Source organism: Oncorhynchus gorbuscha, unplaced genomic scaffold (genome assembly GCF_021184085.1).
Source record: "Oncorhynchus gorbuscha isolate QuinsamMale2020 ecotype Even-year unplaced genomic scaffold, OgorEven_v1.0 Un_scaffold_1577, whole genome shotgun sequence".
In the NCBI taxonomy this organism is placed as follows: domain Eukaryota; kingdom Metazoa; phylum Chordata; class Actinopteri; order Salmoniformes; family Salmonidae; genus Oncorhynchus; species Oncorhynchus gorbuscha.
Window position 1 is genome coordinate 1 of NW_025746312.1, and position 72,089 is coordinate 72,089.

General features: G+C 40.0%; 2 protein-coding genes across 2 annotated transcripts in view; both read left to right on the forward strand.

Annotated features, from left to right (window-relative positions):
• The first annotated feature begins 1,760 nt into the window (after positions 1-1,760).
• LOC124023292 (cytochrome P450 3A27-like) lies at positions 1,761-48,669 on the forward strand. The gene is made up of 13 exons (XM_046337797.1): positions 1,761-2,144; positions 2,442-2,535; positions 3,186-3,238; positions 4,618-4,717; positions 5,035-5,148; positions 9,453-9,541; positions 11,611-11,759; positions 12,208-12,335; positions 13,085-13,163; positions 39,894-40,054; positions 41,587-41,813; positions 41,986-42,148; positions 47,474-48,669. Exons 1-13 carry the CDS (start codon positions 2,071-2,073, stop codon positions 47,597-47,599), a joined length of 1,557 nt encoding a protein of 518 aa, XP_046193753.1. The 5' UTR covers positions 1,761-2,070; the 3' UTR covers positions 47,600-48,669.
• An 818-nt stretch (positions 48,670-49,487) lies between these two features.
• The window catches only part of LOC124023293 (cytochrome P450 3A27-like), a 39,159-nt gene continuing 16,557 nt past the window's right edge, over positions 49,488-72,089 (forward strand). Inside the window, exons 1-8 of the mRNA XM_046337798.1 lie at positions 49,488-49,725; positions 54,457-54,550; positions 59,259-59,310; positions 61,393-61,493; positions 61,822-61,935; positions 67,170-67,258; positions 71,696-71,844; positions 72,085-72,089. The exon at positions 72,085-72,089 is cut by the window's right edge and continues 123 nt beyond it. Of these exons, the coding sequence (XP_046193754.1) occupies positions 49,652-49,725; positions 54,457-54,550; positions 59,259-59,310; positions 61,393-61,493; positions 61,822-61,935; positions 67,170-67,258; positions 71,696-71,844; positions 72,085-72,089 (678 nt within the window). The 5' untranslated portion in view covers positions 49,488-49,651. The remainder of the gene's footprint in view (positions 49,726-54,456; positions 54,551-59,258; positions 59,311-61,392; positions 61,494-61,821; positions 61,936-67,169; positions 67,259-71,695; positions 71,845-72,084) is intronic.

Sequence of the window (72,089 nt, forward strand, 5' to 3'; positions counted from 1 at the left end):
AGAATAACATTTTGAATCAGAGATAATCTTGCAGCTCATTGGAACACCAGGATCGCATCTTACATCATACTTCTGGTGCCACCTGGTTCAATACATTTATTAAAGTAATCTATGGCCTTATTTAGGATCCTTAAGACCAACTTCTACTATACTAAATAAAACTAATGATTAGAATAACAGTGTGCTTTCACATGAAACTATTTTTGCCTTTAAACTGTTTCCGTAACGAAACCTGGAGAGACAAACCTGAGTTTATCCCAGTAGAAACTCTCATTTTGTTCTGTTGCTTCCTTTTAGTTCTTAAACATTAAACTGTTTCCGTAACGAAACATGGAGAGACAAACCTGAATTTATCCCAGTAGAAACTCTCACTTTGTTGATTCCTTTTAGTTCTTAAACGTTAAACTGTTCCCGTAATGAATCATGGAGAGACAAACCTGAATTTATCCCAGTAGAAACTCTCTGTTGCTTCCTTTTAGTTCTTAAACGTTAAACTGTTCCCGTAATGAATCTGCCCTCTGATCTCTCTGTCAATCATTCACCATCCCTCCCTGCTTCGCTTTTCACCTCTCACACAGTCTCCCTCTAATCTCCTGATTGTGTTTGTGTCGTGAACATTTGCCTGAGCAACAATAGTAGAATCGGTGGTTCGGTTTTCAAAATAAAAGTTACCCATTAAATCGGATGCAAACGGAAATAAATTGTGGAATCATGCAACAATCCTGGAGGGCCTTTATGTTGCTAAACATATATAATACATTCAACAAAAGACAATAATTAGTTCATTTGACACCAAATAAAATCTGTTAAAATTGCTCTGTGGATGTTTAGTATTCAGGACTGCAACATACCTTCAACGTGCAGCCTTATGGGTCTTGGGTTCATGACAGGGGGTACCAGCCTTATGGATCCTGGGTTCATAACATATCGTAACAGCCTTATGGGTCAGGGTTCATGACATATCGTACCAGCCTTATGGATCCTGGGTTCATAACATATCGTACCAGCCTTATGGATCCTGGGTTCATGACATATCCTACCAGCCTTATGGGTCTGGGTTCATGACATATCGTACCAGCCTTATGGGTCTGGATTCATGACATATCGTACCAGCCTTATGGATCCTGGGTTCATGACATATCCTACCAGCCTTATGGGTCTGGGTTCATGACATATCGTACCAGCCTTATGGATCCTGGGTTCATAACATATCGTAACAGCCTTATGGATCCTGGGTTCATGACATATCGTACCAGCCTTATGGGTCTGGGTTCATGACATATCGTACCAGCCTTATGGATCCTGGGTTCATGACATATCGTACCAGCCTTATGGGTCTGGATTCATGACATATCGTACCAGCCTTATGCATCCTGGGTTCATGACACATCGTACCAGCCTTATGGATCACAATTATTGCGTAATCTCTTCACATTTCATGGACCCAAGATCCAGAGGTAACGCTGTACAGTTCAGTAGAAGTCTGCCCCAATGCAATTCTAATACAGCCACAGTGGGACTTCAACTATTTGTTGTGTGTCAAATGAACTACTTACTGTCTTTTGTTGAATTAATGTAACAACATTCAAACCTTGTTTAGCATTATCTAATCCAAATATGGCATTATTCCACCATTTTTATCCGTTTGCATCAGTTTCAGTAATGTACTTTTATTTTGAAGTCGAACCGCAAATTCCATTGTGGCGCAACCTTATTCTAGCTAGCATCACACAGGTGCTTTTCCGACGGAGTACAATAACAACTTGTTAACTTGCACTGTCTCAAACAGAGTACGGAGAAGAGCAGCGGTCGGTATTACAGAGTACGGAGAAGAGCAGCGGTCGGTATTACAGAATACGGAGAAGAGCAACGGTCGGTATTACAGAGTACGGAGAAGAGCAGCGGTCGGTATTCGAGATCTGCCGTGTCACAGAAGAACCACACTAGAACCGGACAGAAAAAAACTCAACTCAAAATCTGTCAGACCATCGGAGAAGTGAACTTGAACGAGTCTGAGAGAAAACGGAGCCTTTGTTTTCGGAAGCAGCAGGGAGGCGAACCGCAGGAAAGATGATGAGTTTTCTGCCATACTTCTCCGCTGAGACCTGGACCCTCCTGGCCCTCCTCATCACCCTCATTGTAGTGTAAGGACTTACATCAAGTCAAATGTTATTTGTCACATTTATCGTAGTTAACCGGTGTAGACTAACAGTGAAATGCTTAGTTACGGGTCCTTTTCCAGCAATGCAAGATAAGATATATATATATTGTATAGTTCTCTAGAACATACTAATAGTAAACGTGTGTGTGTGTGTGTGTGTGTGTGTGTGTGTGTGTGTGTGTGTGTGTGTGTGTGTGTGTGTGTGTGTGTGTGTGTGTGTGTGTGTGTGTGTGTGTGTGTGTGTGTGTGTGTGTGTGTGTGTGTGTGTGTGTGTGTGTAGGTACGGGTACTGGCCCTATGGTGTATTCACTAAGATGGGTATCCCTGGTCCCAAACCCCTACCTTACTTTGGCACAATGATGGAGTATAGAAAGGTTAGTACCCATTCAGAATAAACATATCTCTCATCTTTTAAACAACAGTGTTATTTCCCTCCATGTAAAACAATACATTGAGAAGGAAAAAGAGGACTAGACGATTGTTTTAACAATAGATAAATACAAGGTCATTTGAGACCTGATCAGTTTAGAAGTTGTGTTCCTTGACCCTGGGGTAAGGCTGGTACGATATGTCATGATCCCAGGATCCATAAGGCTGGTACGATATGTCATGATCCCAGGATCCATAAGGCTGGTACGATATGTCATGAACCCAGACCCATAAGGCTGGTACGATATGTCATGAATCCAGACCCATAAGGCTGGTACGATATGTCATGAACCCTGACCCATAAGGCTGGTACGATATGTCATGAACCCAGACCCATAAGGCTGGTACGATATGTCATGAATATAAAATAACAAACCCTCCTCAGCCCTCACCTATTTCAGGTGTGTTCTCTGTTCAGCTGTTGGACACACCTACGTGACCTCCTAGGGCATGTTTTTTTTTCTCGCTCGCTCTCCTTCCATCTCTCTCTCTCTCTCTTCCTCCATCTCTCTCTCTCTCTCTCTCTCTTCCTCCTCTCTCTCTCTCTCTCTCTCTCTCTCTCTCTCTCTCTCTCTCTCTCTCTGTCTCTCTGCAGGGCTTCACTAACTTTGACACAGAGTGCTTTCAGAAGTACGGGAGAATCTGGGGGTGAGTTCAGTTGACTGTACCGTACTAGGATGACTCACAACTGTACTATGCTCTTTCAATTACTATGCATTTTCCTTTCAGTTCATCACCTGCTGATGTGACCATGAAAAATAGTAATAATATCAACCACGACCAGAACAATGTTTTCTATGTAGTTTTATAAGAGTTTTATAAGAGTTAAATGTGTCGGTTTCCATGGTTACTTTCTAAATGTAATCAGTTACTAATTTTACCTGTTCAACATTACCCCAAACACAGTACTGTAATCTGATTACATTCAGTTACTAGTTTACCTGTCCAACATTACCCCAAACTCAGTACCGTAATCTGATTACATTCAGTTACTAGTTTACCTGTCCTACATTACCCCAAACTCAGTACCGTAATCTGATTACATTCAGTTACTAGTTTACCTGTCCAACATTACCCCAAACTCAGTACCGTAATCTGATTACATTCAGTTACTAGTTTACCTGTCCAACATTACCCCAAACTCAGTACCGTAATCTGATTACATTCAGTTACTAGTTTTACCTGTCCTACATTACCCCAAACTCAGTACCGTAATCTGATTACATTCAGTTACTAGTTTTACCTGTCCAACATTACCCCAAACTCAGTACTGTAATCTGATTACATTCAGTTACTAGTTTACCTGTCCAACATTACCCCAAACTCAGTACCGTAATCTGATTACATTCAGTTACTAGTTGGCTGCTGCAGGTGTGTTTCTCCTCTGTGAAGGATCTATGGTGGGAGGCATTCTGTACCATGTAGGTGTGTATATATAGTGGTTAAAGCCAGGTGTGTTTCTCCTCTGGTGAAGGATCTATGATGGGAGGCAGTCTGTTCTGTGTAACATGTAGGTGTATATATAGTGGTTAAAGCCAGGTGTGTTTCTCCTCTGTGAAGGATCTATGATGGGAGGCAGTCTGTTCTGTGTAACATGTAGGTGTATATATAGTGGTTAAAGCCAGGTGTGTTTCTCCTCTGTGAAGGATCTATGGTGGGAGGCAGTCTGTTCTGTGTAACATGTAGGTGTATATATAGTGGTTAAAGCCAGGTGTGTTTCTCCTCTGTGAAGGATCTATGATGGGAGGCAGTCTGTTCTGTGTACCATGTATTTGTGTATATAGAGGCAGTCTGTTCTGTGTACCATGTAGGTGTGTATATATAGTGGTTAAAGCCAGGTGTGTTTCTCCTCTATGAAGGATCTATGGTGGGAGGCATTCTGTACCATGTAGGTGTGTATATATAGTGGTTAAAGCCAGGTGTGTTTCTCCTCTGGTGAAGGATCTATGGTGGGAGGCAGTCTGTTCTGTGTAACATGTAGGTGTATATATAGTGGTTAAAGCCAGGTGTGTTTCTCCTCTGTGAAGGATCTATGATGGGAGGCAGCCTATTCTGTGTATCATGGACAAAAGCATGATCAAGACCGTCCTGATTAAAGAGTGTTACAACATCTTCACCAACCGCAGGGTGAGACACACACACACACACACACACACACACACACACACACACACACACACACACACACACACACACACACACACACACACACACACACACACACACACACACACACACACACACACACACACACACACACATCCCCCTAATAATAATCGGAATACTAATAATCCTAACATTATGACTGATATTATTAATACATTATTTGTAGCATTCATTATTCATACATTTTAAAGTAGGGTGAATATTATGTAAATACGGTTATCAATATTCAATCATATAATTAACAGGTGTTATCATTATAACTGACCTCCATGTTTTAGAACTTACGTCTGAACGGCGAGATGTTTGATTCGTTGTTCGTTGCCGAGGACGATACATGGAGGCGGATCCGCAGTGTCCTCTCACCTTCCTTTACCTCTGGACGACTGAAAGAGGTAGAACCATCCCTCCATCTCTCCCTTTCTGTGTTTTATCAACTTGTTATAAACTCTTTATAGCTTGTTATAACCTCTATAAACTCATTATAGCTTGTTATAAACTCTATAAACTCAATATAGCTTGTTATAAACTCTAGAAACTCAATATAGATTGTTATAAACACTATAAACTCATTATAGCTTGTTATAACCTCTATAAACTCATTATAGCTTGTTATAAACTCTATAAACTCAATATAGATTGTTATAAACACTATAAACTCATTATAGATTGTTATAAACACTATAAACTCATTATAGCTCGTTATAAACTCTATAAACTCATTATAGCTCGTTATAAACTCTATAAACTCATTATAGCTTGTTATAAACTCATTATCTCTTGTTATAAACACTTAATTAACTCATTATAGCTTGTTATAAACTCATTATCTCTTGTTATAAACTCAAACCTAAATCAAATCTAATTGTATTAGTCACAAACACATATTTAGCAGTTATGGGTGTAGTGAAATGTTTGTGTTCCTGGCTCCTACAGTGCAGTAATTTCTAACAAGACACAACAAAACACACAAGTCTAAAAGTAAAATAATGGAATTATGAAACATAGAAATATTAGGATGAGCAATGTCGAAGTCTGGAGTATAAAATTATAAATATAAGTACATATATTTTTTATTGATTTTACCTTTATTTAACATGGCAAGTTAGTTATGAACAAATTCTTATTTACAATGACGGCGTAGGAACAGTGGGTTAACTGTCTTGTTTTTAGTGGAACAACTGATTTGTACCTTGTCAGATCGGGGATTCGATCTAGCAACCTTCCGGTTACTAGTCCAACGACCTAACCACTAGGTTACCTGCCTCCACTAATGTGATGTGATGTATAGACATTATGGACATTATGTTGATAGAATATATAGCAAATCTGTAGAATACATGGATAGAATTGTATACAGTTGAAGTTTGAAGTTTACATGCACTTAGGTTGGAGTCATGAACATCTCTGGGGGACGTTGGATGGTAGACGATGATAGAGATGGTAGAGATGACCAACATCCAGTGAAGTTTATTTTTAACGTTACGGCGCTCAGAAATTAGCATTATGGCTCCTCTATCTTGGAGTCCACAGAAACCCAAATTTACCACATAAATATTCCCTTACCTTTGCTGTTCTTCCATCAGAAGACCTGGAAGGAATTATACTTACCAAAAACAGCGTTTAGTTTTGAAGTCTGTGTCTTTCGGTTATCAAACACGACATATCTTGGTTGAAATGCAGCCAAAAGTCAAGTGGATGCGCACCAAAACGTCGAAATTACATATTATATGTCGACTAAACTTGTCAAACTATGTTCAGAATCAAGCTTTAGCTATAAAGGTACACAGCAATCCTGAGGACGAACAGAAACACATGCATCGTTTAATCAATCTTGGAAAAAAGACAGGACCTGAGGAGAGCGCGCATGAGAGTGACCTGTTTTTTCGCGTGACCGAAAGGTTTCGGCCTGCCAAAACTCTTGTGAGCGCGAGATTCTCACAATGAGAAGCCCCATTGAAAGCAGACATCACGCTGAAGACAGAGAGACTGTTCCCAGGTCTGTAAGTGCTTGGGAAGGGTGGGGGTGATGACGTCAAAGTTGGGCCAACTTTTATGATGACAAGAGAGAGTTTGGGAGAATGACTGCCCTGAGAGTTCTGCTTTACATACAGACATAATTTAAACGGTTTTAGAAGCTTTAGAGTGTTTTCTATTCAATAATAATTATTATATTCATATATTATTAATTTTTGACAGATTTATTTTTTGTTTACTATGGGCACGCAATTCCTCCAAAGGGGGCAGTGGACAGCCCTATCTTTAACGTTGGATGGTAGACGAAGATAGAGATGGTAGAGATTATCAACATCCAGTGAAATTGAAACATACAAGTTTTATACATTGGTTTAAAGATGAACTTCTTGTTAATCCAACCACTGTGTCAGATTTCAAAAAAGGCTTTACGGCGAAAGCAAACCATGCAATTATCTGAGGACAGCACCAAATCAAACAAACACAAGACAATCATCAAACCAGCAGTCATTACATTAAACAAATCCTGGATGGATATTTCTCTGGTTTTCACCGGCCATATCAGTTATTTTATACTCACAGACATTATGTTTTGGAAACTTTAGCGTGTTTTCTATCCAAATCTTCCAATTATATGCTTGTCCTAGCTTCTGTGCCTGAGTAACAGGCAGTTTACTTTGGCCTCGCTTTGCATGCGGATGTCAAAATACTGCCCCCCGGTGAAGTTAAAACTAGTTTTTTTTTACTATTATTGTGACATTTCACATTCTTAAAATGAAGTGGTGATCCTAACTGACTTAAGACAGGGAATGTTTTACTTGGATTAAATGTTAGGAATTGTGAAAAACTGAGTTTAAATGTATATACAGCAATAGCTAGCCTTGACTAGAAACAGTATATACAGTGCATTCGGAAAGTATTCACTCTCTCTCTCTCTCTCTCTCTCTCTCTCTCTCTCTCTCTCTCTCTCTCTCTCTCTCTGTCTCAAATCTTGCTGCTGTGATGGCACACTGTGGTATTTCACACAGTAGATCAAAATCGGGCTTGTTTTCAAATTCTTTGTGTATCTGTGTAATCTAAGGGAAATATGTGTCTCTAATATGGTCATATATTGTGCAGGGGCTTAGGAAGTGCAGCTCAGTTTCCACCTCATTTTGTGGGCAGTGAGCACATAGCCTGACTTCTCTTGAGAGGCAGGTCTGCCTACGACGGCCTTTCTCAATAGCAAGGCTACTTTGGCCTCGCTTTGCATGAGAATGTCAAAATACTGCCCCCCAGTGAAGTTAAAACTAGTTTTTCTACAACTTTCTTGTTCACGGACTATAGTTTTCTCAAGTCGGTTAGGACATCTACTTTGTGCATGACACAAGTCATTTTTCCAACAATTGTTTCCAACAGACAGATTATTTCACTTATAACCCCATGTTAAACATGGTAAACTCAAACACCATGGGACCACGCAGCCTTCAGGATGGAGACACGTTCTGTCTCCTAGAGATGAACACGATTTGGTGCAAATCAATCCTAGAACAACAGCAAAGGACAGTGTGAAGATGCTGGAGGAAACAGGTGCAAAAGTATCTATATCCACAGTAAAATGTGTCCTAAATCAACATATCCTGAAAGGCAACTCAGCAAGGAAGAAGCCACTGCTCCAAAACCGCCATAAAAATGCCAGGCCATAAAAATGCCAGACCATGGTCTGCAACTGCACATGGGGACAAAGGTTGTACTTTTAGAAAAATATCCTCTGGTCTGATTAAACAAAAATAGAACTGTTTGGCCATAATGACCATCATTATGTTTGAAGGAAAAAGGGGGAGGCTTGCAAGTCGAAGAACACCATCCCAACTGTGAAGCACAGGGGTGGCAGCATCATGTTGTGGGGGTGCTTTGCTGCATGAGGGACTGGTGCACTTCACAAAATAGATGGCACCATGAGGAACAAACATTATGTGGATATATTGAAGCAACCTCTCAAGACATCAATCAGAAAGTTAATGCTTGGTCGCAAATGGGTCTTCCAAATGGACAATGACCCCAAGCATACTTCCAAAGTTGTTTCTGACCCACTGGGAATGTATGAAAGAAATAAAAGCTGAAATAAATAATTCTATATATATAGAATAAGTATATATAAGTATATACAGTGCATTCGGAAAGTATTCTCTCTCTCTCTCTCTCTGTCTCAAATCTTGCTGCTGTGATGGCACACTGTGGTATTTCACACAGTAGATCAAAATCAGGCTTGTTTTCAAATTCTTTGTGTATCTGTGTAATCTAAGGGAAATATGTGTCTCGAATATGGTCATATATTGTGCAGGAGCTTAGGAAGTGCAGCTCAGTTTCCACCTCATTTTGTGGGCAGTGTGCACATAGCCTGTCTTCTCTTGAGAGCCAGGTCTGCCTACGACGGCCTTTCTCAATAGCAAGGCTATGCTCACTGAGTCTGTACATAGTCAAAGCCATCCTTAAGTTTGGGGCAGTCACAGTGGTCAGGTATTCTGCCACTGTGTAGTCTCTGTTTAGGGCCAAATAGCATTCTAGTTTGCTCTGTTTTTTATTAATTCTTTCCATCTCTCTCTCTCTCTCTACCTCTCTACCTCTACCTCTCTACCTCTACCCTCTCTCCCTCTCTACCCTCTCTCTCTACCTCTCTACCTCCACCCTCTCTCTCTCTCTCTTTCTCTCTCTACCTCTCTCTCTCTACCTTTCTCTCCTCTAGATGTTTGGTATCATGAAACAGCACTCTGCTAACCTGCTGAACGGAATGAAGAAGCAGGCAGATAAAGACCAGACCATCGAAGTGAAGGAGTGAGTCCTGATTCCTAACCTCTGGCTATTCACCTTGTGCCACTTGAGATCCTGGTTCGAGTCCAGGCTCTGTTGTAGCCGCAAGCCATGAGACTGCTGAACAATTAATCAAATTGCCACCCAAACTGTTTACATATTTCTTACTTCAGTTTATTTAGTAACTGCATTCTTGGTTAACTTAAGGGCTTGTAAGCACAGTTAGGTTGTAATTTGTAATTTCACAGTTAGGTTGTAATTTGTAATATTCGGCGCATGTGACAAATACATTTGATTTCATTTAGTTGTGGTCAGTAGTTGTGTGGACAGTAGATGTGTGGTCAGTGGTTGTGGTCAGTAGTTGTGTGGACAAGTAGTTGTTGGCAGTAGTTGTGTGGTGAGTAGTTGTGTGGTCAGTAGTTGCGGTCAGTAGTTGTGTAGTTGTGTGGTCAGTAGTTGTGGTCGGCAGTTGTGGTCTGTAGTTGTGGTTAGTAGTTGTGTGGTTTGTAGTTGTGGTCAGTAGTTGTGTTGTTGATGGTTGTGTGGTCGGTGGTTATGTGGTCAGTAGTTTTGTGGTTGTGGTCAGTAGTTGTGTGGTCAGTAGTTGTGTGGTCAGTAACCGCCATCGATAAAAGACAGTACTGTGCAGCCGTCTTCATCGACCTTGCCAAGGCTTTCGACTCTGTCAATCATCATATTCTTATCGGCAGACTCAGTAGCCTCGGTTTTTCGGATGACTGCTTTGCCTGGTTCACCAATTACTTTGCAGACAGAGTTCAGTGTGTCAAATCGGACGGCATGCTGTCCGGTCCTCTGGCAGTCTCTATGGGGGTGCCACAGGGTTCATTTCTCGGCCCGACTCTTTTCTCTGTATATATCAATGATGTTGCTCTTGCTGCAGGTGATTCCCTGATCCACCTCTACGCTGACGACACCATTCTATATACTTTCGGCCCGTCATTGGACACTGTGTTAACTAACCTCCAAACGAGCTTCAATGCCATACAACACTCCTTCCGTGGCCTCCAACTGCTCTTAAACGCTAGTAAAACCAAATGCATGCTTTTCAACCGATCGCTGCCTGCGCCCGCATGCCCGACTAGCATCACCACCCTGGATGGTTCCGACCTTGAATATGTGGACATCTATAAGTACCTAGGTGTCTGGCAAGACTGCAAACTCTCCTTCCAGCCTCATATCAAACATCTCCAATCGAAAATCAAATCAAGAGTCGGCTTTCTATTCCGCAACAAAGCCTCCTTCACTCACGCCGCCAAGCTTACCCTAGTAAAACTTGACTATCCTACCGATCCTCGACTTCGGCGATGTCATCTACAAAATTGCTTCCAACACTCTACTCAGCAAACTGGATGCAGTTTATCACAGTGCCATATTCGTCGCCAGACCCACTGGCTCCAGGTCATCTACAAGTCCATGCTAGGTAAAGCTCCGCCTTATCTCAGTTCACTGGTCACGATGGCAACACCCATCCGTAGCACGCGCTCCAGCAGGTGTATCTCACTGATCATCCCTAAAGCCAACACCTCATTTGGCCGCTTTTCGTTCCAGTACTCTGCTGCCTGTGACTGGAACGAATTGCAAAAATCGCTGAAGTTGGAGACTTTCATCTCCCTCACCAACTTCAAACATCAGCTATCTTAGCAGCTAACCGATCGCTGCAGCTGTACATAGTCTATTGGTAAATAGCCCACCCATTTTCACCTACCTCATTCCCATACTGTTTTTATTTATTTTATTTTCTGCTCTTTTGCACACCAATATCTCTACCTGTACATGACCATCTGATCATTTATCACTCCAGTGTTAATCTGCAAAATTGTAATTATTCGCCTACCTCCTCATGCCTTTTGCACACATTGTATATAGACTCCCCTTTTTTTTCTACTGTGTTATTGACTTGTTAATTGTTTACTCCATGTGTAACTCTGTGTTGTCTGTTCACACTGCTATGCTTTATCTTGGCCAGGTCGCAGTTGCAAATGAGAACTTGTTCTCAACTAGCCTACCTGGTTATATAAAGGTGAAATAAAAATAAAAAAGCTGTGTGGTGTGTAATTGTGGTTGTGTTGCAGGTTCTTTGGGCCCTACAGTATGGACGTGGTCACCAGCACAGCTTTCAGTGTGGACATTGACTCTCTGAACAACCCTTCAGACCCCTTTGTCTCCAACGTCAAGAAGATGCTCAAGTTTGACCTGTTCAACCCACTGTTGCTACTAATCTGTGAGACTGTATATGTACATACACACACAGACACAAAGTTGTAATTTTTAATCACATGAAGATGTTTACCTTTCTATAAAACTTTCCTCTCCACCTCTCCTCATCTCCTCTCCTCTCCCGACCTCTACTCCCCTCCTCTTCTCCTCTCTGGTCCTCCACTCCTCTCCTTCTCTCCTCTCCCCTCTGCTCCTCTCCTCTTCTCCTCTCCTGTCCTCCACTCCTCCCCTCATCTCCTCTCCCCTCCTCCCTCCTCCTCCTCCCCTCCCCCCTCCTCCCGTCCTCCCCTCCTCCTCCCCTCCTCTCCTCTTCTCCTCCCCCCTCCCCTCCTCTTCTCCTCTCCCCCTCCTCCTCTTCTCCTCTCCTGTCCTCCTCTCCTCTCCTCATCTACTCTCCTGTCCTCCCCTCCTCCCCTCCTCCTCCCCTCCTCTCCTCTCCTCTCCTTCTCCAGTTTTGTTTCCCTTCACTGGTCCGATCTTGGAGAAGATGAAGTTTTCTTTCTTCCCGACTGCAGTATTGGACTTCTTTTACGCCTCGCTGGCGAAGATCAAATCTGGACGTGACTCTGGGAACTCAACTGTAAACATGTTTTATATTTATATTTGATTATGTTGATATTGTCATCTGTACATTTATATTTGTATTGTAATATTCTGTATTTATTATTTATATAACTATGGAACTATGTGATGTAACTAGTGATGGACATCAATATGAAACGTCCATATCGATATCATGTTGGAATTTAAAAAGACTATTATTGGGACCCAAATATCTACATTCATATTAGAATCTGTTTGTGTTGGTTGTGATTGGACCAGATCCATTAGAATCTGTTTGTGTTGGTTGTGATTGGACCAGATCCATTAGAATCTGTTTGTGTTGGTTGTGATTGGACCAGATCCATTAGAATCTGATTGTGTTGGTTGTGATTGGACCAGATCCATTAGAATCTGATTGTGTTGGTTGTGATTGGACCAGATCCATTAGAATCTGATTGTGTTGGTTGTGATTGGACCAGATCCATTAGAATCTGATTGTGTTGGTTGTGATTGGACCAGATCCATTAGAATCTGATCGTGTTGGTTGTGATTGGACCAGATCCATTAGAATCTGTTTGTGTTGGTTGTGATTGGACCAGATCCATTAGAATTGGTTTGTGTTGGTTGTGATTGGACCAGATCCATTAGAATCTGTTTGTGCTGGATGTGATTGGACCAGATCCATTAGAATCTGTTTGTGCTGGATGTGATTGGACCAGATCCATTAGAATCTGTTTGTGTTGGATGTGATTGGACGGATTTGACCTCATGTCTTTCTGCTTCCAGAGTCGGGTGGATTTCTTACAGCTGATGATCGACTCTCAGAAAGGCAACGACACAAAGACAGGAGGGGAACAGACTAAAGGTACCTGCCGAACAAACACCTGGAAACTACTGTTACAAACACACACCTGGAAACTACTGTTACAAACACACACCTGGAAACTACTGTTACAAACACACACCTGGAAACTACTGTTACAAACACACACCTGGAAACTGCTGTTACAAACACACACCTGGAAACTGCTGTTACAAACACACACCTGGAAACTACTGTTACAAACACACACCTGGAAACTGCTGTTACAAACACACACCTGGAAACTGCTGTTACAAACACACACCTGGAAACTGATGTTACAAACACACACCTGTAAACTACTGTTACAAACACACACCTGGAAACTGCTGTTACAAACACACACCTGTAAACTACTGTTACAAACACACACCTGGAAACTACTGTTACAAACACACACCTGTTACAAACACACACCTGGAAACTACTGTTACAAACACACACCTGTAAACTACTGTTACAAACACACACCTGTAAACTACTGTTACAAACACACACATGTAAACTACTGTTACAAACACACACCTGGAAACTGCTGTTACAAACACACACCTGTAAACTACTGTTACAAACACACACCTGGAAACTACTGTTACAAACACACACCTGTTACAAACACACACCTGTAAACTACTGTTACAAACACACACCTGTAAACTACTGTTACAAACACACACCTGGAAACTACTGTTACAAACACACACCTGGAAACTACTGTTACAAACACACACCTGGAAACTACTGTTACAAACACACACCTGTAAACTACTGTTACAAACACACACCTGTAAACTACTGTTACAAACACACACCTGGAAACTACTGTTACAAACACACACCTGGAAACTACTGTTACAAACACACACCTGGAAACTACTGTTACAAACACACACCTGTTACAAACACACACCTGTAATCTACTGTTACAAACACACACCTGTAATCTACTGTTACAAACACACACCTGTAAACTACTGTTACAAACACACACCTGTTACAAACACACACCTGTAAACTACTGTTACAAACACACACCTGTAAACTACTGTTACAAACACACACCTGTTACAAACACACACCTGTAATCTACTGTTACAAACACACACCTGTAATCTACTGTTACAAACACACACCTGGAAACTACTGTTACAAACACACACCTGTTACAAACACACACCTGTAATCTACTGTTACAAACACACACCTGTAATCTACTGTTACAAACACACACCTGTAATCTACTGTTACAAACACACACCTGTAAACTACTGTTACAAACACACACCTGTTACAAACACACACCTGTAAACTACTGTTACAAACACACACCTGTAAACTACTGTTACAAACACACACCTGTAAACTACTGTTACAAACACACACCTGTAAACTACTGTTACAAACACACACCTGTTACAAACACACACCTGTAAACTACTGTTACAAACACACACCTGTAACCTACTGTTACAAACACACACATGTAACCTACTGTTACAAACACACACCTGCAACCTACTGTTACAAACACACACCTGTAACCTACTGTTACAAACACACACCTGGAAACTACTGTTACAAACACACACCTGTTACAAACACACACCTGTAACCTACTGTTACAAACACACACCTTGAATCTACTGTTACAAACACACACCTGTTACAAACACACACCTGTAAACTACTGTTACAAACACACACCTGTTGCAAACACACACCTGTAACCTACTGTTACAAACACACACCTGTAACCTACTGTTACAAACACACACCTGTAACCTACTGTTACAAACACACACCTGCAACCTACTGTTACAAACACACACCTGTAACCTACTGTTACAAACACACACCTGGAAACTACTGTTACAAACACACACCTGTAAACTACTGTTACAAACACACCCCTGTTACAAACACACACCTGTAAACTACTGTTACAAACACACACCTGTAAACTACTGTTACAAACACACACCTGTAAACTACTGTTACAAACACACACCTGTAAAATAATGTAACAAACACACCTGTAAACTACTGTTACAAACACACACCTGTAAACTACTGTTACAAACACACACCTGTAAAATACTGTTACAAACACACACCTGTAATCTACTGTTACAAACACACACCTGTAAACTACTGCTACAAACACACACCTGTAAACTACTGTTACAAACACACACCTGTTACAAACACACACCTGTATACTACTGTTACAAAAACACACCTGTAAACTACTGTTACAAACACACACCTGTAAAGTACTGTTACAAACACACACCTGTTACAAACACACACCTGTAATCTACTGTTACAAACACACACCTGTAAACTACTGTTACAAACACACACCTGTAAACTACTGTTACAAACAGACACCTGTAAACTACTGTTACAAACACACAACTGTAATCTACTGTTACAAACACACACCTGGAAACTACTGTTAGAAACACACACCTGGAAACTACTGTTACAAACACACACCTGTTACAAACACACACCTGTAAACTACTGTTACACACACCTGTAAACTACTGTTACAAACACACACCTGTAATCTACTGTTACAAACACACACCTGTTACAAACACACACCTGTAAACTACTGTTACAAACACACACCTGTAAACTACTGTTACAAACACACACCTGTTACAAACACATACCTGTAAACTACTGTTACAAACACACACCTGTAAACTACTGTTACAAACACACACCTGTAACCTACTGTTACAAACACACACCTGTAATCTACTGTTACAAACACACACCTGTTACAAACACACACCTGTAAACTACTGTTACAAACACACACCTGTAAACGACTGTTACAAACACACACCTGTTACAAACACATACCTGTAAACTACTGTTACAAACACACACCTGTAAACTACTGTTACAAACACATACCTGTAAACTTCTGTTACAAACACACACCTGTAAACTACTGTTACAAACAAACACCTGTAAACTACTGTTACAAACACTCACCTGTAATCTACTGTTGCAAACACACATCTGTTACAAACACACACCTGTAATCTACTGTTACAAACACACACCTGTTACAAACACACACCTGTAATCTACTGTTACAAACACACACCTGTAAACTACTGTTACAAACACACACCTGTAAACTACTGTTACAAACACACACCTGTAATCTACTGTTACAAACACACACCTGGAAACTACTGTTACAAACACACACCTGTTACAAACACATACCTGTAAACTACTGTTACAAACACACACCTGTAAACTACTGTTACAAACACACACCTGTAACCTACTGTTACAAACACACACCTGTAATCTACTGTTACAAACACACACCTGTTACAAACACACACCTGTAATCTACTGTTACAAACACACACCTGTAAACTACTGTTACAAACACACACCTGTAAACTACTGTTACAAACACACACCTGTAATCTACTGTTACAAACACACACCTGGAAACTACTGTTACAAACACACACCTGTTACAAACACACACCTGTAAACTACTGTTACAAACACACACCTGTAAACTACTGTTACAAACACACACCTGTTACAAACACATACCTGTAAACTACTGTTACAAACACACACCTGTAAACTACTGTTACAAACACACACCTGTTACAAACACATACCTGTAAACTACTGTTACAAACACACACCTGTAAACTACTGTTACAAACACACACCTGTAAACTACTGTTACAAACACACACCTGTAAACGACTGTTACAAACACACACCTGTTACAAACACATACCTGTAAACTACTGTTACAAACACACACCTGTAAACTACTGTTACAAACACATACCTGTAAACTTCTGTTACAAACACACACCTGTAAACTACTGTTACAAACAAACACCTGTAAACTACTGTTACAAACACTCACCTGTAATCTACTGTTGCAAACACACATCTGTTACAAACACACACCTGTAATCTACTGTTACAAACACACACCTGTTACAAACACACACCTGTAATCTACTGTTACAAACACACACCTGTAAACTACTGTTACAAACACACACCTGTAAACTACTGTTACAAACACACACCTGTAATCTACTGTTACAAACACACACCTGGAAACTACTGTTAGAAACACACACCTGGAAACTGCTGTTACAAACACACACCTGGAAACTACTGTTACAAACACACACCTGGAAACTGCTGTTACAAACACACACCTGGAAACTGCTGTTACAAACACACACCTGGAAACTGATGTTACAAACACACACCTGTAAACTACTGTTACAAACACACACCTGGAAACTGCTGTTACAAACACACACCTGTAAACTACTGTTACAAACACACACCTGGAAACTACTGTTACAAACACACACCTGTTACAAACACACACCTGGAAACTACTGTTACAAACACACACCTGTAAACTACTGTTACAAACACACACCTGTAAACTACTGTTACAAACACACACATGTAAACTACTGTTACAAACACACACCTGAAACTGCTGTTACAAACACACACCTGTAAACTACTGTTACAAACACACACCTGGAAACTACTGTTACAAACACACACCTGTTACAAACACACACCTGTAAACTACTGTTACAAACACACACCTGTAAACTACTGTTACAAACACACACCTGGAAACTACTGTTACAAACACACACCTGGAAACTACTGTTACAAACACACACCTGGAAACTACTGTTACAAACACACACCTGTAAACTACTGTTACAAACACACACCTGGAAACTACTGTTACAAACACACACCTGGAAACTACTGTTACAAACACACACCTGGAAACTACTGTTACAAACACACACCTGGAAACTACTGTTACAAACACACACCTGTTACAAACACACACCTGTAATCTACTGTTACAAACACACACCTGTAATCTACTGTTACAAACACACACCTGTAAACTACTGTTACAAACACACACCTGTTACAAACACACACCTGTAAACTACTGTTACAAACACACACCTGTAAACTACTGTTACAAACACACACCTGTTACAAACACACACCTGTAATCTACTGTTACAAACACACACCTGTAATCTACTGTTACAAACACACACCTGGAAACTACTGTTACAAACACACACCTGTTACAAACACACACCTGTAATCTACTGTTACAAACACACACCTGTAATCTACTGTTACAAACACACACCTGTAATCTACTGTTACAAACACACACCTGTAAACTACTGTTACAAACACACACCTGTTACAAACACACACCTGTAAACTACTGTTACAAACACACACCTGTAAACTACTGTTACAAACACACACCTGTAAACTACTGTTACAAACACACACCTGTAAACTACTGTTACAAACACACACCTGTTACAAACACACACCTGTAAACTACTGTTACAAACACACACCTGTAACCTACTGTTACAAACACACACATGTAACCTACTGTTACAAACACACACCTGCAACCTACTGTTACAAACACACACCTGTAACCTACTGTTACAAACACACACCTGGAAACTACTGTTACAAACACACACCTGTTACAAACACACACCTGTAACCTACTGTTACAAACACACACCTTGAAACTACTGTTACAAACACACACCTGTTACAAACACACACCTGTAAACTACTGTTACAAACACACACCTGTTGCAAACACACACCTGTAACCTACTGTTACAAACACACACCTGTAACCTACTGTTACAAACACACACCTGTAACCTACTGTTACAAACACACACCTGCAACCTACTGTTACAAACACAAACCTGTAACCTACTGTTACAAACACACACCTGGAAACTACTGTTACAAACACACACCTGTAAACTACTGTTACAAACACACCCCTGTTACAAACACACACCTGTAAACTACTGTTACAAACACACACCTGTAAACTACTGTTACAAACACACACCTGTAAACTACTGTTACAAACACACACCTGTAAAATAATGTAACAAACACACCTGTAAACTACTGTTACAAACACACACCTGTAAACTACTGTTACAAACACACACCTGTAAAATACTGTTACAAACACACACCTGTAATCTACTGTTACAAACACACACCTGTAAACTACTGCTACAAACACACACCTGTAAACTACTGTTACAAACACACACCTGTTACAAACACACACCTGTATACTACTGTTACAAAAACACACCTGTAAACTACTGTTACAAACACACACCTGTAAAGTACTGTTACAAACACACACCTGTTACAAACACACACCTGTAATCTACTGTTACAAACACACACCTGTAAACTACTGTTACAAACACACACCTGTAAACTACTGTTACAAACAGACACCTGTAAACTACTGTTACAAACACACAACTGTAATCTACTGTTACAAACACACACCTGGAAACTACTGTTAGAAACACACACCTGGAAACTACTGTTACAAACACACACCTGTTACAAACACACACCTGTAAACTACTGTTACACACACCTGTAAACTACTGTTACAAACACACACCTGTAATCTACTGTTACAAACACACACCTGTTACAAACACACACCTGTAAACTACTGTTACAAACACACACCTGTAAACTACTGTTACAAACACACACCTGTTACAAACACATACCTGTAAACTACTGTTACAAACACACACCTGTAAACTACTGTTACAAACACACACCTGTAACCTACTGTTACAAACACACACCTGTAATCTACTGTTACAAACACACACCTGTTACAAACACACACCTGTAAACTACTGTTACAAACACACACCTGTAAACGACTGTTACAAACACACACCTGTTACAAACACATACCTGTAAACTACTGTTACAAACACACACCTGTAAACTACTGTTACAAACACATACCTGTAAACTTCTGTTACAAACACACACCTGTAAACTACTGTTACAAACAAACACCTGTAAACTACTGTTACAAACACTCACCTGTAATCTACTGTTGCAAACACACATCTGTTACAAACACACACCTGTAATCTACTGTTACAAACACACACCTGTTACAAACACACACCTGTAATCTACTGTTACAAACACACACCTGTAAACTACTGTTACAAACACACACCTGTAAACTACTGTTACAAACACACACCTGTAATCTACTGTTACAAACACACACCTGGAAACTACTGTTACAAACACACACCTGTTACAAACACATACCTGTAAACTACTGTTACAAACACACACCTGTAAACTACTGTTACAAACACACACCTGTAACCTACTGTTACAAACACACACCTGTAATCTACTGTTACAAACACACACCTGTTACAAACACACACCTGTAATCTACTGTTACAAACACACACCTGTAAACTACTGTTACAAACACACACCTGTAAACTACTGTTACAAACACACACCTGTAATCTACTGTTACAAACACACACCTGGAAACTACTGTTACAAACACACACCTGTTACAAACACACACCTGTAAACTACTGTTACAAACACACACCTGTAAACTACTGTTACAAACACACACCTGTTACAAACACATACCTGTAAACTACTGTTACAAACACACACCTGTTACAAACACATACCTGTAAACTACTGTTACAAACACACACCTGTAAACTACTGTTACAAACACACACCTGTAAACTACTGTTACAAACACACACCTGTAAACGACTGTTACAAACACACACCTGTTACAAACACATACCTGTAAACTACTGTTACAAACACACACCTGTAAACTACTGTTACAAACACATACCTGTAAACTTCTGTTACAAACACACACCTGTAAACTACTGTTACAAACAAACACCTGTAAACTACTGTTACAAACACTCACCTGTAATCTACTGTTGCAAACACACATCTGTTACAAACACACACCTGTAATCTACTGTTACAAACACACACCTGTTACAAACACACACCTGTAATCTACTGTTACAAACACACACCTGTAAACTACTGTTACAAACACACACCTGTAAACTACTGTTACAAACACACACCTGTAATCTACTGTTACAAACACACACCTGGAAACTACTGTTAGAAACACACACCTGGAAACTACTGTTACAAACACACACCTGTTACAAACACACACCTGTAAACTACTGTTACAAACACACACCTGTAAACTACTGTTACAAACACACACCTGTAATCTACTGTTACAAACACACACCTGTTACAAACACACACCTGTAAACTACTGTTACAAACACACACCTGTAAACTACTGTTACAAACACATACCTGTAAACTACTGTTACAAACACACACCTGTAAACTACTGTTACAAACACTCACCTGTAATCTACTGTTACAAACACACACCTGTTACAAACACACACCTGTAAACTACTGTTACAAACACACACCTGTAATCTACTGTTACAGACACACACCTGTTACAAACACACACCTGTAATCTACTGTTACAAACACACACCTGTTACAAACACACACCTGTAAACTACTGTTACAAACACATACCTGTAAACTACTGTTACAAACACACACCTGTAAACTACTGTTACAAACACATACCTGTAAACTACTGTTACAAACACACACCTGTAAACTACTGTTACAAACACACACCTGTAAACTACTGTTACAAACAAACACCTGTAAACTACTGTTACAAACACTCACCTGTAATCTACTGTTGCAAACACACACCTGTTACAAACACACACCTGTAAACTACTGTTACAAACACATACCTGTAAACTACTGTTACAAACACACACCTGTAAACTACTGTTACAAACACACACCTGTAAACTACTGTTACAAACAAACACCTGTAAACTACTGTTACAAACACTCACCTGGAAACTACTGTTACAAACACACACCTGGAAACTACTGTTACAAACACACACCTGTTACAAACACACACCTGTAATCTACTGTTACAAACACACACCTGTAATCTACTGTTACAAACACACACCTGTAAACTACTGTTACAAACACACACCTGTTACAAACACACACCTGTAAACTACTGTTACAAACACACACCTGTAAACTACTGTTACAAACACACACCTGTTACAAACACACACCTGTAATCTACTGTTACAAACACACACCTGTAATCTACTGTTACAAACACACACCTGGAAACTACTGTTACAAACACACACCTGTTACAAACACACACCTGTAATCTACTGTTACAAACACACACCTGTAATCTACTGTTACAAACACACACCTGTAATCTACTGTTACAAACACACACCTGTAAACTACTGTTACAAACACACACCTGTTACAAACACACACCTGTAAACTACTGTTACAAACACACACCTGTAAACTACTGTTACAAACACACACCTGTAAACTACTGTTACAAACACACACCTGTAAACTACTGTTACAAACACACACCTGTTACAAACACACACCTGTAAACTACTGTTACAAACACACACCTGTAACCTACTGTTACAAACACACACATGTAACCTACTGTTACAAACACACACCTGCAACCTACTGTTACAAACACACACCTGTAACCTACTGTTACAAACACACACCTGGAAACTACTGTTACAAACACACACCTGTTACAAACACACACCTGTAACCTACTGTTACAAACACACACCTTGAAACTACTGTTACAAACACACACCTGTTACAAACACACACCTGTAAACTACTGTTACAAACACACACCTGTTGCAAACACACACCTGTAACCTACTGTTACAAACACACACCTGTAACCTACTGTTACAAACACACACCTGTAACCTACTGTTACAAACACACACCTGCAACCTACTGTTACAAACACAAACCTGTAACCTACTGTTACAAACACACACCTGGAAACTACTGTTACAAACACACACCTGTAAACTACTGTTACAAACACACCCCTGTTACAAACACACACCTGTAAACTACTGTTACAAACACACACCTGTAAACTACTGTTACAAACACACACCTGTAAACTACTGTTACAAACACACACCTGTAAAATAATGTAACAAACACACCTGTAAACTACTGTTACAAACACACACCTGTAAACTACTGTTACAAACACACACCTGTAAAATACTGTTACAAACACACACCTGTAATCTACTGTTACAAACACACACCTGTAAACTACTGCTACAAACACACACCTGTAAACTACTGTTACAAACACACACCTGTTACAAACACACACCTGTATACTACTGTTACAAAAACACACCTGTAAACTACTGTTACAAACACACACCTGTAAAGTACTGTTACAAACACACACCTGTTACAAACACACACCTGTAATCTACTGTTACAAACACACACCTGTAAACTACTGTTACAAACACACACCTGTAAACTACTGTTACAAACAGACACCTGTAAACTACTGTTACAAACACACAACTGTAATCTACTGTTACAAACACACACCTGGAAACTACTGTTAGAAACACACACCTGGAAACTACTGTTACAAACACACACCTGTTACAAACACACACCTGTAAACTACTGTTACACACACCTGTAAACTACTGTTACAAACACACACCTGTAATCTACTGTTACAAACACACACCTGTTACAAACACACACCTGTAAACTACTGTTACAAACACACACCTGTAAACTACTGTTACAAACACACACCTGTTACAAACACATACCTGTAAACTACTGTTACAAACACACACCTGTAAACTACTGTTACAAACACACACCTGTAACCTACTGTTACAAACACACACCTGTAATCTACTGTTACAAACACACACCTGTTACAAACACACACCTGTAAACTACTGTTACAAACACACACCTGTAAACGACTGTTACAAACACACACCTGTTACAAACACATACCTGTAAACTACTGTTACAAACACACACCTGTAAACTACTGTTACAAACACATACCTGTAAACTTCTGTTACAAACACACACCTGTAAACTACTGTTACAAACAAACACCTGTAAACTACTGTTACAAACACTCACCTGTAATCTACTGTTGCAAACACACATCTGTTACAAACACACACCTGTAATCTACTGTTACAAACACACACCTGTTACAAACACACACCTGTAATCTACTGTTACAAACACACACCTGTAAACTACTGTTACAAACACACACCTGTAAACTACTGTTACAAACACACACCTGTAATCTACTGTTACAAACACACACCTGGAAACTACTGTTACAAACACACACCTGTTACAAACACATACCTGTAAACTACTGTTACAAACACACACCTGTAAACTACTGTTACAAACACACACCTGTAACCTACTGTTACAAACACACACCTGTAATCTACTGTTACAAACACACACCTGTTACAAACACACACCTGTAATCTACTGTTACAAACACACACCTGTAAACTACTGTTACAAACACACACCTGTAAACTACTGTTACAAACACACACCTGTAATCTACTGTTACAAACACACACCTGGAAACTACTGTTACAAACACACACCTGTTACAAACACACACCTGTAAACTACTGTTACAAACACACACCTGTAAACTACTGTTACAAACACACACCTGTTACAAACACATACCTGTAAACTACTGTTACAAACACACACCTGTTACAAACACATACCTGTAAACTACTGTTACAAACACACACCTGTAAACTACTGTTACAAACACACACCTGTAAACTACTGTTACAAACACACACCTGTAAACGACTGTTACAAACACACACCTGTTACAAACACATACCTGTAAACTACTGTTACAAACACACACCTGTAAACTACTGTTACAAACACATACCTGTAAACTTCTGTTACAAACACACACCTGTAAACTACTGTTACAAACAAACACCTGTAAACTACTGTTACAAACACTCACCTGTAATCTACTGTTGCAAACACACATCTGTTACAAACACACACCTGTAATCTACTGTTACAAACACACACCTGTTACAAACACACACCTGTAATCTACTGTTACAAACACACACCTGTAAACTACTGTTACAAACACACACCTGTAAACTACTGTTACAAACACACACCTGTAATCTACTGTTACAAACACACACCTGGAAACTACTGTTAGAAACACACACCTGGAAACTACTGTTACAAACACACACCTGTTACAAACACACACCTGTAAACTACTGTTACAAACACACACCTGTAAACTACTGTTACAAACACACACCTGTAATCTACTGTTACAAACACACACCTGTTACAAACACACACCTGTAAACTACTGTTACAAACACACACCTGTAAACTACTGTTACAAACACATACCTGTAAACTACTGTTACAAACACACACCTGTAAACTACTGTTACAAACACACACCTGTAATCTACTGTTACAAACACACACCTGTTACAAACACACACCTGTAAACTACTGTTACAAACACACACCTGTAATCTACTGTTACAGACACACACCTGTTACAAACACACACCTGTAATCTACTGTTACAAACACACACCTGTTACAAACACACACCTGTAAACTACTGTTACAAACACATACCTGTAAACTACTGTTACAAACACACACCTGTAAACTACTGTTACAAACACATACCTGTAAACTACTGTTACAAACACACACCTGTAAACTACTGTTACAAACACACACCTGTAAACTACTGTTACAAACAAACACCTGTAAACTACTGTTACAAACACTCACCTGTAATCTACTGTTGCAAACACACACCTGTTACAAACACACACCTGTAATCTACTGTTACAAACACACACCTGTTACAAACACACACCTGTAACCTACTGTTACAAACACACACCTGTAACCTACTGTTACAAACACACACCTGTAACCTACTGTTACAAACACACACCTGCAACCTACTGTTACAAACACACACCTGTAACCTACTGTTACAAACACACACCTGGAAACTACTGTTACAAACACACACCTGTAAACTACTGTTACAAACACACACCTGTTACAAACACACACCTGTAAACTACTGTTACAAACACACACCTGTAAACTACTGTTAAAAACACACACCTGTAAACTACTGTTACAAACACACACCTGTAAACTACTGTTACAAACACACACCTGTAAACTTCTGTTACAAACACACACCTGTAATCTACTGTTACAAACAAACAGCTGTAAACTACTGTTACAAACAAACACCTGTAAACTTCTGTTACAAACACACACCTGTTACAAACACACACCTGTAAACTACTGTTACAAACACACACCTGTAAACTACTGTTACAAACACACACCTGTTACAAACACATACCTGTAAACTACTGTTACAAACACACACCTGTAAACTACTGTTACAAACACATACCTGTAAACCTCTGTTACAAACACACACCTGTAAACTACTGTTACAAACAAACACCTGTAAACTACTGTTACAAACACTCACCTGTAATCTACTGTTGCAAACACACACCTGTTACAAACACACACCTGTAATCTACTGTTACAAACACACACCTGTTACAAACACACACCTGTAACCTACTGTTACAAACACACACCTGTAACCTACTGTTACAAACACACACCTGCAACCTACTGTTACAAACACACACCTGTAACCTACTGTTACAAATACACACCTGTTACAAACACATACCTGTAAACTACTGTTACAAACACACACCTGTAAACTACTGTTACAAACACATACCTGTAAACTTCTGTTACAAACACACACCTGTAATCTACTGTTACAAACAAACACCTGTAAACTACTGTTACAAACACACACCTGTAAACTACTGTTACAAACACATACCTGTAAACTTCTGTTACAAACACACACCTGTAAACTACTGTTACAAACACACACCTGTTACAAACACACACCTGTAAACTACTGTTACAAACACACACCTGTAAACTACTGTTACAAACACACACCTGTTACAAACACATACCTGTAAACTACTGTTACAAACACACACCTGTAAACTACTGTTACAAACACATACCTGTAAACCTCTGTTACAAACACACACCTGTAAACTACTGTTACAAACAAACACCTGTAAACTACTGTTACAAACACTCACCTGTAATCTACTGTTGCAAACACACACCTGTTACAAACACACACCTGTAATCTACTGTTACAAACACACACCTGTTACAAACACACACATGTAATCTACCGTTACAAACACACACCTGTAAACTACTGTTACAAATACACACCTGTAAACTACTGTTACAAACACACACCTGTAATCTACTGTTACAAACACACACCCGGAAACTACTGTTAGAAACACACACCTGGAAACTACTGTTACAAACACACACCTGTTACAAACACACACCTGTAAACTACTGTTACAAACACACACCTGTAATCTACTGTTACAAACACACACCTGTTACAAACACACACCTGTAAACTACTGTTACAAACACACACCTGTAAACTACTGTTACAAACACACACCTGTTACAAACACATACCTGTAAACTACTGTTACAAACACACACCTGTAAACTACTGTTACAAACACATACCTGTAAACTACTGTTACAAACACACACCTGTAAACTACTGTTACAAACACACACCTGTAATCTACTGTTACAAACACACACCTGTTACAAACACACACCTGTAAACTACTGTTACAAACACACACCTGTAAACTACTGTTACAAACAAACACCTGTAAACTATTGTTACAAACACTCACCTGTAATCTACTGTTGCAAACACACACCTGTTACAAACACACACATGTAATCTACTGTTACAAACACACACCTGTTAGAAACACACACCTGTATCCTACTGTTACAAACACACACCTGTAACCTACTGTTACAAACACACACCTGTAACCTACTGTTACAAACACACACCTGCAACCTACTGTTACAAACACACACCTGTAACCTACTGTTACAAACACATACCTGTAAACTACTGTTACAAACACACACCTGTAAACTACTGTTACAAACACACACCTGTAATCTACTGTTACAAACACACACCTGTTACAAACACACACCTGTAAACTACTGTTACAAACACACACCTGTAAACTACTGTTACAAACACACACCTGTAAACTACTGTTACAAACAAACACCTGTAAACTACTGTTACAAACACTCACCTGTAATCTACTGTTGCAAACACACACCTGTTACAAACACACACCTGTAATCTACTGTTACAAACACACACCTGTTACAAACACACACCTGTAACCTACTGTTACAAACACACACCTGTAACCTACTGTTACAAACACACACCTGCAACCTACTGTTACAAACACACACCTGTAACCTACTGTTACAAACACACACCTGGAAACTACTGTTACAAACACACACCTGTAAACTACTGTTACAAACACACACCTGTTACAAACACACACCTGTAAACTACTGTTACAAACACACACCTGTAAACTACTGTTACAAACACACACCTGTAAACTACTGTTACAAACACACACCTGTAAACTACTGTTACAAACACACACCTGTAAACTACTGTTACAAACACACACCTGTAAACTACTGTTACAAACACACACCTGTAAACTACTGTTACAAACACACACCTGTAAACTACTGTTACAAACACACACCTGTAATCTACTGTTACAAACACACACCTGTAAACTACTGTTACAAACACACACCTGTAAACTACTGTTACAAACACACACCTGTAAACTACTGTTACAAACACACACCTGTTACAAACACATACCTGTAAACTACTGTTACAAACACACACCTGTAAACTACTGTTACAAACACATACCTGTAAACTACTGTTACAAACACACACCTGTAAACTACTGTTACAAACACACACCTGTAATCTACTGTTACAAACACACACCTGTTACAAACACACACCTGTAAACTACTGTTACAAACACACACCTGTAAACTACTGTTACAAACAAACACCTGTAAACTACTGTTACAAACACTCACCTGTAATCTACTGTTGCAAACACACACCTGTTACAAACACACACATGTAATCTACTGTTACAAACACACACCTGTTACAAACACACACCTGTATCCTACTGTTACAAACACACACCTGTAACCTACTGTTACAAACACACACCTGTAACCTACTGTTACAAACACACACCTGCAACCTACTGTTACAAACACACACCTGTAACCTACTGTTACAAACACATACCTGTAAACTACTGTTACAAACACACACCTGTAAACTACTGTTACAAACACACACCTGTAATCTACTGTTACAAACACACACCTGTTACAAACACACACCTGTAAACTACTGTTACAAACACACACCTGTAAACTACTGTTACAAACACACACCTGTAACCTACTGTTACAAACACACACCTGCAACCTACTGTTACAAACACACACCTGTAACCTACTGTTACAAACACACACCTGGAAACTACTGTTACAAACACACACCTGTAAACTACTGTTACAAACACACACCTGTTACAAACACACACCTGTAAACTACTGTTACAAACACACACCTGTAAACTACTGTTACAAACACACACCTGTAAACTACTGTTACAAACACACACCTGTAAACTACTGTTACAAACACACACCTGTAAACTACTGTTACAAACACACACCTGTAAACTACTGTTACAAACACACACCTGTAAACTACTGTTACAAACACACACCTGTAAACTACTGTTACAAACACACACCTGTAATCTACTGTTACAAACACACACCTGTAAACTACTGTTACAAACACACACCTGTAAACTACTGTTACAAACACACACCTGTTACAAACACACACCTGTATACTACTGTTACAAAAACACACCTGTAAACTACTGTTACAAACACACACCTGTAAACTACTGTTACAAACACACACCTGTTACAAACACACACCTGTAATCTACTGTTACAAACACACACCTGTAAACTACTGTTACAAACACACACCTGTAAACTACTGTTACAAACACACACCTGTAAACTACTGTTACAAACACACACCTGTAAACTACTGTTACAAACACACACCTGTAAACTACTGTTACAAACACACACCTGTAAACTACTGTTACAAACACACACCTGTAAACTACTGTTACAAACACACACCTGTAATCTACTGTTACAAACACACACCTGTAATCTACTGTTACAAACACACACCTGGAAACTACTGTTATAAACACACACCTGGAAACTACTGTTACAAACACACACCTGTTACAAACACACACCTGTAAACTACTGTTACAAACACACACCTGTAAACTACTGTTACAAACACACACCTGTAATCTACTGTTACAAACACACACCTGTTACAAACACACACCTGTAAACTACTGTTACAAACACACACCTTTAAACTACTGTTACAAACACACACCTGTTACAAACACACACCTGTAAACTACTGTTACAAACACACACCTGTAAACTACTGTTACAAACACATACCTGTAAACTACTGTTACAAACACACACCTGTAAACTACTGTTACAAACACACACCTGTAATCTACTGTTACAAACACACACCTGTTACAAACACACACCTGTAAACTACTGTTACAAACACACACCTGTAATCTACTGTTACAAACACACACCTGTAAACTACTGTTACAAACACACACCTGTAAACTACTGTTACAAACACACACCTGTAAACTACTGTTACAAACACTCACCTGTAATCTACTGTTACAAACACACACCTGTTACAAACACACACCTGTAATATACTGTTACAAACACACACCTGTTACAAACACACACCTGTAAACTAGTGTTACAAACACACACCTGTAATCTACTGTTACAAACACACACCTGTTAAAAACACACACCTGTTACAAACACACACCTGTAAACTACTGTTACAAACACACACCTGTAAACTCCTGTTAAAAAACACACACCTGTAAACTACTGTTACAAACACACACCTGTAAACTAGTGTTACAAACACACACCTGTAAACTACTGTTACAAACACACACCTGTTAACTACTGTTACAAACACACACCTGTAAACTAGTGTTACAAACACACACCTGTAAACTCCTGTTAAAAAACACACACCTGTAAACTAGTGTTACAAACACACACCTGTAAACTACTGTTACAAACACACACCTGTAAACTACTGTTACAAACACACACCTGTTACAAACACATACCTGTAAACTACTGTTACAAACACACACCTGTAAACTACTGTTACAAACACATACCTGTAAACTACTGTTACAAACACACACCTGTAAACTACTGTTACAAACACACACCTGTAATCTACTGTTACAAACACACACCTGTTACAAACACACACCTGTAAACTACTGTTACAAACACACACCTGTAAACTACTGTTACAAACAAACACCTGTAAACTACTGTTACAAACACTCACCTGTAATCTACTGTTGCAAACACACACCTGTTACAAACACACACATGTAATCTACTGTTACAAACACACACCTGTTACAAACACACACCTGTATCCTACTGTTACAACACACACCTGTAACCTACTGTTACAAACACACACCTGTAACCTACTGTTACAAACACACACCTGCAACCTACTGTTACAAACACACACCTGTAACCTACTGTTACAAACACATACCTGTAAACTACTGTTACAAACACACACCTGTAAACTACTGTTACAAACACACACCTGTAATCTACTATTACAAACACACACCTGTTACAAACACACACCTGTAAACTACTGTTACAAACACACACCTGTAAACTACTGTTACAAACACACACCTGTAACCTACTGTTACAAACACACACCTGCAACCTACTGTTACAAACACACACCTGTAACCTACTGTTACAAACACACACCTGGAAACTACTGTTACAAACACACACCTGTAAACTACTGTTACAAACACACACCTGTTACAAACACACACCTGTAAACTACTGTTACAAACACACACCTGTAAACTACTGTTACAAACACACACCTGTAAACTACTGTTACAAACACACACCTGTAAACTACTGTTACAAACACACACCTGTAAACTACTGTTACAAACACACACCTGTAAACTACTGTTACAAACACACACCTGTAAACTACTGTTACAAACACACACCTGTAAACTACTGTTACAAACACACACCTGTAATCTACTGTTACAAACACACACCTGTAAACTACTGTTACAAACACACACATGTAAACTACTGTTACAAACACACACCTGTTACAAACACACACCTGTATACTACTGTTACAAAAACACACCTGTAAACTACTGTTACAAACACACACCTGTAAACTACTGTTACAAACACACACCTGTTACAAACACACACCTGTAATCTACTGTTACAAACACACACCTGTAAACTACTGTTACAAACACACACCTGTAAACTACTGTTACAAACACACACCTGTAAACTACTGTTACAAACACACACCTGTAAACTACTGTTACAAACACACACCTGTAAACTACTGTTACAAACACACACCTGTAAACTACTGTTACAAACACACACCTGTAAACTACTGTTACAAACACACACCTGTAATCTACTGTTACAAACACACACCTGTAATCTACTGTTACAAACACACACCTGGAAACTACTGTTATAAACACACACCTGGAAACTACTGTTACAAACACACACCTGTTACAAACACACACCTGTAAACTACTGTTACAAACACACACCTGTAAACTACTGTTACAAACACACACCTGTAATCTACTGTTACAAACACACACCTGTTACAAACACACACCTGTAAACTACTGTTACAAACACACACCTTTAAACTACTGTTACAAACACACACCTGTTACAAACACACACCTGTAAACTACTGTTACAAACACACACCTGTAAACTACTGTTACAAACACACACCTGTTACAAACACACACCTGTAAACTACTGTTACAAACACACACCTGTAAACTACTGTTACAAACACACACCTGTTACAAACACACACCTGTAAACTACTGTTACAAACACACACCTGTAAACTACTGTTACAAACACATACCTGTAAACTACTGTTACAAACACACACCTGTAAACTACTGTTACAAACACACACCTGTAATCTACTGTTACAAACACACACCTGTTACAAACACACACCTGTAAACTACTGTTACAAACACACACCTGTAATCTACTGTTACAAACACACACCTGTAAACTACTGTTACAAACACACACCTGTAAACTACTGTTACAAACACACACCTGTAAACTACTGTTACAAACACTCACCTGTAATCTACTGTTACAAACACACACCTGTTACAAACACACACCTGTAATATACTGTTACAAACACACACCTGTTACAAACACACACCTGTAAACTAGTGTTACAAACACACACCTGTAATCTACTGTTACAAACACACACCTGTTAAAAACACACACCTGTTACAAACACACACCTGTAAACTACTGTTACAAACACACACCTGTAAACTCCTGTTAAAAAACACACACCTGTAAACTACTGTTACAAACACACACCTGTAAACTAGTGTTACAAACACACACCTGTAAACTACTGTTACAAACACACACCTGTTAACTACTGTTACAAACACACACCTGTAAACTAGTGTTACAAACACACACCTGTAAACTCCTGTTAAAAACACACACCTGTAAACTAGTGTTACAAACACACACCTGTAAACTACTGTTACAAACACACACCTGTAAACTACTGTTACAAACACACACCTGTTACAAACACATACCTGTAAACTACTGTTACAAACACACACCTGTAAACTACTGTTACAAACACATACCTGTAAACTACTGTTACAAACACACACCTGTAAACTACTGTTACAAACACACACCTGTAATCTACTGTTACAAACACACACCTGTTACAAACACACACCTGTAAACTACTGTTACAAACACACACCTGTAAACTACTGTTACAAACAAACACCTGTAAACTACTGTTACAAACACTCACCTGTAATCTACTGTTGCAAACACACACCTGTTACAAACACACACATGTAATCTACTGTTACAAACACACACCTGTTACAAACACACACCTGTATCCTACTGTTACAAACACACACCTGTAACCTACTGTTACAAACACACACCTGTAACCTACTGTTACAAACACACACCTGCAACCTACTGTTACAAACACACACCTGTAACCTACTGTTACAAACACATACCTGTAAACTACTGTTACAAACACACACCTGTAAACTACTGTTACAAACACACACCTGTAATCTACTATTACAAACACACACCTGTTACAAACACACACCTGTAAACTACTGTTACAAACACACACCTGTAAACTACTGTTACAAACACACACCTGTAACCTACTGTTACAAACACACACCTGCAACCTACTGTTACAAACACACACCTGTAACCTACTGTTACAAACACACACCTGGAAACTACTGTTACAAACACACACCTGTAAACTACTGTTACAAACACACACCTGTTACAAACACACACCTGTAAACTACTGTTACAAACACACACCTGTAAACTACTGTTACAAACACACACCTGTAAACTACTGTTACAAACACACACCTGTAAACTACTGTTACAAACACACACCTGTAAACTACTGTTACAAACACACACCTGTAAACTACTGTTACAAACACACACCTGTAAACTACTGTTACAAACACACACCTGTAAACTACTGTTACAAACACACACCTGTAATCTACTGTTACAAACACACACCTGTAAACTACTGTTACAAACACACACATGTAAACTACTGTTACAAACACACACCTGTTACAAACACACACCTGTATACTACTGTTACAAAAACACACCTGTAAACTACTGTTACAAACACACACCTGTAAACTACTGTTACAAACACACACCTGTTACAAACACACACCTGTAATCTACTGTTACAAACACACACCTGTAAACTACTGTTACAAACACACACCTGTAAACTACTGTTACAAACACACACCTGTAAACTACTGTTACAAACACACACCTGTAAACTACTGTTACAAACACACACCTGTAAACTACTGTTACAAACACACACCTGTAAACTACTGTTACAAACACACACCTGTAATCTACTGTTACAAACACACACCTGTAATCTACTGTTACAAACACACACCTGGAAACTACTGTTATAAACACACACCTGGAAACTACTGTTACAAACACACACCTGTTACAAACACACACCTGTAAACTACTGTTACAAACACACACCTTTAAACTACTGTTACAAACACACACCTGTTACAAACACACACCTGTAAACTACTGTTACAAACACACACCTGTTACAAACACACACCTGTAATCTACTGTTACAAACACACACCTGTAAACTACTGTTACAAACACACACCTGTAAACTACTGTTACAAACACACACCTGTAAACTACTGTTACAAACACACACCTGTAAACTACTGTTACAAACACACACCTGTAAACTACTGTTACAAACACACACCTGTAAACTACTGTTACAAACACACACCTGTAATCTACTGTTACAAACACACACCTGTAATCTACTGTTACAAACACACACCTGGAAACTACTGTTATAAACACACACCTGGAAACTACTGTTACAAACACACACCTGTTACAAACACACACCTGTAAACTACTGTTACAAACACACACCTGTAAACTACTGTTACAAACACACACCTGTAATCTACTGTTACAAACACACACCTGTTACAAACACACACCTGTAAACTACTGTTACAAACACACACCTTTAAACTACTGTTACAAACACACACCTGTTACAAACACACACCTGTAAACTACTGTTACAAACACACACCTGTAAACTACTGTTACAAACACACACCTGTTACAAACACACACCTGTAAACTACTGTTACAAACACACACCTGTAAACTACTGTTACAAACACACACCTGTTACAAACACACACCTGTAAACTACTGTTACAAACACACACCTGTAAACTACTGTTACAAACACACACCTGTAAACTACTGTTACAAACACACACCTGTAATCTACTGTTACAAACACACACCTGTTACAAACACACACCTGTAAACTACTGTTACAAACACACACCTGTAATCTACTGTTACAAACACACACCTGTAAACTACTGTTACAAACACACACCTGTAAACTACTGTTACAAACACACACCTGTAAACTACTGTTACAAACACTCACCTGTAATCTACTGTTACAAACACACACCTGTTACAAACACACACCTGTAATATACTGTTACAAACACACACCTGTTACAAACACACACCTGTAAACTACTGTTACAAACACACACCTGTAAACTACTGTTACAAACACACACCTGTTACAAACACACACCTGTAAACTACTGTTACAAACACACACCTGTAAACTACTGTTACAAACACACACCTGTAAACTACTGTTACAAACACACACCTGTAAACTACTGTTACAAACACACACCTGTAAACTACTGTTACAAACACACACCTGTAAACTACTGTTACAAACACACACCTGTAAACTACTGTTACAAACACACACCTGTAAACTACTGTTACAAACACACACCTGTAAACTACTGTTACAAACACACACCTGTAATCTACTGTTACAAACACACACCTGTAAACTACTGTTACAAACACACACATGTAAACTACTGTTACAAACACACACCTGTTACAAACACACACCTGTATACTACTGTTACAAAAACACACCTGTAAACTACTGTTACAAACACACACCTGTAAACTACTGTTACAAACACACACCTGTTACAAACACACACCTGTAATCTACTGTTACAAACACACACCTGTAAACTACTGTTACAAACACACACCTGTAAACTACTGTTACAAACACACACCTGTAAACTACTGTTACAAACACACACCTGTAAACTACTGTTACAAACACACACCTGTAAACTACTGTTACAAACACACACCTGTAAACTACTGTTACAAACACACACCTGTAATCTACTGTTACAAACACACACCTGTAATCTACTGTTACAAACACACACCTGGAAACTACTGTTATAAACACACACCTGGAAACTACTGTTACAAACACACACCTGTTACAAACACACACCTGTAAACTACTGTTACAAACACACACCTGTAAACTACTGTTACAAACACACACCTGTAATCTACTGTTACAAACACACACCTGTTACAAACACACACCTGTAAACTACTGTTACAAACACACACCTTTAAACTACTGTTACAAACACACACCTGTTACAAACACACACCTGTAAACTACTGTTACAAACACACACCTGTTACAAACACACACCTGTAATCTACTGTTACAAACACACACCTGTAAACTACTGTTACAAACACACACCTGTAAACTACTGTTACAAACACACACCTGTAAACTACTGTTACAGACACACACCTGTAAACTACTGTTACAAACACACACCTGTAAACTACTGTTACAAACACACACCTGTAAACTACTGTTACAAACACACACCTGTAATCTACTGTTACAAACACACACCTGTAATCTACTGTTACAAACACACACCTGGAAACTACTGTTATAAACACACACCTGGAAACTACTGTTACAAACACACACCTGTTACAAACACACACCTGTAAACTACTGTTACAAACACACACCTGTAAACTACTGTTACAAACACACACCTGTAATCTACTGTTACAAACACACACCTGTTACAAACACACACCTGTAAACTACTGTTACAAACACACACCTTTAAACTACTGTTACAAACACACACCTGTTACAAACACACACCTGTAAACTACTGTTACAAACACACACCTGTAAACTACTGTTACAAACACACACCTGTTACAAACACACACCTGTAAACTACTGTTACAAACACACACCTGTAAACTACTGTTACAAACACACACCTGTTACAAACACACACCTGTAAACTACTGTTACAAACACACACCTGTAAACTACTGTTACAAACACACACCTGTAAACTACTGTTACAAACACACACCTGTAATCTACTGTTACAAACACACACCTGTTACAAACACACACCTGTAAACTACTGTTACAAACACACACCTGTAATCTACTGTTACAAACACACACCTGTAAACTACTGTTACAAACACACACCTGTAAACTACTGTTACAAACACACACCTGTAAACTACTGTTACAAACACTCACCTGTAATCTACTGTTACAAACACACACCTGTTACAAACACACACCTGTAATATACTGTTACAAACACACACCTGTTACAAACACACACCTGTAAACTAGTGTTACAAACACACACCTGTAATCTACTGTTACAAACACACACCTGTTAAAAACACACACCTGTTACAAACACACACCTGTAAACTACTGTTACAAACACACACCTGTAAACTCCTGTTAAAAAACACACACCTGTAAACTACTGTTACAAACACACACCTGTAAACTAGTGTTACAAACACACACCTGTAAACTACTGTTACAAACACACACCTGTTAACTACTGTTACAAACACACACCTGTAAACTAGTGTTACAAACACACACCTGTAAACTCCTGTTAAAAAACACACACCTGTAAACTAGTGTTACAAACACTCACCTGTTAACTACTGTTACAAACACACACCTGTAAACTACTGTTACAAACACACACCCTTAAACTCCTGTTAAAAAACACACACCTGTAAACTAGTGTTACAAACACACACCTGCTAACTACTGTTACAAACACACACCTGTTTTCTACTGTTACAAACACACACCTGGAAACTACTGTTACAAACACACACCTGTAACCTACTGTTACAAACACACACCTGTTACAAACACACACCTGTAAACTACTGTTACAAACACACACCTGTTACAAACACACACCTGTAAACTACTGTTACAAACACACACCTGTTACAAACACACACCTGTAACCTACTGTTACAAACACACACCTGTAATCTACTGTTACAAGCACAAACCTGTAAACTACTGTTACAAACACACACCTGGAAACTACTGTTAGAAACACACACCTGTTACAAACACACACCTGGAAACTACTGTTACAAACACACCTGTTGCAAACACACACCTGGGAACAACTTTTACAAAGACACACCTGTAAACTACTGTTACAAACACACACCTGTAAACTACTGTTACAACCACACACCTGTTACAAACACACACCTGGAAACTACTGTTACAAACACACACCTGGAAACTACTGTTACAAAGACACACCTGTAAACTACTGTTACAAACACACATCTGTTACAAACACACACATGTAAACTACTGTTACAAACACACACCTTTATGCTATTGTTACAAACACACACCTTTTAACTGCTGCTACAAATACACACCTGTTACAAACACACGCCTGTAAACTACTGTTAGAAACTATTATCTTGTTCCCTCTCATTCTTTCTCTCTCTCTCTCTCTCTCTCTCTCTCTCTCTCTCTCTCTCTCTCTCTCTCTCTCTCTCTCTCTCTCTCCACAGGACTGACTGATCATGAGATCTTGTCTCAAGCCATGATCTTCATCTTCGCCGGCTACGAGACCAGCAGCAGTACTATGAGTTTCCTGGCCTATAACCTGGCAACCAACCCCCAGGTCATGACCAAACTGCAGGAGGAGATAGATACTGTTTTCCCCAACAAGGTAACCCCCACACCATGTCCAAACTGCAGGAGGAGATAGATACTGTTTTCCCCAACAAAGTAACCTCCACACCATAACCAAACTGCAGGAGGAGATAGATACTGTGTTCCCCAACAAGGTAACCCCCACACCATGACCAAACTGCAGGAGGAGATAGATACTGTGTTCCCCAACAAGGTAACCCCCACTCCTTGACCAAACTGCAGGAGGAGATAGATACTGTGTTCCCCAACAAGGTAACCCCCACACCTTGACCAAACTGCAGGAGGAGATAGATACTGTGCGGGTGCCAGATGGGGTGAGGTACTGATGTGTGTGTAACCCCGGTGTCAGATGGGGTGAGGTACTGATGTGTGTGTAACCCAGGTGTCAGATGGGGTGAGGTACTGATGTGTATGTAACCCCGGTGTCAGATGGGGTGAGGTACTGATGTGTGTGTAACCCCGGTGTCAGATGAGGTGAGGTACTGATGTGTGTGTATCCCCGGTGTCAGATGGGGTGAGGTACTGATGTGTATGTAACCCCAGTGTCAGATGGGGTGAGGTACTGATGTGTGTGTAACCCCGGTGTCAGATGGGGTGAGGTACTGATGTGTGTGTATCCCCGGTGTCAGATGGGGTGAGGTACTGATGTGTGTGTAACCCAGGTGTCAGATGGGGTGAGCTAGTGATGTGTGTGTAACCACGGTGCCAGATGAGGTGAGGTACTGATGTGTGTGTAACCCCGGTGTCAGATGGGGTGAGGTACTGATGTGTGTGTAACCCCGGTGTCAGATGTGTTGAGGTACTGATGTGTGTGTAACCCCGGTGTCAGATGGGGTGAGGTACTGATGTGTGTGTAACCCCGGTGTCAGATGGGGTGAGGTACTGATGTGTGTGTATCCCCGGTGTCAGATGGGGTGAGGTACTGATGTGTGTGTAACCCCGGTGTCAGATGAGGTGAGGTACTGATTTGTATGTAACCACGGTGTCAGATGGGGTGAGGTACTGATGTGTGTGTAACCCCGGTGTCAGATGGGGTGAGGTACTGATGTGTATGTAACCCCGGTGTCAGATGGGGTGAGGTACTGATGTGTGTGTAACCCCGGTGTCAGATGGGGTGAGGTACTGATGTGTGTGTAACCCCGGTGTCAGATGGGGTGAGGTACTGATGTGTATGTAACCCCGGTGTCAGATGGGGTGAGGTACTGATGTGTGTGTAACCCCGGTGTCAGATGGGGTGAGGTACTGATGTGTATGTAACCACGGTGTCAGATGGGGTGAGGTACTGATGTGTATGTAACCACGGTGTCAGATGGGGTGAGGTACTGATGTGTATGTAACCACGGTGTCAGATGGGGTGAGGTACTGATGTGTATGTATCCACGGTGTCAGATGGGGTGAGGTACTGATGTGTATGTAACCACGGTGTCAGATGGGGTGAGGTACTGATGTGTATGTAACCACGGTGTCAGATGGGGTGAGGTACTGATGTGTATGTAACCACGGTGTCAGATGGGGTGAGGTACTGATGTGTATGTAACCACGGTGCAGGCTCCAATCCAGTACGAAGCTCTGATGCAGATGGACTATTTGGACTGTGTGTTGAACGAGTCTCTGAGACTGTACCCCATCTCCCCGCGACTGGAGAGGGTCGCCAAGAAGACAGTGGAGATCAATGGCATCGTCATCCCCAAAGACTGCGTTGTCCTGGTTCCCACGTGGACCCTCCACCGTGACCCAGAGATCTGGTCTGACCCTGAGGAGTTCAAACCAGAGAGGTACTGGACCGCACCGTAACCACAATCCAACCATAACACAACCTTAATACAACCACAGTACAACAATATCACAAACACAAAACAACTACAACACCATGTTTAATGTGTCTGAACCACAACCACAAATCAACTACAATACGATGTGTAATGTGTCTGCCCTCCCCCTGTCCAGGTTCAGTAAGGAGAACAAGGAGCCTATTGATCCGAACACGTATATGCCGTTTGGGGTGGGGCCCAGGAACTGTATCGGGATGCGCTTCGCCCTGATCATGATCAAACTGGCCATGGTCGAGATCCTCCAGAGCTTCACTTTCTCCGTCTGCGACGAGACCGTGGTGAGACGCTCACCTGAGCAGACAGAATATGACATCATCAAACATCAGTATCTGTTTTAACATGGTCAGCACCTGTTTTAACATGGTCACCACCTGTTTTAACATGGTCACCACCTGTTTTAACATGGTCACCACCTGTTTTAACATGGTCACCACCTGTTTTAACATGGTCACCACCTGTTTTAACATGGACCTGTTTTAACATGGTCACCACCTGTTTTAACATGGTCACCACCTGTTTTAACATGGACCTGTTTTAACATGGTCACCACCTGTTTTAACATGGTCACCACCTGTTTTAACATGGTCACCACCTGTTTTAACATGGTCACCACCTGTTTAACATGGTCACCACCTGTTTTAACATGGACCTGTTTTAACATGGTCACCACCTGTTTTAACATGGTCACCACCTGTTTTAACATGGTCACCACCTGTTTTAACATGGTCACCACCTGTTTTAACATGGTCACCACCTGTTTAACATGGTCACCACCTGTTTTAACATGGTCAGCACCTGTTTTAACATGGACCTGTTTTAACATGGTCACCACCTGTTTTAACATGGTCACCACCTGTTTTAACATGGTCACCACCTGTTTTAACATGGACCTGTTTTAACATGGTCACCACCTGTTTTAACATGGTCACCACCTGTTTTAACATGGTCACCACCTGTTTTAACATGGTCACCACCTGTTTTAACATGGTCACCACCTGTTTTAACATGGTCACCACCTGTTTTAACATGGTCACCACCTGTTTTAACATGGTCACCACCTGTTTTAACATGGTCACCACCTGTTTTAACATGGACCTGTTTTAACATGGTCACCACCTGTTTTAACATGGACCTGTTTTAACATGGTCACCACCTGTTTTAACATGGACCTGTTTTAACATGGTCACCACCTGTTTTAACATGGTCACCACCTGTTTTTACATGGTCACCACCTGTTTTTACATGGTCACCACCTGTTTTAACATGGTCACCACCTGTTTTAACATGGACCTGTTTTAACATGGTCACCACCTGTTTTAACATGGTCACCACCTGTTTTAACATGGCCAACACCTGTTTTAACATGGTCACCACATGTTTAACATGGTCACCACCTGTTTTTACATGGTCAGCACCTGTTTTAACATGGTTAGCAAATCAAATCAAATGTATTTATATAGCCCTTCGTACATCAGCTGATATCTCAAATTGCTGTACAGAAACCCAGCCTAAAACCCCAAACAGCAAGCAATGCAGGTGTAGAAGCACGGTGGCTAGGAAAAACTCCCTAGAAAGGCCAAAACCTAGGAAGAAACTGTTTCAGTATGATATGTTAGATAAAGGAATAACGACAGACACCAATGTTAGGTTCAATAGCCTTGTTTTGTTCATTGTACAAATGGCTACCGCTGGAGTCCGGGGAACAGTCCGGCTAGTCGATTACCTATCAACTAGACTCCGTAACATCATCCTTTTCAATAGAAAGTGCAAACATAAAGGCATAACATTACATTCTTAACAGTCAGGTCATAACAATAGAAAAGCATTACATTTATAATATATAATAATAATAATAATAATAATAATAATAATATTTTTTACTTCAGTTGTCATCTTACTTTTTTAATTTCAATTTAATTATTTAAGAACAAATATATACAAAATAGTGCTGGGAATTGCAAATGAGGATACACGCCGGCGTCTACTGAGAGAGAGAGACTTAACATTAGTAACTGCCATTGAAATGTGCCGCACTGCTGAAGTCACTGACATGAGAATGAGAGCAATGGAAACCCCACGCTCCCGGCGTTGATACCGTTCACGCTGTTGCTAGGCAGACATTCAGACTAAACCAATCGAGGCAGAGCAATTCACCACGAACGGTGAACACAGAGAGCCCCGTAGATACTGTGGGAATACACACACACACACGTGGCAAAGAGCACTGCCCTGCCTACGGAAAACCATGCAGAGCTTGTGGAACTAATAATAATTTTGCAAAAGTGTGTCTCAAAAGCAAAAGAAGGGTGAGTGAGGGCAAGATTCACTGTGTTGATGATGTCATTCAATGTTCAGAGCTGAAAAGTGAAAGTGACATTTACATGCATGAATCCATTGGGGCTGTACACTCAAAGAGGGAAGAAATGGTTTGTGACACTACGATTACACAACAAGCAACAACAATGTCAACTGGATTCTGGTGCTCCATGCAACGTAATGAGCTACAAAGACAAAATCAATCTGGCACCTGACACACATCTATTGCCCAGCGATACTAGACTAAAGCTCTACTCAGGAGAGCTAATGAGCTCTATGGGCACCTTTGAGACCGAATGTGTTATTCGGGGACGCAAACACAAGCTGGATTTTGAGATTGTAAAAACCAGTCAACATCTTCTCCTCTCAGGCTCTACATGCAAACGCCTGGGACTGATGCAGTTCACTGTACCAAATGACCTGCACATTGTGGATCATGTCCAGCATGGACCCCTGTCCAAAGAACAACTACTTAGCAGATATGACGATGTATTCAACATGCCCGTTGAATCTGTGCCTGGGGAGGTACACTTTGAAGTGGATGAGAGCATCACTCCAGTCCAGTGTGCTCCTCGCAATGTGCCCATTGCAATGAAAGTGGCTGTGAAGGCCCAGCTGGACAAGTATGAGGCCGATGGCCACATGACATCTGTGACTGAACCAACTGACTGGATCAGCAATATGGTCATAGTGAAAAAACCAGAGAAGCTGAGGGTCTGCATCGACCCAAAGCATCTGAACCAAGCACTGAAACGATCCCTCTTCTGACACCAATGTTAGGCCTTGTTTGTGCATTGTACGAATGGCTACCGCTGGAGTCCGGGGAACAGTCCGGCTAGTCGATTACCTATCAACTAGACTCCGTAACAGAAACCTAGAGAGGAACCAGGCTATGTGGGGTGGCCAGTCCTCTACTGGCTGTGCTGGGTGGAGATTATAACAGAACATGGCCAAGATGTTAAAATGTTCATAAATGACCAGCATGGTCGAATAATAATAATAAGGCAGAACAGTTGAAACTGGAGCAGCAGCACGGCCAGGTGGACTGGGGACAGCAAGGAGTCATAATGTCAGGTAGTCCTGGGGCATGGTCCTAGGCCTCAGGTCAGTTGAAACTGGAGCAGCAGCACGGCCAGGTGGACTGGGGACAGCAAGGAGTCATTATGTCAGGTAGTCCTGGGGCATGGTCCTAGGGCTCAGGTCCTCCGAGAGAGAGAAAGAAAGAGAGAAGGAGAGAATTAGAGAACGCACACTTAGATTCACACAGGACACCGAATAGGACAGGAGAAGTACTCCAGATATAACAAACTGACCCTAGCCCCCCAACACATAAACTACTGCAGCATAAATACTGGAGGCTGAGACAGGAGGGGTCAGGAGACACTGTGGCCCCATCCGAGGACACCCCCGGACAGGGCCAAACAGGAAGGATATAACCCCACCCACTTTGCCAAAGCACAGCCCCCACACCACTAGAGGGATATCTTCAACCACCAACCTACTATCCTGAGACAAGGCTGAGTATAGTCCACAAAGATCTCCGCCATGGCACAACCCAAGGGGGGACAGGATGACCACATCAGTGAATCAACCCACTCAGGTGACGCACCCCTTCCACGGACGGCATCAGAGAGCCCCAGTAAGCCAGTGACTCAGCCCCTGTAATAGGGTTAGAGGCAGAGAATCCCAGTGGAGAGGGGAACCGGACCGGCAGAGAGCAAGGGCGGTTTGTTGCTCCAGAGCCTTTCCGTTCACCTTCCCACTCCTGGGCCAGACTACACTCAACCATATGACCCACTGAAGAGATGAGTCTTCAGTAAAGACTTAAAGGTTGAGACCGAGTTTGCATCTCTGACATGGGTAGGCAGACCGTTCCATAAAAATGGAGCTCTATAGGAGAAAGCTCTGCCTCCAGCTGTTTGCTTAGAAATTCTAGGGACAATTAGGAGGCCTGCGTCTTGTGACCATAGCGTACCTGTAGGTATGTACGGCAGGACCAAATCAGAGAGATAGGTTGGAGCAAGCCCATGTAATGCTTTGTAGGTTAGAAGTAAAACCTTGAAATCAGCCCTTGCTTTGACAGGAAGCCAGTGTAGAGAGGCTAGCACTGGAGTAATATGATCAATTTTTTGGGTTCTAGTCAGGATTCTAGCAGCCATATTTAGCACTAACTGAAGTTTATTTAGTGCTTTATCCGGGTAGCCGGAAAGTAGAGCATTGCAGTAGTCTAACCTAGAAGTGACAAAAGCATGGATTAATTTTTCTGCATAATTTTTGGACAGAAAGTTTCTGATTTTTGCAATGTTACGTAGATGGAAAAAAACTGTCCTTGAAATGGTCTTGATATGTTCTTCAAAAGAGAGATCAGGGTCCAGAGTAACGCCGAGGTCCTTCACAGTTTTATTTGAGATGACTGTACAACCATTAAGATTAATTGTCAGATTCGACAGAAGATCTCTTTGTTTCTTGGGACCTAGAACAAGCATCTCTGTTTTGTCCGAGTTTAAAAGTAGAAAGTTTGCAGCCATCCACTTCCTTATGTCTGAAACACATGCTTCTAGCAAGGGCAATTTTGGGGCTTCACCATGTTTCATTGAAATGTACAGCTGTGTGTCATCCGCATAGCAGTGAAAGTTAACATTATGTTTTCGAATAACATCCCCTAGAGGTAAAATATATAGTGAAAACAATAGTGGTCCTAAAACGGAACCTTGAGGAACACCGAAATTTACAATTGTTTTGTCAGAGGACAAACCATTCACAGAGACAAACTGATATCTTTCCGACAGATAAGACCTAAACCAGGCCAGAACATGTCCGTGTAGACCAATTTGGGTTTCCAATCTCTCCAAAAGAATGTGGTGATCGATGGTATCAAAAGCAGCACTAAGGTCTAGGAGCATGAGGACAGATGCAGAGCCTCAGTTCGATGCCATTAAAATGTAATTTACCACCTTCACAAGTGCCGTCTCAGTGCTATGATAGGGTCTAAAAACATTTCGTATACCTGTTTAACATGGTCAGCACCTGGTTTAACATGGTTAGCACCTGTTTAACATGGTTAGCACCTGGTTTAACATGGTCAGCACCTGGTTTAACATGGTTAGCACCTGGTTTAACATGGTCACCACCTGTTTTAACATGGTCAGCACCTGTTTTAACATGGTCAGCACCTGTTTTAACATGGTCAGCACCTGTTTTAACATGGTCAGCACCTGGTTTAACATGGTTAGCACCTGTTTAACATGGTTAGCACCTGGTTTTACATGGTCTGTTATTCTCTATAGATCCCTCTGGAGATGGACAACCAGGGTCTGGTGATGCCAAAACGACCAATCAAACTGAGGCTGGAGGCCCGTAGAAACACCCCTAGCAACACCACTGGTACCACTCTGAAGAGTCCAACAACGTGACCAAATGCAGGAGCACCCCACCCTACCCTACCGTGGAGTACCTCTCTCTCTCTCTCTCCCTCCCCCCCAGGCAAAAGGGCTTTACTACAAACAGAAATACTCCCCCGCTAATGAACATTTCTGGAATCTGTTATTTCAGCTCATGAAACATTTTTGTTCAACAGCCTCTCTATCTATCCATGGCATGATATCTATCTATCTATCTATCTATCTATCTATCTATCTATCTATCTATCTATCTATCTATCTGTCTGTCTGTCTGTCTGTCTGTCTGTCGATCGGCTACTGAATATTCAGTCCTTATCCTGACCCTGTTATAGGCTACTGAATATTCAGTCCTTATCCTGACCCTGCTATAGGCTACTGAATATTCAGTCCTTATCCTGACCCTGCTATAGGCTACTGAATATTCAGTCCTTATCCTGACCCTGCTATAGGCTACTGAATATTCAGTCCTTATTCTAACCCTGCTATAGGCTACTGAATATTCAGTCCTTATCCTAACCCTGCTATAGGCTACTGAATATTCAGTCCTTATCCTAACCCTGCTATAGGCTACTGAATATTCAGGCTGGGATTCAATAGGCTACTTAATATAATATGATAATAAGACTGCATTCACAATGACTGTATGATAAATCAGTTCAATCAGGAATGACCTTTAAAATGGCACATAGCTGATAAAGCGCTGGGATTGAATCCTGGTCTCAGTCTCATGCTTGGTTTGAGTAGGACTCAGAAACCCATTTCCACCAGATAAAAGAGAGATAGTAATACTATGGCTGCATTGGAGGTACATGTCTTGTTAAAGTTAGACACCAGGGGATATTAAATCCATGGCATGATGTCATGTCTGGATCCTGGACACTACTGGCTGGTGGCTGGAATCCTCCTAGAATGTAGAACTCTAGCTGGTGTTCTCTAGAACTGTACTCTCATTCTGTTCCTCTGGGTGTTCTGCTGTCCAGTCATTCCAAAATAGAATCTTTACTGTCTGTTGAGATGATCCCTGCAGCTGCTTGGTTTTAACTTTAATCATCACAAACCAATAAAATCATCACGCTAATGAACAAGGTCGTCTGTGTATTTTATTAGCATCCATAAGACAAAACTTAAGACACAAACACACAGAAATATACATGAGAACAATCTATATAGATTGATTTGTGTTATTTATCAAGACATGTTGTATTTATAATTTCATTCAGCTCGGCCTAATTGTAGTGTTACGACCTTGGTCATCCACAAACGTTTCTTTTCAGATCCCAATACCGCCCCCGTGTGGCCGTTGCATGTAAATACACAACCCAGGTCCCATTACAAAATATGAATCAACTTTCCACATTTTACAGCTCTTGTACTTTCTGCATTCATAAACACAGTGTAGAGAATAGAGCAAAGTTCACATAGAGCAAAGTTCACATAGAGCTACTATCTACCATTACTGCATCATGAGGTGATTTCCTCCCAGTTCAGCCTATAGTGCCTATTGACCATTCATATTTTAATGTACATTCTTCCCTATGTACTTGTGAGGTGATTTCCTACAGTTAAAGTCCTGCACAATTATTTGTGAAATCTCTTCACATTTCATGGACCCAAGACACATAGGTAATGCTGTACAGTGCAATAGAGGTCTGCATCAATGCAATTCTAATAAAGCCACATTGGGACTTCAACTATTTTTTGTTTGTCAAATGAACTACTTATTATCTTTGGTTTAATTCATATAACAACATTCCAACCTTGTTCAGCATTATCTAATCCAGATATGGCATTATTACATGATTTGTATCTGTTTGCATCCGTTTCAATATTGGACTCTTATTTTGAAGGCAAAACGCAAATTCCATTGTTGCTCAACCTAACTCTAGCTAGCATCACACAGGTGCTTTTCCGACAGGATATAATAATCACTTGCAACCTGTACGGTCTCAAACAAAGCTCGGAGAAGAGCAGCGGTCGGTAGTCGACATCGGAGAAGTGAACGAACCCGAGAGGAAACGGAGCCTTTGTTTTCGGAAGCAGCAGGGAGGCGAACCGGAGGAAAAGATGATGAGTTTTCTGCCATACTTCTCCGCCGAGACCTGGACCCTCCTGGCCCTCCTCATCACCCTCATTGTAGTGTAAGGACATACATCAAATCAAATGTTATTTGTCACATTTATCATAGTTTATCTCGTGGAAATAATCAGTCAATTATTTTTCACAAATACCAGAGCCTGTGAGTTCAAATAGACTTGTATTACGACATAATAAAAGCCTGAGCTGGTTCATTGAACTTTTCCAGTCTTGGCAAAACACTTCTTATACAGCTGTCCTCCTTCCTATGGAAGGACCCATAGTAACTCCTCTAAATGACTCATCACCTCTGGCATTTAACCACCGTTATCTTATTGCCTTGCACTAAGTTTAGTTTGGTTTCACTTTAGGGCATGGAAACTTTAGAGCCACAGCAATAGTTCAACAATACAGACTAGGACCATAGCAACAGTCCATAGAAATAACCAATACATGTCATCCTGCTAACTCCTCTGAAAGGAACACCCATGTTCTGATAAAATCCCAAGAGGTGTAACCATAGCAACAGTATATATTAGACCATACCACTGCTACCAAAATAAAGAGGCCATGTCCACTCCCCAGACAGGTGCAGGTCTAATGGTGTCTGATGACCCAAACCCACATAAAGAGGGCACTCATCTTGCGGACCTTCCTGAAATGTATAAAGACCACAAATGTTCTGGAAAAGGATCAATATTAACCGATGTAGACTAACAGTGAAATGCTTACTTACAGGTTCTTTACCTACAATGTATCATAACTGTTCTGGAAAATGCTCAATGTCTGAAACAGATCAGGCTGTGTCACAATGGTAAAATGGCTATACACAGAGTAACATGGCTATATACAGAATAACATGGCTATATACAGAATAACATGGCTATAAACAGAATAACATGGCTATATACCGAATAACATGGCTATATACATAATAACATGGCTATATACAGAATAACATGGCTATATACCGAATAACATGGCTATATACAGAGTAACATGGCTATATACAGAGTAACATGGCTATATACAGAGTAACATGGCTATATACAGAGTAACATGGCTATATACTGAATAACATGGCTATATACAGAATAACATGGCTATATACAGAATAACATGGCTATATACCGAATAACATGGCTATATACCGAATAACATGGCTATATACAGAGTAACATGGCTATATACAGAGTAACATGGCTATATACAGAGTAACATGGCTATATACAGAGTAACATGGCTATATACAGAGTAACATGGCTATATACAGAATAACATGGCTATATACCGAATAACATGGCTATATACAGAGTAACATGGCTATATACAGAGTAACATGGCTATATACAGAGTAACATGGCTATATACAGAGTAACATGGCTATATACCGAATAACATGGCTATATACAGAATAACATGGCTATATACAGAATAACATGGCTATATACCGAATAACATGGCTATATACCGAATAACATGGCTATAAACAGAGTAACATGGCTATATACAGAGTAACATGGCTATATACAGAGTAACATGGCTATATACAGAGTAACATGGCTATATACAGAGTAACATGGCTATATACAGAGTAACATGGCTATATACAGAGTAACATGGCTATATACAGAATAACATGGCTATATACCGAATAACATGGCTATATACAGAGTAACATGGCTATATACAGAGTAACATGGCTATATACAGAATAACATGGCTATATACCGAATAACATGGCTATATACAGAGTAACATGGCTATATACAGAGTAACATGGCTATATACAGAATAACATGGCTATATACCGAATAACATGGCTATATACAGAGTAACATGGCTATATACAGAGTAACATGGCTATATACATAACATGGCTATATACAGAGTAACATGGCTATATACAGAGTAACATGGCTATATACCGAATAACATGGCTATATACAGAATAACATGGCTATATACAGAATAACATGGCTATATACCGAATAACATGGCTATATACCGAATAACATGGCTATATACAGAGTAACATGGCTATATACAGAATAACATGGCTATATACCGAATAACATGGCTATATACAGAGTAACATGGCTATATACAGAGTAACATGGCTATATACAGAATAACATGGCTATATACCGAATAACATGGCTATAAACAGAGTAACATGTCTATATACAGAATAACATGGCTATATACCGAATAACATGGCTATAAACAGAGTAACATGTCTATATACAGAATAACATGGCTATATACCGAATAACATGGCTATATACAGAGTAACATGGCTATATACAGAGTAACATGGCTATATACAGAATAACATGGCTATATACTGAATAACATGGCTATATACAGAGTAACATGGCTATATACAGAGTAACATGGCTATATACAGAGTAACATGGCTATATACAGAGTAACATGGCTATATACCGAATAACATGGCTATATACAGAATAACATGGCTATATACAGAATAACATGGCTATATACCGAATAACATGGCTATATACCGAATAACATGGCTATAAACAGAGTAACATGGCTATATACAGAGTAACATGGCTATATACAGAATAACATGGCTATATACCGAATAACATGGCTATATACAGAGTAACATGGCTATATACAGAATAACATGGCTATATACCGAATAACATGGCTATATACAGAGTAACATGGCTATATACAGAGTAACATGGCTATATACAGAATAACATGGCTATATACCGAATAACATGGCTATAAACAGAGTAACATGTCTATATACAGAATAACATGGCTATATACCGAATAACATGGCTATAAACAGAGTAACATGTCTATATACAGAATAACATGGCTATATACCGAATAACATGGCTATATACCGAATAACATGGCTATATACCGAATAACATGTCTATATACAGAATAACATGGCTATATACCGAATAACATGGCTATATACCGAATAACATGTCTATATACAGAATAACATGGCTATATACCGAATAACATGGCTATATACCGAATAACATGGCTATATACAGAGTAACATGGCTATATACAGAATAACATGGCTATATACCGAATAACATGGCTATAAACAGAGTAACATGTCTATATACAGAATAACATGGCTATATACCGAATAACATGGCTATAAACAGAGTAACATGTCTATATACAGAATAACATGGCTATATACCGAATAACATGGCTATATACAGAATAACATGGCTATATACAGAATAACATGGCTATATACAGAATAACATGGCTATATACCGAATAACATGTCTATATACAGAATAACATGGCTATATACAGAGTAACATGTCTATATACAGAATAACATGGTTATATACAGAATAACATGGTTATATACAGAATAACATGGCTATATACAGAATAACATGGCTATATACAGAATAACATGGCTATATACAGAATAACATGGCTATATACAGAATAACATGGCTATATACAGAATAACATGGCTATATACAGAATAACATGGTTATATACAGAATAACATGGTTATATACCGAATAACATGGCTATATACAGAATAACATGGCTATATACAGAATAACATGGCTATAAACAGAGTAACATGGCTATATACCGAATAACATGGCTATATACAGAATAACATGGCTATATACAGAGTAACATGGCTATATACAGAATAACATGGCTATATACAGAATAACATGGCTATATACCGAGTAACATGTCTATATACAGAATAACATGGCTATATACAGAATAACATGGCTATATACAGAATAACATGGCTATATACAGAATAACATGGTTATATACAGAATAACATGGCTATATACAGAATAACATGGCTATATACAGAATAACATGGTTATATACCGAATAACATGGCTATATACAGAATAACATGGCTATATACAGAATAACATGGCTATATACAGAGTAACATGGCTATATACAGAATAACATGGCTATATACCGAATAACATGGCTATATACAGAGTAACATGTCTATATACAGAATAACATGGCTATATACAGAGTAACATGGCTATATACAGAGTAACATGGCTATATACAGAGTAACATGGCTATATACAGAATAACATGGCTATATACAGAGTAACATGGCTATATACAGAGTAACATGGCTATATACAGAGTAACATGGCTATATACAGAATAACATGGCTATATACAGAATAACATGGCTATATACAGAGTAACATGGCTATATACAGAGTAACATGGCTATATACAGAGTAACATGGCTATATACAGAGTAACATGGCTATATACAGAGTAACATGGCTATATACAGAGTAACATGGCTATATACAGAGTAACATGGCTATATACAGAGTAACATGGCTATATACAGAGTAACATGGCTATATACAGAATAACATGGCTATATACAGAGTAACATGGCTATATACAGAGTAACATGGCTATATACAGAATAACATGGCTATATACAGAGTAACATGGCTATATACAGAATAACATGGCTATATACAGAATAACATGGCTATATACAGAATAACATGGTTATATACAGAGTAACATGGTTATATACAAGGATACTTATACTTAATATAACTTCTCTAGAACATTTTACTATTTACCGTGTGTGTGTGTGTGTGTGTGTGTGTGTGTGTGTGTGTGTGTGTGTGTGTGTGTGTGTGTGTGTGTGTGTGTGTGTGTGTGTGTGTGTGTGTGTGTGTGTGTGTGTGTGTGTGTGTGTGTGTGTGTGTGTGTGTGTGTGTGTGTGTGTGTGTGTACAGGTACGGGTACTGGCCCTATGGTGTATTCACTAAGATGGGTATCCCTGGTCCCAAACCCCTACCTTACTTTGGCACAACGATGGGGTATAGAAAGGTTAGTACACATTCAGAATAAACATCTCTTATTGTTCTCCTATGTAATACAATACATTGAGAAGGAAAAAGAGGACTAGCCTTTTTTGTTGTTTGAACAATAGATAAATACAAGGTAATATGAGACATGATCAGTCTAGAAGTTGTATTATTGACCCTGGGGACCATATAAAATAACAAACCCTCCACAACCCTCACCTGTTCAGCTGTAGGACACACCTACATGACCTCCTAGGGCATGAATCAGCTATTTTCTCTCACTCTCTCTCTCTTTCTCTCTGTCTCTCTCTCTCTCTCTTTCTCTCTGTCTCTCTCTCTCTCTCTTTCTCTCTGTCTCTCTCTATCTATCTATCTATCTATCTATCTATCTATCTATCTATCTATCTATCTATCTATCTCTCTCTCCCTCTCCCTCTCCCTCTCCCTCTCCCTCTCCCTCTCCCTCTCCTCTCTCTCTCTCTCCCTCTCCCTCTCCCTCTCTCTCTCTCTCTCTCTCTCTCTCTCTCTCTCTCTCTCTCTCTCTCTCTCTCTCTCTCTCTGTCTCTGTCTCTGTCTCTGTCTCTGTCTCTGTTATGCTGGTGAATGAGGACCCAAAAGCGACTTAACAGAAACAGAGTCTTTATTCCAGTCTTAAACAAAAATGATAATCCTGGATATTATCTTAGGTAAATACAAAACAGGAAAACTGAAATCCACTCGTCAGTAGAGAGGAACGACTGGAGACGCGACCACAGACTGCAGGTCGCTTCGGGAAGGCACAGGCCGTAGCTGACATAGACACCTGCTCACACGCAGCATCTGAAGGCAAAAAACACGACAGGGCGGAACAAGGACACAGAACAGCAAACATCAAACAAGGATCCGACAAGGACAGAAGCGGAAAACAGAGGGAGAAATAGGGACTCTAATCAGAGGGCAAAATAGGGGACAGGTGTGAAAGAGTAAATGAGGTAGTTAGGAGAATGAGGAACAGCTGGGAGCAGGAACGGAACGATAGAGAGAGAGAGCGAGAGAGGGAGAGAGGGAGGGGGAGAGAGAGGGATAGAAAGAGGGAAAGAACCTAATAAGACCAGCAGGGGGAAACGAATAGAAGAGAAAGCACAAGGACAAGACATGACAATATATGACAAAACATGACAGTACCCCCCCACTCACCGAGCGCCTCCTGGCGCACTCGAGGAGGAACCCTGGCGGCAACGGAGGAAATCATTGATCAACAAACGGTCCAGCACGTCCCGAGAAAGAACCCAACTCCTCTCCTCAGGACTGTAACGGAAGACGATGAAGAGGGAATCTAGGGCTATTACTCTTATAAAAATGAGACACGGGTAGAGAACTGTAAGCGTTAGAGCAATCAGGACCAAACAGGCCAGGAGAGTAACAACTAGGGACAGACTGAGACACAGCAAGGCTAAGACCAGGAACAGGAGAGAGGCGGTGGCTGTGGACAGACTGAGACACAGCAAGTGCAGGAGCAGGACCAGGAGAGACGCGGTGGCAGGGGACAGACTGAGACACAGCAAGGGCAGGAGAGATGCGGTGGCTGGGGACAGACTGAGACCCAGCAAGGCCAGGAGCAGAAGCAGAAAAAAAGTTACCGGACTTATTCTGCGCGCAGTCCGAACAAGCAGCCACGAAACGGCGCGTGTCACGCTCCTGAGTAGGCCACCAAAACCGCTGGCGAATAGAAGCAAGCGTACCCCGAACGCCGGGGTGGCCAGCTAACTTGGCAGAGTGAGCCCACTGAAGAACAGCCAGACGAGTAGAGACAGGAACGAAAAGAAGGTTACTAGGACAGCGCGCGGCGACGGAGTGTGAGTGAGTGCTTGCTTGACCTGTCTCTCAATTCCCCAGACATTCAACCCGACAACACGCCCCTCAGGGAGAATCCCCTCGGGGTCGGTAGACGCTACAGAAGAACTGAAGAGACGGAATAAAGCATCAGGCTTGGTGTTCTTAGTACCCGGGCGATAAGAAATCACGAACTCGAAACGAGCGAAAAACAACGCCCAACGAGCTTGACGCGCATTGAGTCGTTTGGCAGAACGGATGTACTCAAGGTTCTTTTGGTCAGTCCAAACGACAAAAGCAATGGTCGCCCCCTCCAACCACTGTCGCCATTCGCCTAGGGCTAAACGGATGGCGGGCAGTTCGCGGTTAGCCACATCATAGTTACGTTCCGACGGCGACAGGCGATGAGAAAAATACGCGCAAGGGTGGACCCCATCGTCAGTATGGGAGCGCTGGGACAGAATGGCTCCCACGCCCACCCCCGACGCGTCTACCTCGACAATGAACTGTTTAGTGACGTCAGGTGCAACAAGGATAGGAGCGGATGCAAAACGCTTCTTGAGGAGATCAGTACAACAATCATACGACCAGTGAGGAGGAAGGGAGGTGGCTCTAGACCGACTGAAGACCGTGCGCAGATCATGATATTCCTCCGGCCCTCCTGTCAAATCACCAGGTTCCTCCTGTGAAGAGGGAGCAGAAGAAACAGGAGGAATAGCAGACATTAAACATTTCACATGACAAGAAACGTTCCAGGAAAGGATAGAATTACTAGACCAATCAAAAGAAGGATTATGACACACTAGCCAGGGATGACCAAAAACAACAGGTGTAAAAGGTGAATGAAAAATCAAAAAAGAAATGGTCTCACTATGGTTACCAGATACTGTGAGGGTTAAAGGTAGTGTTTCACATAATATACTGGGGAGAGGACTACCATCCAAGGCGAACATGACCGTGGGCTCCCCTAACTGTCTGAGAGGAATGTCATGTTCCCGAGCCCAGGCTTCGTCCATAAAACAGCCCTCCGCCCCAGAGTCTATTAATGCACTGCAGGAAGCTGCCGATCCGGTCCAGCGTAGATGGACCGGCAAGGTAGTACAGGTACTTGACGGAGAGGACAGAGTAGTAGCGCTTATCAGTCGCCCTCCGCTTACTGATGAGCTCTGGCCTTTAACTGGACATGAAATGACAAAATGACCAGCGGAACCGCAATAGAGACAGAGGCGGTTGGTGATTCTCCGTTCCCTCTCCTTAGTCGAGATGCGAATACCCCCCAGCTGCATGGGCTCAACACCTGAGTCAGTGGGGAAAGATGGTAGTGTCGGGGAGAGGGGGACACAGTTAACGCGAGCTCTCTTCCATGAGCTCGGTGACGAAGATCTACCCGTCGTTCAATGCGAATAGCGAGTTCAATCAAAGAATCCACGCTGGATGGAACCTCCCGGGAGAGAATCTCATCCTTAACCTTAGCGTGGAGTCCCTCCAGAAAACGAGCGAGCAACGCCTGCTCGTTCCAGTTACTGGAGGTTATGGATCGATTACCTTGACATAGGGAAGACAGGGACCAGGAAGCTTCTTTCCCAAAAACAGAACGATCAAAAACCCGTATCATCTCCTCTTTAAAGTTCTGATACTCGTTAGTACACTCAGCCCTTGCCTCCCAGATAGCTGTGCCCCACTCCCGAGCCCGTCCAGTAAGGAGTGATATGACGTAGGCGATCCGAGCTCTCTCTTGAGTATGTGTTGGGCTGGAGAGAGAACACAATATCACACTGGGTGAGAAAGGAGCGGCACTCAGTGGGCTGCCCAGAGTAACATGGTGGGTTATTAACCCTAGGTTCCGGAGACTCGGAAGACCAGGAAGTAGCTGGTGGCACGAGACGAAGACTCTGAAACTGTCCTGAGAGGTCGGAGACCTGAGCGGCCAGGGTCTCAACGGCATGACGAGCAGCAGACAATTCCTGCTCGTTTCTGCCGATCATCGCTCCCTGGAACTCGACAGCAGAGTAGAGAGAATCCGTAGTCGCTGGGTCCATTCTTGGTCGGATCCTTCTGTTATGCTGGTGAATGAGGACCCAAAAGCGACTTAACAGAAACAGAGTCTTTATTCCAGTCTTAAACAAAAACGATAATCCTGGATTTTATCTTAGGTAAATACAAAACAGGAAAACTGAAATCCACTCGTCAGTAGAGAGGAACGACTGGAGACGCGACCACAGACTGCAGGTCGCCGGGAAGGCACAGGCCGTAGCTGACATAGACACCTGCTCACACGCAGCATCTGAAGAAGGCAAAAAACACGACAGGGCAGAACAAGGACACAGAACAGCAAACATCAAACAAGGATCCGACAAGGACAGAAGCGGAAAACAGAGGGAGAAATAGGGACTCTAATCAGAGGGCAAAATAGGGGACAGGTTTGAAAGAGTAAATGAGGTAGTTAGGAGAATGAGGAACAGCTGGGAGCAGGAACGGAATGATAGAGAGAGAGAGCGAGAGAGGGAGAGAGGGAGGGGGAGAGAGAGGGATAGAAAGAGGGAAAGAACCTAATAAGACCAGCAGGGGGAAACGAATAGAAGAGGAAGCACAAGGACAAGACATGACAATATATGACAAAACATGACAGTCTCTCTCTCTCTCTCTCTCTCTCTCTCTCTCTCTCTCTCTCTCTCTCTCTCTCTCTCTCTCTCTCTCTCTCTCTCTCTCTCTCTCTCTATCTCTCTCTCTCTCTCTCTCTCTCTCTCTCTCTCTCTCTCTCTCTCTCTGTCTCTCTCTCTCTCTCTCTCGCTCTCTCTCTCTCTCTCTCTCTCTCTCTCTCTCTCTCTCTCTCTCTCTCTCTCTCTCTCTCTCTCTCTCTCTCTCTCTCTCTCTCTCTCTCTCTCTCTCTCTCTCTGTCTCTCTCTGTCTCTCTACAGGGCATCGCTAACTTTGACACAGAGTGCTTTCAGAAGTACGGGAGAATCTGGGGTGAGTTCAGTTGACTGTACCGTACTAGGATGACTCACAACTGTACTATGCTCTTTCAATTCATCACCTGCTGGAGCTGTCATGTGACCATGAGGAATAGTATTCATAATATCAACAACAACCCGACTCATGTTTTCTTTGTAGTTTTATATGAGGTGGTTAAATGTGTGTCTGTGTTTCTCCTCGGTGAAGGATCTATGATGGGAGGAAGTCTGTTCTCTGTATCATGTAGGATTGTAGGTGTATCCAGACCTCTTCACTTTTTCCACATTTTGTTACATTACAGCCTTGTTCTAAAATGGATTTAATCATTTTTTTCCCTCATCAATCTACTCACACAATACCCCATTATGACATCACAATACCCCATTATGACATCACAATACCCCATTATGACATCACAATACCCCATTATGACATCACAATACCCCTTATTGACAACGCAAAACCTGTTTGTTTTCACTCCAGTCTGAGGTCTTGAGCAGACTTTCATCATGGATCTCTCTGTACTTTGCTCTGTTCATCTTTCCCTCGATCCTGACTAGTCTGCCAGTCCCTGCCACTGAAAAACATCCCCACAGCATGATGCTGCCACCACCATGCTTTACCATAGGGATGGTGCCACCACCGTGTTTCACCATAGGGATGGTGCCACCACCGTGCTTCACCATAGGGATGGTGCCACCACCGTGCTTCACCATAGGGATGGTGCCACCACCGTGCTTCACCATAGGGATGGTGCCACCACCGTGCTTCACCATAGGGATGGTGCCACCACCATGCTTTACCGTGGGGATGGTGCCAGGTTTCATCCAGACGTGATGCTGCCACCACCATGTTTCACCATAGGGATGGTGCCACCACCGTGTTTCACCATAGGGATGGTGCCACCACCATGCTTTACCGTGGGGATGGTGCCAGGTTTCATCCAGACGTGATGCTGCCACCACCATGTTTCACCATAGGGATGGTGCCACCACCATGCTTCACCATAGGGATGGTGCCACCACCGTGCTTCACCATAGGGATGGTGCCATGTTTCATCCAGACGTGACCCTTGGCATTCAGGCCAAAGAGTTTAATCTTGATTTCATCTGACCAGAGACTCTTGTTTCTCATTGTCTGAGAGTCTTTAGTTACCATTTGACAAACAGGTGACAGGTGATGAGCAGTGTCTGGCTTCCTCCAGATGTGGCACTTGGCATTCAGGCCAAAGAGTTCAATCTTGGTTTCATCAGAACAGAGAATCTTGTTTCTCATAGTCTGAGAGTCCTTTGGGTGCCTTTTGACAAACTCCAAGCGGGCTGTCATGTGCCTTTTACTGAGGAGTGGCTTCCGTCTGGCCACTCTACCATAAAGGCCTGATTGGTGGACTGTCATGTGCCTTTTACTGAGGAGTGGCTTCCGTCTGGCCACTCTACCATAAAGGCCTGATTGGTGGACTGTCATGTGCCTTTTACTGAGGAGTGGCTTCCGTCTGGCCACTCTACCATAAAGGCCTGATTGGTGGATTGCAGTAGATATGTTTCTCCTCCCGGAAGGTTCTCCCATCTTCGACCTCGTGGCTTGGCGTTTGCTCTGACATGCTCTGTCAACTGTGGGACCTTAATAAGAAGACAGGTGTTTGCCTTTCCAAATCATGTCCAATCAATGGAATTTACCACAGGTATACTCCAATCAAATTGTAGAAGCATCTCAAGCATGATGGAAACATGATCAATAGAAACAAAATGCACCTGAGCTCAATTTGGAGTCTCTTAGCAAACGGTCTGAATAGTTATTTAACTAAGTTATTTCTGTTTTTCTCTTCTCGTTATGGGGTATTGTGATGTCATTATGGGGTATTGTGATGTCATTATGGGGTATTGTGATGTCATTATGGGGTATTGTGATGTCATTATGGGGTATTAAGATGTAGATTTATGAGGGGTTTTATTTATTTAATCATTTTTAGAATAAGGCTGTAACTTAACGAAATGCCTCTGTGAAGGATCTATGACGGGAGGATCTGTGAAGCATCTATGATGGAAGGCAGTCTGTTCTGTGTACCATAAAGCCAGATGTGTGTTTCTCCTCTGTGAAGGATCTATGATGGGAGGCAGCCTGTTCTGTGTATCATGGACAAAAGCATGATCAAGACCGTCCTGATTAAAGAGTGTTACAACATCTTCACCAACCGCAGGGTGAGACACACACACACGCACACGCACACACACACACACACACACACGCACACACACACACACGCACACACACACACGCACGCACGCACGCACGCACGCACGCACGCACGCACGCACGCACGCACACACACACACACACACACACACACACACACACACACACACACCCCTAATAATAATCTGAATAATAATAATCCTAACATTATAACTGATATTATTAATACATTATTTGTGTCGTTCATTATTCATACATTTTAAAGTAGGGTGAATATTATGTAAATACGGTTATCAATATTCAATCATATAATTAATACAACTGTTGTTTAAGAACATCATTCTGAATGGTGAGCTGTTTGACGCGGTGTCCCTTGCCGAGGACGATACATGGAGACGGATCCGCAGTGTCCTCTCACCTTCCTTTACTTCTGGACGACTGAAAGAGGTAGAACCATCCCTCCATCCTTTCTATGTTTTATCAACTTATAAAGTCATTATAGCTTGTTATAACCTCTATAAACTCATTATAGCTTGTTATAAACTCATTATAGCTTGTTATAACCTCTATAAACTCATTATAGCTTGTTATAAACTCTATAAACTCATTATAGCTTGTTATAACCTCTATAAACTCATTATAGCTTGTTATAAACTCATTATAGCTTGTTATAAACTCTATAAACTCATTATAGCTTGTTATAAACTCTATAAACTCATTATAGCTTGTTATAAACTATTAACTCATTATAGCTTGTTATAAACTCTATAAACTCATTCTAGCTTGTTATAAACTCTATAAACTCATTATAGCTTGTTATAACCTCTATAAACTCATTATAGCTTGTTATAAACTCTGTAAACTCATTCTAGCTTGTTATAAACTCTATAAACTCATTATAGCTTGTTATAACCTCTATAAACTCATTATAGCTTGTTATAAACTCTATAAACTCATTATAGCTTGTTATAAACTCTATAAACTCATTATAGCTTGTTATAAACTCTATAAACTCAATATAGCTTGTTATAAACTCTATAAACTCTATAAACTCATTATAGCTTGTTATAACCTCTATAAACTCATTATAGCTTGTTATAAACTCTATAAACTCATTATAGCTTGTTATAACCTCTATAAACTCATTATAGCTTGTTATAAACTCTTTATAAACTCATTATAGCTTGTTATAAACTCTATAAACTCAATATAGCTTGTTATAAACTCTATAAACTCTATAAACTCATTATAGCTTGTTATAACCTCTATAAACTCATTATAGCTTGTTATAAACTCTTTATAAACTCATTATAGCGTGTTATAAACTCTATTAACTCATTATAGCTTGTTATAAACTCATTATAGCTCGTTAAAAACTCTATAAACTCATTATAGCTTGTTATAAACTATTAACTCATTATAGCTTGTTATAACTCTCTATTAACTCATTATAGCTTGTTATAACTCTCTATTAACTCATTATAGCTTGTTATAAACTCATTATAGCTTGTTATAAACTCTATAAACTCATTATAGCTTGTTATAAACTATTAACTCATTATAGCTTGTTATAAACTCTATAAACTCATTCTAGCTTGTTATAAACTCTATAAACTCATTATAGCTTGTTATAACTCTCTATTAACTCATTATAGCTTGTTATAAACTCTATAAACTCATTAGAGCTTGTTATAAACTCTATAAACTCATTAGAGCTTGTTATAAACTCTATAAACTCATTATAGCTTGTTATAAACTCTATAAACTCATTATAGCTTGTTATAAACTCATTATAGCTTGTTATAAACTCTATAAACTCATTATAGCTTGTTATAAACTATTAACTCATTATAGCTTGTTATAAACTCTATAAACTCATTATAGCTTGTTATAACCTCTATAAACTCATTATAGCTTGTTATAAACTATTAACTCATTATAGCTTGTTATAAACTCTATAAACTCATTCTAGCTTGTTATAAACTCTATAAACTCATTATAGCTTGTTATAACCTCTATAAACTCATTATAGCTTGTTATAAACTCTATAAACTCATTCTAGCTTGTTATAAACTCTATAAACTCATTATAGCTTGTTATAACCTCTATAAACTCATTATAGCTTGTTATAAACTCTATAAACTCATTATAGCTTGTTATAAACTCTATAAACTCATTATAGCTTGTTATAAACTCTATAAACTCAATATAGCTTGTTATAAACTCTATAAACTCTATAAACTCATTATAGCTTGTTATAACCTCTATAAACTCATTATAGCTTGTTATAAACTCTATAAACTCATTATAGCTTGTTATAACCTCTATAAACTCATTATAGCTTGTTATAAACTCTATAAACTCATTATAGCTTGTTATAAACTCTATAAACTCTATAAACTCATTATAGCTTGTTATAACCTCTATAAACTCATTAGAGCTTGTTATAAACTCTTTATAAACTCATTATAGCGTGTTATAAACTCTATTAACTCATTATAGCTTGTTATAAACTCATTATAGCTCGTTAAAAACTCTATAAACTCATTATAGCTTGTTATAAACTATTAACTCATTATAGCTTGTTATAAACTCTATAAACTCATTATAGCTTGTTATAACCTCTATAAACTCATTATAGCTTGTTATAAACTATTAACTCATTATAGCTTGTTATAAACTCTATAAACTCATTCTAGCTTGTTATAAACTCTATAAACTCATTATAGCTTGTTATAACCTCTATAAACTCATTATAGCTTGTTATAAACTCTATAAACTCATTCTAGCTTGTTATAAACTCTATAAACTCATTATAGCTTGTTATAACCTCTATAAACTCATTATAGCTTGTTATAAACTCTATAAACTCATTATAGCTTGTTATAAACTCTATAAACTCAATATAGCTTGTTATAAACTCTATAAACTCTATAAACTCATTATAGCTTGTTATAACCTCTATAAACTCATTATAGCTTGTTATAATCTCTATAAACTCATTATAGCTTGTTATAAACTCTATAAACTCAATATAGCTTGTTATAAACTCTATAAACTCTATAAACTCATTATAGCTTGTTATAACCTCTATAAACTCATTATAGCTTGTTATAAACTCTATAAACTCATTATAGCTTGTTATAAACTCTATAAACTCATTATAGCTTGTTATAAACTCTATAAACTCATTATAGCTTGTTATAAACTATTAACTCATTATAGCTTGTTATAAACTCTATAAACTCATTATAGCATGTTATAAACACTTTATAGCTTATTATAAACTATATTAACTCATTATAGCTTGTTATGACTCTATAAACTCATTATAGCTTGTTATAAACTCTATAAACTCATTATAGCTTGTTATAAACTCTATAAACTCATTATAGCTTGTTATAAACTCTATAAACTCATTATAGCTTGTTATAAACTATTAACTCATTATAGCTTGTTATGACTCTATAAACTCATTATAGCTTGTTATAAACTATTAACTCATTATAGCTTGTTATAAACTATTAACTCATTATAGCTTGTTATAAACTCTATAAACTCATCATAGCTTGTTATAAACTATTAACTCATTATAGCTTGTTATAAACTCTATAAACTCAATTTAGCTTGTTATAAACTATTAACTCATTATAGCTTGTTATAAACTCTCTAATAACTCATTATAGCTTGTTATAAACTATTAACTCATTATAGCTTGTTATAAACTCTATAAACTCAATTTAGCTTGTTATAAACTCTCTAATAACTCATTATAGCTCGTTAAAAACTCTATAAACTCATTATAGCTTGTTATAAACTATTAACTCATTATAGCTTGTTATAAACTCTATAAACTCATTATAGCTTGTTATAAACTCTATAAACTCAATTTAGCTTGTTATAAACTCTCTAATAACTCATTATAGCTCGTTAAAAACTCTATAAACTCATTATAGCTTGTTATAAACTATTAACTCATTATAGCTTGTTATAAACTCTATTAACTCATTATAGCTTGTTATAAACTCTATAAACTCATTATAGCTTGTTATAAACTCTTTATAAACTCATTATAGCTTGTTATAAACTCTATAAACTCATTATAGCTTGTTATAAACTCTATAAACTCATTATAGCTTGTTATAAACTATTAACTCATTATAGCTTGTTATAAACTCTATTAACTCATGATATCTTGTTATAAACTCTATAAACTCATTATAGCTTGTTATAAACTCTTTATAAACTCATTATAGCTTGTTATAAACTCTATTAACTCATTATAGCTTGTTATAAACTGCTAACTCATTATAACTATTTTTATACTCATTATCACTTGTTATAAACTCAAACCTAAATCATATCAAATTGTTTTAGTCCCAAACACGTATTTAGCAGTTATGGGTGTAGTGAAATGTTTCTGTTCCTGGCTCCAACAGCAGTAAACAAACAAGACACAACAAAACAATACAAGTCAAAAAGTAAAATAATGGAATTAAGACATTTAGAAATATTAGGATGAGCAATGTCGAAGTCTGGAGTATAAAATTATAAATATAAGTATATCTTTTTTAAATTGATTTTACCTTTATTTACCTAGGCAAGTCAGTTACAAACAAATTCTTATTTACAATGACGGCCTAGGAACAGTGGGTTAACTGGTCTAGGAACAGTGGGTTAACTGGTCTAGGAACAGTGGGTTAGCTGCCCTTTTCAGGAGTAGAACAAATTATTTTTACCTTGTCAGCTCGGGGATTCGATCTAGCAACCTTCCGGTTACTAGTCCAACGTACTTAGCCACTAGGTTACCTGCCTGGGACGTTTACATATACTTAATATGGAGTCATTAAAACTTGTTTTTCAACCACTCCACAAATTTCTTGTTGACAAACTATAATTTTGGCAAGTCGGTGAGGACATCTACTTTGTGCATGACAAAATGAAATTTTTCCAACAATTGTTTACAGACAGATTATTTCACTTATAATACATTGTATCACAATTCCAGTGGGTCAGAAGTTTACACACACTAAGTTGACTGTGCCTTTAAGTTTGGAATATTCCAGAAAATGATGTCATGGCTTCAGACATCATTTGAGTAAATTGGTGGTGTACCTGTGGATGTATTTCAAGGCCTTCCTTCAAACTCAGTGTCTCTTTGCTTGACATCATGGGAAAATCAAAAGAAATCGGGCCAAGACCTCAGAAAAAAATTTAGCCCTCCAAAAGTCTGGTTCATCCTTGGAAGCAATTTCCAAATGGTCAGTCGGTCGGTCGGTCTGTCTGCAGTATATACACGAAATCAACAAAAGTATGTGGACACCTGCTCGTCAAACATCTCAATCCAAAATCATGGGCATTTGCATGGAGTTGGAATCTGGTTTGCTCTGTTTTTAATTATATCTTTCCATCTCTCTCTACCCCCTCTCTCTCTCTCTCTCTACCTCTCTACTACCTCTCTACTGCTGTCTCTCTACCGCTGTCTCTCTACTTATCTCTCTGCCTCTCTACTGCTCTCTACTGCTGTCTCTCTACCTCTCTCTCTCTCTCTCTACCTCTCTAACTCTCTACTGCTCTCTACTGCTGTCTCTACCTTTCTCTTTCTCTCTCTTCTCTCTCTCTCTCTCTCTCTCTCTCTCTCTCTCTCTCTCTCTCTCTCTCTCTCTCTTTCTCTCCTCTAGATGTTTGGTATCATGAAACAGCACTCTGCTAACCTGCTGAATGGAATGAAGAAGCAGGCAGATAAAGACCAGACCATTGATGTGAAGGAGTGAGTCCTGATTCCTAACCTCTGGCTTTTCTTGATTATATACACACACACACACACACACACACACACACACACACACACACACACACACACACACACACACACACACACACACACACACACACACACACACACACACACACACACACACACACACACACACACACACACACACACACACACACACACACACATATATATATAGCCACCCATTGCCTTGATAACAGCTTTGCACACTCTTGGCCTGAGGTAGAGCGCCTCATGATAAGCTGTAGACCACACTATCTACCAAGATTTCATCAATAGTATCGTAGCCGTCTATTTACCAACACACCCCGATGCTGGCACTAAGACCACACTCAACGAGCTGTATAAGGGACAGTAGCCGTCATTGAAAATAAAAAAAAATAATCTTTACTGACTTGCCTAGTTAATTAAAGGTAAAATAATAAAGTAATCTTAACTGATTTGCCTAGTTAATTAAAGGTAAAATAATAATGTAATCTTAACTGACTTGCCTAGTTAATTAAAGGTAAAATAAAAATGTAATCTTAACTGATTTGCCTAGTTAATTAAAGGTAAAATAAAAATGTAATCTTAACTGACTTGCCTAGTTAATTAAAGGTAAAATAATAATGTAATCTTAACTGACTTGCCTAGTTAATTAAAGGTAAAATAATAATGTAATCTTTACTGACTTGCCTAGTTAATTAAAGGTAAAATAATAATGTAATCTTAACTGACTTGCCTAGTTAATTAAAGGTAAAATAATAATGTAATCTTAACTGACTTGCCTAGTTAATTAAAGGTAAAATAATAATGTAATCTTAACTGACTTGCCTAGTTAATTAAAGGTAAAATAATAATGTAATCTTTACTGACTTGCCTAGTTAATTAAAGGTAAAATAAAAATGTAATCTTTACTGACTTGCCTAGTTAATTAAAGGTAAAATAATAATGTAATCTTAACTGACTTGCCTAGTTAATTAAAGGTAAAATAATAATGTAATCTTAACTGACTTGCCTAGTTAATTAAAGGTAAAATAATAATGTAATCTTTACTGACTTGCCTAGTTAATTAAAGGTAAAATAATAATGTAATCTTAACTGACTTGCCTAGTTAATTAAAGGTAAAATAATAATGTAATCTTTACTGACTTGCCTAGTTAATTAAAGGTAAAATAATAATGTAATCTTAACTGACTTGCCTAGTTAATTAAAGGTAAAATAATAATGTAATCTTTACTGACTTGCCTAGTTAATTAAAGGTAAAATAATAATGTAATCTTAACTGACTTGCCTAGTTAATTAAAGGTAAAATAAAAATGTATAAAAATAAGGCCATGAGCGGAGCTCCAAGTGACTTTAACTTAAATCCGTTTGATCTAATATCTACCAGCATGTCACATGTGCAACCACAGGGCAGGACAGATTACCAGCATGTCACATGTGCAAACGCAGGGCAGGACAGATTACCAGCATGTCACATGTGCAACCGCAGGGCAGGACAGATTACCAGCATGTCACATGTGCAACCGCAGGGCAGGACAGATTACCAGCATGTCACATGTGCAACCGCAGGGCAGGACAGATTACCAGCATGTCACATGTGCAACCGCAGGGCAGGACAGATTACCAGCATGTCACATGTGCAACCGCAGGGCAGGACAGATTACCAGCATGTCACATGTGCAACCACAGGGCAGGACAGATTACCAGCATGTCACATGTGCAACCGCAGGGCAGGACAGATTACCAGCATGTCACATGTGCAACCGCAGGGCAGGACAGATTACCAGCATGTCACATGTGCAACCGCAGGGCAGGACAGATTACCAGCATGTCACATGTGCAACCACAGGGCAGGACAGATTACCAGCATGTCACATGTGCAACCGCAGGGCAGGACAGATTACCAGCATGTCATACTGAGGGTAGTGTGTACAGACCAGTACAGCACTGGGGCCAAACTTCCTGCCATCCAGGACCTACAGTTGATGTCGGAAGTTTACATACACTTATGTAGGAGTCATTAAAACTCGTTTTCAACCAGTCCACAAATTTCTTGTTAACAAACTATAGTTTTGGCAAGTCGGTTAGGAAAAGGGGGAGGCTTGCAAGCCGGAGAACACCATCCCAACCGTGAAGCACGGTGGGTGGCAGCATCATGTTGTGGGGGTGCTTTGCTGCAGGAGGGACTGGTGTACTTCACAAAATAGATGGCATCATGAGGCACGAAAATTATGTGGATATATTGAAGCAACATCTCAAGACATCAGTCAGGAAGTTAAAGCTTGGTCGCAAATGGGTCTTCCAAACGGACATTGACCCCAAGCATACTTCCAAAGTTGTGGCAAAATGGCTTAAGGACAACAAAGTCAAGGTATTGGAGCGGCCATCACAAAGCCCTGACCTCAATCATATAGAAAAAGTGTGTGCAAGGAGGCCTACAAACCTGACTTAGTTATACCAGCTCTGTCAGGAGGCCTAAATACTGGACTTAGTTATACCAGCTCTGTCAGGAGGCCTAAAAACTGGACTTAGTTATACCAGCTCTGTCAGGAGGCCTAAAAACGGGACTTAGTTATACCAGCTCTGTCAGGAGGCCTAAATACTGGACTTAGTTATACCAGCTCTGTCAGGAGGCCTAAAAACTGGACTTAGTTATACCAGCTCTGTCAGGAGGCCTAAAACTGGACTTAGTTATACCAGCTCTGTCAGGAGGCCAAAAAACTGGACTTAGTTATACCAGCTCTGTCAGGAGGCCAAAAAACTGGACTTAGTTATACCAGCTCTGTCAGGAGGCCTGAAAACTGGACTTAGTTATACCAGCTCTGTCAGGAGGCCTAAAAACTGGACTTAGTTATACCAGCTCTGTCAGGAGGCCTAAAAACTGGACTTAGTTATACCAGCTCTGTCAGGAGGCCTAAAAACTGGACTTAGTTATACCAGCTCTGTCAGGAGGCCTAAAAACTGGACTTAGTTATACCAGCTCTGTCAGAGGCCTAAAAACTGGACTTAGTTATACCAGCTCTGTCAGGAGGCCTAAAAACTGGACATAGTTATACCAGCTCTGTCAGGAGGCCTACATAATGGACTCAGTTATACCAGCTCTGTCAGGAGGCCTAAAACTGGACTTAGTTATACCAGCTCTGTCAGGAGGCCTAAAAACTGGACATAGTTATACCAGCTCTGTCAGGAGGCCTACATAATGGACTCAGTTATACCAGCTCTGTCAGGAGGCCTAAAAACTGGACTTAGTTATACCAGGTCTGTCAGGAGGCCTAAAAACTGGACTTAGTTATACCAGCTCTGTCAGGAGGCCTAAAAACTGGACTTAGTTATACCAGGTCTGTCAGGAGGCCTAAAAACTGGACTTAGTTATACCAGCTCTGTCAGGAGGCCTAAAAACTGGACTTAGTTATACCAGCTCTGCCAGGAGGCCTAAAAACTGGACTTAGTTATACCAGCTCTGTCAGGAGGCCTAAAAACTGGACTTACTTATACCAGCTGTCAGGAGGCCTAAAAACTGGACTTAGTTATACCAGCTCTGTCAGGAGGCCTAAATACTGGATTTAGTTATACCAGCTCTGTCAGGAGGCCTAAAAACTGGACTTAGTTATACCAGCTCTGTCAGGAGGCCTAAAAACTGGACTTAGTTATACCAGCTCTGTCAGGAGGAATGGGCCAAAATTCACCCAACTTATTGTGGGAAGCTTCTGGAAGGCTACCCGAAACGTTTGACCCAAGTTAAACAATTTAAACGTAATGCTACCAAATACTAATTGAGTGTATGTAAACTTCTGACCCACTGGGAATGTGATGAATGAAATAAAAGCAGAAATAAATAATTATCTGTACTATTATCCTGACATTTCACATTCTTAAAATTAAGTGGTGATCCTAATTGACCTAAGACAGGGAAATTTTACTCAGATTAAATGTCAAGAATTGTTGAAAACTGAGTTTAAATGTATTTGGCTAAGGTGTATGTAAACTTCCGACTTCAACAGTGTGTACTCGGCGGTGTCAGAGGAAGGCCCCAAAATTGTCAAAGACTCCAGTCACCCGGAGCCTCCCGAGTGGCGCAATGGTCTAAAGCACCGCAGTGCTCGCTGTGCCACTAGAAATCCTGGTTCGAGTCCAGGCTCTGTTGCAGCTGGCAAGTTGTGTGACAAACACATTTGATTTGTTTTAGTTGTGTGGTCAGCAGTTGTGTGGTCAGCAGTTGTTGCCATTTGTTGTTGTCAGTGGTTGTGTGGTCAGTAGTTGTGTTTTCAGTAGTTGTGTTGTCTGTAGTTTTGTGGTCTGTAGTTGTGTGGTCGGAAGTTGTGTGGTCAGTAGTTTTGTGGTTGTGGTCAGTAGTTGTGGTCCATAGTTGTGGTTCGTAGTTGTGTAATTGTGATCAGTAGTTGTGTAATTGTGGTTGTGTTGCAGGTTCTTTGGGCCCTACAGTATGGACGTGGTCACCAGCACAGCTTTCAGTGTGGACATTGACTCTCTGAACAACCCTTCAGACCCCTTTGTCTCCAACGTCAAGAAGATGTTCAAGTTTAACCTGTTCAACCCACTGTTCCTCCTAATCAGTGAGACTGTATACGTACAAACACACACAGACACAAAGTTGTTCTTTATAATCGTATGTATGTGTATCTTTTTATAAAAATTTCCTCTCCCATCCTCTCCCGTCCTCCTCTCTTCCTCTCTTCTTCACTCCCCTCCTCCTCTTCTCTCCTGTCCTCCTCTACTCTCCTGTCCTCCCCTCCTCCCCTCCTCCTCCCCTCCTCATCTCCTCTCCCCTCCTCTCCCCTCCTCTCCTTCTCCAGTGTTG

Bases quoted from the DNA above. Each gene is read 5' to 3' on its own strand.
- LOC124023292 (XM_046337797.1), top strand. From the start codon at position 2,071: ATGATGAGTTTTCTGCCATACTTCTCCGCTGAGACCTGGACCCTCCTG. The intron at 5,149-9,452 runs GTAGAACCATCC...TCTCTCCTCTAG, and splicing joins CCTCTGGACGACTGAAAGAG to ATGTTTGGTATCATGAAACA. The intron at 42,149-47,473 runs GTGAGACGCTCA...TATTCTCTATAG, and splicing joins CCGTCTGCGACGAGACCGTG to ATCCCTCTGGAGATGGACAA.